This window comes from Lutra lutra, chromosome 1 (assembly GCF_902655055.1).
Source record: "Lutra lutra chromosome 1, mLutLut1.2, whole genome shotgun sequence".
In the NCBI taxonomy this organism is placed as follows: Eukaryota; Metazoa; Chordata; class Mammalia; order Carnivora; family Mustelidae; genus Lutra; species Lutra lutra.
In genome coordinates this window covers 126131983-126204071 of record NC_062278.1, presented here as the reverse complement: position 1 = coordinate 126204071, position 72089 = coordinate 126131983, and positions in this window count along the sequence as shown.

Here is a 72089-nt window from a genome sequence, read left to right as displayed (position 1 = left end):
GAAATAATATGGAACAATCGCTTGTATACTTTTTCCAGTTTTCCCTAGTAGTAACATTTTGGAATACTATAGTATACTATCACGAACAGGATATTAACATTTATACAATCCATCAATATTATTCAGAGTTCCCACTTTTATTTGTATTCATTGTGTGTATGTATTAAGTTCTATACATTTTGTCACCTGAATAGGTTTGTATTTTCACTGGAACAGTTCTCAAAAGCAAAATGAAGTTATGAAAACAGTGTTTTTGTGAAGTCCTGGGCCCAGTATTTTCAGAGTACACAGTTTCAAGGACACATAAGAAATGTGTAAAAATCACATGTACTGAGATTAAAAGCAAGTCTGAAAATTTTTAAAGGATTGAATATTTTTTTTACTACAGAACAGTTAAGCTAGAAATCAATAAAAGAAGATAACTATATTTGGAAATAAGCAATATTATTTTACACAAAGTAAAATACATGATGGAAATTAAACAAAATATAATGAACTGAAGGACAAAAATACTTATTCAAAACTTGTGGAAGGCAGATAAGCATATAATTATAGGGAAATTTATATCCTTAGGAGCATATAAAGACTGAAATTATGCACTTAGCATCTGTCTCAAGAAATTAGGAACATAGCATCATCAACAGCAATGACAAAACAAGCACAACAAAGTAGAAGGTAAAACCTGTATAGTAAGGATAAGAGTAGAAATTTATGAAAGAGAAGCCAAATACAAAATAGAAAGGATCAGCAAAGCCAACTTTGGTTTATTGAAGAGACTGACAAATTGATAATGCCCTAGTTTTTAAGAAGTTGTAAATAAGCAATGTTAGGAATGAAAAAGAAGAAATCAACTTTAGAGCCACAGACACTGGGGGACAAAAAGAAAGAGGATGTTATGAACAACTGTGTGATAAAATATTTTGAAATTTAAATAGAATGAACAAATTTTGATAAAAATACAACTTTTCCAAATGGATATAAGAAATAGAAATTCTAATAGTTCTATAATTATTTTAAAAATTGAATAAAAATATATTTGGATAAAAATAATTCCACAAAGAAAACATCATGGGCAACTTATTCCAAACATTTATGTAGTTACACTAATCTTATGCAAGCTCTTCCAGAAAGTGGATGAAGAAGGGATTCCCTGAATTGTTTCAATGAGCCTATTATAACTTTGATGGTAAAATCGTACACAGCATGAAATGGAAATAATGGAATAATGGAAATAATAACCTGATTCTACTAATAAACATAAATTAAAAAATATAAAGCATACTATTAGCGAAATGAATCCAGTAACATTGAACAGGCATCTTGAGAATTGGGTTTATTTCAATTCCAACCCAAGAGTGGGTTTATTTCAAGTTTAAAATTTGAAAATAATTTTTCAACATGATTATCTGTTTTTTGGGTGTTGAGTTTGAGGAGTTCTTTATAGATCTTGGATATCAGCCCTTTGTCTCTAGTGTCATTTGCGAATGCCTTCTCCCATTCTGTGGGTTGCCTCTTTGTCAAAAAATGGGCAGAAAACATGAACAGACACTTCTCCAAAGACAACATACAATGGCTAACAGACACATAAAAAAAATGTTCATCATCATTAGCCATCAGGGAAATTAAAATCAAAACCACATTGAGATACCACTTTACACCAGTTAGAATGGCCAAAATTAACAAGACAGGAAACAACAAGTATTGGAGAGGATGTGGAGGAAGGGGAACCCTCTAATACTGTTGGTGGGAATGCAAGTTGGTGCAGCCACTTTGGAAAACAGTGTGGCGATTCCTTAAGAAATTAAAAATAGAGCTACCCTATGACCCTGCAATTGCACTACTGGGTATTTACCCCAAAGATACAGATGTAGTGAAAAGAAGGGCCATCTGTACCCCAATGTTCATAGTAGCAATGGCCACATTTGCCAAACTGTGGAAAGAGCCAAGATACCCTTCAACAGACAAATGGATAAAGAAGATATGGTCCATACATACAATAGAATATTATGCCTCCATCAGAAATGATGAATACCAACTTTTTTATCAACATGGAAGGGACTGGAGGAGATTATGCTGAATGAAATAAGTCAAGCAGAGAGAGTCAATTATTATATGGTTTCACTTATTTGTGGAAGACATTGGGAAAAGGAGAGGAGAAGGGTGTTGGGGGAAATTGGAGCGAGAGAAGAAGCATAAGAGACTGTGGACTCTGAGAAACAAATTGAGGGTTTTGGAGGGGATGGGAGTCGGGGGTTGGGTGAGCCTGGAGCCTGGTGGTGGGTATTAAGGAAGGCAGGTATTCCATGGAGCACTGGGTGTGATGCATAAACATTGAATCTTGGAAGACTGAAAAAAAAATTAAAAAAAATAAATAAAATTTGAAAATCAGTCTATGTATTTCACCAGATTAACAGATAGGAGAAAACCCATATGATCATCTCAGTAGACACAGAAAAAGCATTTGGAAAGTTTCATTTGTGATAGAAAAATACTATCAGAAAAGTAGGCGTAGACAGGAACTCAATCTGATAAGAGAAATCTACACAAATTCTACAATCAGTAGTGCACTTAATGAAGAAATATTGGAGAGGTTTACCCTTCTCCTCCAAAGATCAGGCATGAGGCAATGATGTCCACTGTCCTTACTTCTATTCAGCATTGTCCTGGTAGTCCTAGCAGAACAGTAGAGTAAGAAAAGAAATAAAATTAATGAAAGGAATAAACAAAACTCTCAGTATTTAATGAGGATACGATTGTATATGTAGACTATCCAAAAGAATTTGCAGATTAAATATTAGATTTAATAAGAGTTTGGGGGGTACCTGGGTGGCTCAGTCATTAAGCATCTGCGTTCAGCTCAGGTCATGATCCCAGGGTCCTGGGATGGAGCGCCGCTTAGGGCTCCCTACTCAGCAGAAAGCCTGCTTCTCCCTCTCCCACTCCCCTTGCTGGTGTTCTCACTCTAGCTGTCTCTCTCTGTGTCAATTAAACAAATAAATCTTAAAAAAATAAAGGAGTCTTCTTCAATTTCTTTCAGGAGTGTTCTGTAGTTCCTCGAGTACAGTTCCTTTATCTCTTTGGTTAGGTTTATTCCCAGGTATCTTATGGTTCTTGGTGCTATAGTAAATGGAATCGATCCTCTAATTTCCCTTTCTGTATTTTCATTGTTAGTGTATAAGAAAGCCACTGATTTCTGTACATTGATTTTGTATCCTGCCACGTTACTGAATTGCTGTATGAGTTCTAATAGTTTGGGGGTGGAGTCTTTTGGATTTTCCATATAAAGAATCATGTCATCTGTGAAGAGAGAGAGTTTGACTTCTTCATTGCCAATTTGGATACCTTTTATTTCTCTTTCTTGTCTGATTGCTGTTGCTAGGACTTCTAATACTATGTTGAACAAGAGTGGTGAGAGTGGGCATCCTTGTCGTGTTCCTGATCTCAACGGGAAGGCTGCGAGTTTTTTCCCATTGAGGATGATATTTGCTGTGGGTCTTTCTTTCATAGATAGATTTTATGAAGTTCAGGAATGTTCCCTCTATCCCTATACTTTGAAACATTTTAATCAGGAATGGATGCTGGATTTTGTCAAATGCTTTTTCTGCATCAATTGAGAGGACCAGGTGGTTTTTCTCTCTTATTGATTTGTTCTATCACATTGATTGATTTGCGAATGTTGAACCATCCTTGTAGCCCAGGAATGAATCTCACTGGTCATGGTGGATAATCTTTTTAATGTGCTGTTGGATCCTGTTTGCTAGGATCTTGTTTAGAATCTTAGCATCCGTATTCATCAGTGATATTCGTCTGAAATACTCCTTTTTGGTAGGGTCTTTGCCTGGTTTGGGGATCAGGGTAATGCTGGCTTCAGAGAAAGAGTCTGGAAGTTTTCCTTCTGCTTCAATTTTTTGAAACAGCTTCAGGAGAATAGGTGTTATTTCTTCTTTGAAAGTTTGGTAGAATTCCCCAGGGAATCCATCAGGTCCTGGAAAGACACAAAAAGATGGAAGACCATTCCATGCTCTTGGATCAGAAGAATAAACATTGTTAAAATGTCTATACTGCCTAGAGCAATCTATACTTTTAATGCCATTCCGATCAAAATTCCACCGGTATTTTTCAAAGAGCTGGAGCAAATAATCCTAAAATTTGTGTGGAATCAGAAGAGACCCGAAATCGCTAAGGAAATGTTGAAAAACAAAAATAAAACTGGCGGCATCACGTTACCTGATTTCAAGCTTTACTACAAAGCTGTGATCACCAAGACAGGATGGTACTGGCATAAAAACAGACACATAGACCAGTGGAACAGAGTAGAGAGCCCAGATATGGACCCTCAACTCTATGGTCAATTAATCTTCGACAAAACAGGAAAAAATATACAGTGGAGAAAAGAGAGTCTCTTCAATAAATGGTGCTGGGAAAACTGGACAGCTATATGCAGAAGAATGAAACTCGACCATTCTCTTACACTATACACAAAGATAAACTCAAAATGGATAAAAGACCTCAACGTGAGACAGGAATCCATCAGAATCCTAGAGGAGAACATAGGCAGTAATCTCTTCGATATCAGCCTCAGCAACTTCTTTCAAGATATGTCTCCAAAGGCAAAGGAAACAAAAGCAAAAATGAACTTTTGGGACTTCATCAAAATCAAAATCTTCTGCACAGCAAAGGAAACAGGCAAGAAAACAAAGAGGCAACCCATGGAATGCGAGAAGATATTTGCAAATACAGTATAGACAAAAGGTTGATAACCGGGATCTATAAAGAACTTCTCAAACTCAACACACACAAAACAGATAATCATGTCAAAAAAATGGGCAGAAGACATGAACAGACACTTCTCCAAGGAAGACATACAAATGGCTATCAGACACATGAAAAAATGTTCATCATCACTAGCCATCAGGGAGATTCAAATAAAACCACATTGAGATACCACCTTACACCAGTTAGAATGGCCAAAATTAACAAGACAGGAAACAACATGTGTTGGAGAGGATGTGGAGAAAGGGGAACCCTCTTACACTGTTGGTGGGAATGCAAGTTGGTGCAGCCTCTTTGGAGAACAGTGTGGAGATTCCTCAAGAAATTAAAAATAGAACTTCCCTATGACCCTGCAATTGCACTACTGGGTATTTACCCCAAAGATACAGATGTAGTGAAAAGAAGGGCCATCTATACCCCAATGTTTATAGCAGCAATGGCCACGGTCGCCGAACTGTGGAAAGAACCAAAATGCCCTTCAACGGATGAATGGATAAGGAAGATGTGGTCCATATACACTATGGAGTATTATGCCTCCATCAGAAAGGATGAATACCCAACTTTTGTAGCAACATGGACGGGACTGGAAGAGATTATGCTGAGTGAAATAAGTCAAGCAGAGAAAGTCAATTATCATATGGTTTCACTTATTTGTGGAGCATAACAAATAGCACGGAGGACAAGGGGAGATGGAGAGGAGAAGGGAGTTGAGGGAAATTGGAAGGGGAGGTGAACCATGAGAGACTATGGACTCTGAAAAACAATCTGAGGGTTTTGAAGGGGCGGGGGTTTGGAGGTTGGGGGATCCAGGTGGTGGGTATTGGAGAGGGCACAGATTGCATGGAGCACTGGGTGTGGTGCAAAAACAATGAATACTGTTATGCTGAAAAAATAAAAAATTAAAAAAAAAATTAAAGAGTTTACCTTTAGCCTCCAAGACAATGCACAAAAATTAATCCCTTATATATATCAGCAACAAACAGAAAATAAAAATGTAAAAAGATGCCACTTTAAATATACCAACAAATATCAAATACCTAGAGGTAAATCTAACAAAGCTTGTGTAAAACCTCTATGGAGAAAACTATAAAATATTATTGATAGAAAATAGAAAAGTAAAGTTAAAGACTGAATAGAGGCATACAATGTTCATAGATTGGAAGACTCAATGTTGTAAGAATAGCAGCTCTCAAAGTGATACATAGATTCAGTGTAATCCCAATGAAAGTCCCCACTGTTCTGTGGACTTTTATAAGGTGATTCTAAAATTTATATGGAAATGCGAAAGGATAAGAGTAGCAAAGACCATCTTAGAGAAAGAAACAAGTATGTAATCCTTCCTTCAGATGTATTATAGAGCTACAGATATTAAGACAATAAGGTATTGGTACAAGGAAAGACAAATATAGTGATAGAAGAGATTTGAGAATCCAGAAATAGATTGTGCATATGTGGACACTGATTTATGACAAATGTGGTATTACAGAACAGTGCAGAAAAGTCTCTACAACAAATGGTACAGGGAAAATTGGGCATCTATATACATAAGAAAAGAAGAAACTTGGCCTTTACCTCATAGCATAGACAAAAATCAAATTCAGATGTGTTGTGTGTTGAAAAGAAAAATGTAAAACAAGCTTTGGGAAGATAAAATGGGACAATATCTTCATGACTTTGGGGACAGGGAGAGTTCTCTATAGAGCCCACAAAAATCACTAAACATAAAGGAAAAAGGCTTCATTAAAATCAGGGACTTCATTTGATCAGTAGATAACATGAAGAGGGAAAGAAAATCAAAGTGACAGAATGAAAAATATGCTTGACACTTGACATATAATAGACAAGGAATTCATGTCCAGAATTGATAAAGGACTCTTACAAATCAATAAGAAAAAGGCAACCCAGTAGAAAACTGAGCAGAAGTCTTAAACAGGCTCCTCACAGCTGATGACATCCAAATGTCTAATAAACATATTAAAAGCCAATCAATCTCAGTAGTAATAAGGGAAATGGCCATTGAAACTACAATAAGATACCCATCAGAATGGCTAAAGTTAAAATATCTGGCAGCATCAAGTCTTGGGGAGGCTGTGGAACAATGGGATCTCTTCTATATTACTGCAGTGAGTGCAGTATTGGTACAATACTGGAAAAGAGTGAGGAAACATCTCATATAATTGAAGATACTCACCCTATGACCCAGCAGTTCCTTTCCCAGAGACACACCCCGAATAAATGTACACCTGTGTGTGGTTTGTGATATGATAAATATATATATTGTTCTTCACCCCCAGCTTCTGGCCAGTGCTCCTATAAACTTTATAATTCCTAAGCAATAAAGGTCCTAGAAACATCTTTTGTTCTAATACAAATATTAGATCTTTGGCACTAGTTCCTGATACAGAGCTTCAACTCTCTTGGAATTTCCTGGGTGATAGGAGCATCTTTTGTTCTAATGAGGTGACTCTCAGTGGGCTCCTGGATGGGGGCTGTTCACTAGAAAGACCAAGCTGTGATTAGAAGCTTGTAACTTTCATTTCCACACCCTCCCTTTCTCTGGGGAGAGGAGAGAGGCTGGTGATTGAGTTAATAATAATGTCTACATGATGAAGCCTCCATAAAAATCCCTGAACTGTGGTTTGGAGAGCTTCCAGGTTGGTGAACACATCCACATGCAAGGAGGGCAGCATACTCCAGTGCCATGGGGACAGAGGCTCCTGCATATGACCCATCTGGATCTCATCCTATATACCTCTTCATCTAGCTCTTCCTCTGTATTCTTTATCATATCCTTTATTATATGATAAACTAGTAAACATAAATGTTTCCCTGAGTTCTGTTATAGTGAATTAGTGAACCTGAGGAGGGACTCCTGGGACCCTTTGATTTGTAGACAAATTGGACATAAGTGTCTGGAACCTGGAGACCCACTATTTGCAATTGGCATCTGAAGAGGGGTGCAGTCTTATGGGACTAAATCTTTAACCTCTGCAATCTGATGCTAAGCAGGTAAATAGTGTCAGAATTGAATTGGATCATAGGACACTTAGCTGGTGTTAGAAAATTGGTTAGTGTGGGAAGAACATCTGCACATACATAGGGTGGAGGCAGAAATTTTCTTTGAGTGTGTAGAGAAAGAGTTTTTCCTTTTAGTGTGCCTTGGGATAGGGTTAAGAATGCTTATTAACAACTGCATAAACAAATTATGGTATATTCATATATTGGAATGTTATGCAACAAAGAAAATTAATTAAGTTATGCAAAACAACCAGAATCAATTCAAAATACATAAGGTGATTTTTAGAAGCCATATGTACTGCATGATTCTATATATTTATTCTGTTAGGTGAAACAGAGGGCTATGATTGTGAAGTGATTTCTGGTGGCTTCTGGAGTCCAATTTTTCTTTTTTTGATTTTAATTTTTTAAAAAGACTTTATTTATTTAAGAGAGAGAGAGATCACAAGTAGGCAGGCAGAGGGAGAGGGGGAAGCAGGCCTCCCATGGGGCAGAGAGCCCAACGTGGGGCTCTATCCCAAGACCCTGAGACCATGACCTGAGCCAAAGGCAGCGGCCCAACCCACTGAGCTACCCAGACGCCCTTTCCTTTTTTTTTTTAAAGTTGATAATTTTATTTTAGGTTTTCAGTGTTCCAAGATTCATTGTTTATGCACCACACCCAGTGCTCCATGCAATACGTGCCCTCCTTAATACCCACTTGGTGAGGAACACATACATATTCATTTTATAGGATTCTGATGGATTCCTGCCTCATGTTGAGGTCTTTTATCCATCTCGAGCTTATCTTTGTGTATGGTGTCAAAGAATGGTTGAGTTTCATTCTTCTACACATAGCTATCCAATTGTCTCAGCACCATTTATTAAAGAGACTTTTTTTCCACTGCATACTTTTTCCTGCTTTGTCGAAGATTATTTGACCATAAAGTTGAGGGTCCATATCTGGGCTCTCTACTTTGTTCCACTGGTCTATGTGTCTGTTTTTCTGCCAGTACCATGCTGGTGATCTTGGTGATCACAGCTTTGTAGTAAAGCTTGAAATCAAGCAGAGTGATGCCCCCAGTTTTGTTTTTCTTTTTCAACATTTCCTTGGCAATTCGGGGTCTCTTCTGATTCCATACAAATTTTAGGATTGTTTGCTCCAGCTCTTTGAAAAATGCCGGTGGAATTTTGATCAGAACGGCATTGAAAGTATAGATTGCTCTAGGCAGTATAGACATTTTAACAATGTTTGTTCTTCCGATCCATGAGCATGGAATTGTCTTCCATCTTTTTGTGTCTTCTTCAGTTTCTTTCATGAGTGTTCTGTAGTTCCTCGAGTACAGATCCTTTACCTCTTTGGTTCAGTTTATTCCCAGGTATCTTATGGTTCTAGGTGCTATAGTAAATGGAATTCATTCTCTAATTTCCCTTTCTGCATTTTCATTGCTAGTGTATAAGAAAGCAACTGATTCCTGAACATTGATTTTGTATCCTGCCACAGTACTGAATTGCTGTATGAGTTCTAGTAGTTTGGGGGTGGAGTCTTTTGGATTTTCCATATAAAGTATCATGTCATCTGGGAAGAGAGAGAGTTTGACTTCTTCATTGCCAATTTGAATACTTTTTATTTCTCTTTGTTGTCTGATTGCTGTTGCTAGGACTTCTAATACTATGTTGAACAAGAGTGGTGAGAGTGGGCATCCTTGTTGTTCCTGATCTCAAAGGGAAGGCTGTCAGCTTTTCCCCATTGAGGATGATATTCGCTGTGGGTTTTTCATAGATATATTGTAGGAAGTTGAGGAATGTCTTAAGTCATACATAGATACTTTAAGTGTTTTCTGAATGTGAATTATATTTAGCAATAAAAATGTTTTAAAATACAGAGAACAAACTGATGGTTGTCAGAGAGGAGGCTAGTGGGGTGATGGGCAAAATGGGTGAAGAGGAGTGGGAGGTACAGGCTTCCAGTTACAGAATGAAAAAGTAACCGGGATGAAAGGCACAGCATAGGGAATATAGTCAATGGTATTGTTATTGTAATATTGTTGTATGGTAACAAGTTGTAGGTACCCTTGGCGTGTATACAGTTGTTGAATCACTATGTTGCACACCCGAAACTAATGTAACATCGTGTGGCAGCTATACTCAAGGAAAAAAAATGTTTTAAAATTCCCACTATTTTTAGAAACACCGATTTGGTGTTTGGCTGAGCCAGATGGATGGTAGAAAGTGAGAGGCTTGGAGGTGGGACCAGGGGATTTTACACAAAACAAATTTTTTTTTTTGCACAGATTTGATTCTTACAACATCTCTACAAGCTGGGCATTGGCAAGTCTGTTTTATAGGTGAATTAACTGAGATTCAGAGAGGTTAAGTCACTTGTCTGCGTTCAGACAGCTAGTTTGTATCTGAATCAGACTCAGAATCTAGGTGTAGGTCTGTGCCTATTTTGCTATGAAATACAAATTCCCCTTAAGCTTCCATTCACAAATACTCCCCTAATTGTCATTTGTACACTGACACTTGCCAGAAATGTCATGACTGCAGGTGACTCAGTCCTGCTAATGGCAGGTGGTCTGACAATGCTGTCATTGTCTGCAGCTTCTGGGCTCTGTGAGGGCTCTGCCAGCTCTTTCTCCTCTGGCCTGTGCCTGGCCCCAGTTCCTGTTCTGTGGCAGGGATGAATGTTGTCTCCATCCTTTCCTCCTGTTCCACCAGCTCAATCACAAGAAAGTGCTGCTCTCTGATTTGAGGCATCTGCCAGTCACCGTGGAGCCCCCTAACTTCCAGAGCCTCTTGTTTTGGAGATCTGACCTGGCCATGTGTTTATAAACAACCTTGTGTCAGGTGGAGCCCTGCTGACTGGTGGGGCCTGCCTGGCGAGGATTATACCTGTACTTGCAACGACAGCTTCCCTGCCCAGCAAAGCCTCCAAACAAACCCCTGCCCCTTAGCCCTTCTGTTTGTTTGGCTTTGTGCTGACTTGAAATGAATACCTTCACGGGTCCCTGCAGCAGGATGGACAGCACTTGGGACCTGTGGGGACAATGGCTATGCCCACCTGTAGGTCAAGGGTCAGGCTCAGCAGGGCAGCCCTGTCAGTGCTTCAAAGGCTGAGGCCTCAGTCCTGTTGGGCTCCACCCATGGATCAGTGGCTGGCTGGCCCACAGGTGTGCCTGGCTATTCAAGTCCCTGTGACGGGATAGGGGGTGGTCCTAGGTTGTGTGCCTACAGCTTACGTAGGATTACAGCTCAGTCACAGGTGTCCACTCCATGCTGAGGAAGGGAGGCTGGGCTGGGGCCTCATATGCTTGAAGTAGGGGAGAAGGCAGGGGCACCTGGGTCTCCTTGGAAAGGACATCTGATCATAGGCTGTCCCTGGGTGGCATTTCATGGGACTACTTGCCAATTCTTGGTCAGTGTCTTTGTGAACTTCTGGAAACTTTACAAATTTTGAGTATATTCTTTTTAGTTTAATGAGTCAATACTTACCAATTTGTTTTTTAGAAACAGGGGAAGGAGAAGAAATGGAAGAGTTTGTGTGCGTGTGTTGGGAGGGGCTGGTGCTGAAAAAAATCAACGTAGGAGGCCAGTGAAGAGGTACCTTATTCACACAATAAACTTTCATGTGCCCCTGCTACATGCCTGATCACTGGGGTATAGAGACTCTGCCATTCATTCACTCATACATTTTGCCTGTGAAGCAATCAACCAACCACCATTTTCTGAATGACTGTTACGTCCCAGATTCTGGACCCGGCACTGAGAATACAAAAAGAAACAGACAGTTCCAGCCCTCAAGGCTCTTGGTCTTGTGGTAGAGACAGAAATGCAAACAGATAATTGTAAGTGGCTATAAAGCAGATTTCTCAAGTGACAGCAGTGTGTCTGGGGGGGGGGTGCCATCTGGTAGACTAGAATTGAAGCAGGTCTTATGGGAAGAAGCACTTTTCAAGGGCACTGCAATGAAGAGAGCTGGAGGCAGAGGTGTACAGATTGGAGCATTTGGGGGAGCTGCAAGCTGGTGGTCGAGGTGGGACATTGGGAGATGAGGCATTTGGAAGGAGATTAGGAATGTAGGTCTAGGGCTGACCATGTAGGGTTTGCTAACTAGCTGTGCTTGAGTTTGGACTTTATCTTGAGGAAAGTGAAAGCAGGGCTGGGTTTTAAGCACAGAAATTACCTGACTAGATGTGAATGTGGAAGATTGTCTTGGCAGAGGTGGATAGGGTGGTCTGTTAACCTCGGTGACAGAGGGAAGAGAATATAGGTGGTGGCCCAGCCTGAGCCAGAAGAGCTCTGAGCATCTGCCCTGCCTCTCCTTATCCTACCTAACACCAGCTCACCCAAGGAACCCCCCTCCCTCCCACCTCAGGAAGCCCTCCCTGACCTCTTCAGCCACAGTGCTGCTTTCCATCCAGGGAAACCTCTGCTTTTTTGTGATCTGGTGTTAAAACAAGCTGGCAATTCCTAATCCCTTCGCAGTCAAATTGCGAGATTCATCCCACCTCTTCAGGCCTCTGCCCAAGTGAGATTTAAACATTAAAATTATCTTCTCAAACAGAATAGATTCATTTATCCTCTCCACTTCAAGTTTCTTGACCATGTACTATATGGCAGATAATGGTGGGCCACCTCAGAGCAGGAGATACTTCAAAGTAAAGGAGATAAGCTGTGTGATGCCAACCATCTCATCCAATCCTTGTAACTTTTTGCCAGGCACAATTATCCCCATTTTACCAACAAGGGACTTGGAATTCTAGGAGGAATAGCAGCTTCCTCAAGATCACACAGATAGGGAGTGGTGCAATGGGACAGTTTAGTCCTGCTCGTGTCGAAACCTGTGTTTGTTCCCCAGCCACCATGTTTGTTCCATTTTGTGGGAAGCTGGCTTTTCTGTTATTTGTCCTAAGTGCACCTCTTCATAGCTTCTCCCACCCCAGAGTCCTCACTTTAAGGACAGTCCCCCTTTTTATAGTTCAGCTGTTGGCTCCACTCACAGTGGCTTTACCCACATGTTGACCAGCGACTGAGTGGAGTGTCATTTTCACTACTTTATGTTTCTCTGGTTGTTCTGTCCTTTTTCTAACTCATTATTGGTCATGGATTTCTTGTCTTTAGTTATTGGTTCTAGATCAGGAACCCAGCCTACTTTTAACATTGTTCCTGGGGCTGGGGTGGGGAATGCCATTGCCAGTGTGATAGTCTGTTTTGCACCCAATTTCCAGGGATTCTGCATGGACAAATGAAAGGCATAGGCATATATAGAATCTCCTCAAGAGGAGCTTTGTCCTCTGGGAAAATTGGTTGATTCTGGGTCTGGGGCAGGAAATGCATAGCATGATTCTTACTGTATCAGAAAGAAGGAAGACATCAAAGATGAGTGGAGACCTGTATCCCTGAAACAAATAATATATTATATGTTAATAATAAAAACTATATAAATAAAAAAGATGAATAGGGTCATGTCAGAAGCATAAATTAGTATTTTAAATTATTGCCATCAGTAATGAAAAAACAATCTCTATATGCACCATTGGCTAATGGTTAGGATGCTGTTGCAATAAATCTAATAACAGTTTAATCTCTTTCAGTCCCGTCCATGTACAAAAACAATGAATACTGTTATGCTGAAAATAAATAAAAAAATGATTAAAAAAATAAAAAAAATAAAAAAATAAAAAAATAAAAAAACCCCACCATTTATAATAGCATGAAACTGAAAACTATACAAAGGCAGAAAAACTGTATAGTATGGGTAAATAAAATATAGTTAATTTATATAAAAGAATATTATAAAGCAATAAGAATGAATGGTCTACAATCACATGCAATAATATGGGAAGATCTCACTATCTCATACTGACTGAAAAGAGTCAGACATAAAATGTTTCATGTTACATGACTCCACTAATATAAATACAAAAACATGAATAATCTATATTATTACAAATCAGGGCAGTGATTTTCCTGGCAGTGGATATGAAAGAGTGAGTGGTTGGTTGTGTAATAATAATCTAAGTAAGCACTAGGGAAATATTCCAGGTGATGGTACTGTTCTGTTCTGTTGTTTCTAGGTATCTGTATAAGTTCAGTTAATGAAAATTCATTGTAATGTGCAGTTAAAATATGTGCATTTTTATAGGAAGTCTTTTTTTTTTTAAGATTTTATTTATTCATTTGACAGAGATCACAAGTAGGCAGAGAGGCAGATAGAGACAGAGAGGAAGGGAAGCAGGCTCCCTGCTGAGCAGAGAACCCGATGTGGGGCTCGATCCCAGGACCCTGGGATCACGAGCTGAGCCGAAGGCAGAGGCTTTAACCCACTGAGCCACCCAGGCGCCCCAAAATATGTGCATTTTTATGTATGGATGTTCCTTCATAAAATCTTCTAAATTTTTAATGTAAAAAATTAAAACAAAAATTAAAAATAAAAAAAATCTAATAAGTTTTGCAAACATCATCTGAATCACAAGAGAACTGATATATGCAAATAAACCAAGAGGTTCAATTACACTTAGTTCCCCTGATCAGCTCTCTTCATCCAACTCTGTAACTGCATTTTTATGGCAGTGATCATGGCAGTAGAATCATCTTTCAGCTTTGCCTTGCAGTTGTTGATTAAGAATATTGAGCCTTGAAAACATATTCTAAATAAAGCATCTCTGAGAGCCACTTGCTGACATTTCAGTGAACAAAGACTTTATTCACCTTAATGAGTTTTCGCCCTTAGTCATGGCACAGTTGATATTTCCTTCTGTGAGAAACATCTTAAGTTTGAAAACCTAGACCAGCATCTTCTTCCTATTAAGCCAGGACACATATGGTTGGTAAAGCAAGCTTTCAAAACAACTTTCTTTTATTATAAAGTGGCCCTGAGAGATAAGTATTCAAACTGCTAAGTTTTCTATACAGAGTTTTGATTAAAAGTTTTTACCACTTAGAACTCAAGAGCGGACCTTTCTTTTTTTTTTTTAATTTTTTCAGCGTAACAGTATTTATTATTTTTGCACCACACCCAGTGCTCCATGCAATCCGTGCCCTCTCCAATACCCACCACCTGGATCCCCCAACCTCCCACCCCCCACCACTTCAAAACCCTCAGATTGTTTTTCAGAGTCCATAGTCTCTCATGGTTCACCTCCCCTTCCAATTTTCCTCAACTCCCTAAGAGCGGACCTTTCAAAAATAAGTTTCATGTGTGACACAGGTTCCAGGAACCCTCATTGTGTGTAATAGACCTCAGGGCCACCATTTTCTGCTGTTTTGCCCATCAGAGATTTGGCTCATCTCTCCATGGGTCTGAGCTGCTTATCTACATTTGATATTAATCTTTTCGGACTTAGACTTCTTGTCAAAAATTTATTTCCTTGTTATTTTACCATCAACCACTTTAGAAATTGACATGTCTTCACAGACACTTGTTAGGGTTATGATGGATAAAAACTGATAAAAAAAAAAGCTAGATCATTAATATCTGCATTTTCATGACCTCTGTCCTCTCTAAGTCAGTCATTCTAGTCTGTCTTTTTGAACCCACTAAAGCGCATTGGTAGACAGGAGGGCTCTGTAAGGATATATTTTTTCCAAATCAGCTGCCTCTTTTTGATACAGATAGAGGTGTGGTCCTATCTATAGTGAAGCCCTCAACCAACTTTGATCAGTTTCTCAAGCTACAACTTCAAAGGCATTTCTCAGACTAAAAACATCTTTAAGACACCCTTTAATTTGCTTTTTTGATTCTGTTTTTCATCATATTGTTCTTAGTCTTCTTCATTTTACGTTTTTGAACACTTGTGTGATTTATTTCTTTGAAACTGTGTACTTGACCTTTTCAATGTCGTTGCAGTAGAGATGGCTTTCATACCGTTATTTCATGCGGTCTTCTATGACTCTCCTAAAATAAAACTCCACTAAGGAAAACCCACCTCAGCTCACTGTTTGGTATTTTAGGGAGTTGCTCATTTGATGTGGCGCTCCAGTCCTGGTGTCTGTCATGGTCACATGGTCGGTCTTAAGGTCAACAACACATCTGTCATGACTATGTGACTCATTGCTATTCTGATTTTGCCTCAATAGCTTCATGTTTTCACTGATTATAAGCTTATACTTCAGATTTCCTATTTTTTTAACCACTGATCCATGTTCTAAGTTGAAAACATAATTTTAAAATTACTATATTTTAAAAAGATAAATGAAAAATAACCAAAACTCCAGAACTTCTGGTTTCTTTGTGTTTGTAGAAAATTCGCTGTGGTGGGAAGTGGAAGGATGCCCAGTGATATTTGTAAACAGAATATGTGATCAAGAGGAACAATAGCAGGCAGCTGAATAGATTTGGGAAGTCAGCTTATGTAGTCAAAGTGAAAATAGAACTGGTTTCCAAGTTGGCAAACTCCTTTACAGAATGTTTCAGGGAATTGCTAAGAAAACACATGCCCTGCCCACCCCTACTTGTGGCTGAGACATTGGCCAACTCTGTTTTTGCTGCTGTAGTGAGTTTGGTTCTCTCTAACTAGAAGGCATTAGTTTTCTTCATAGCCAGGAGAACTGAATTGTTCCGCCTCTCACTGTCACCTAGCACCTAGCCTTTGGAAAAAATGACATGGGTCAACAGAGATCAGTGGGATTTTGCTGATTTTACTTGCGTATATATGACATTTTTGGGGAGGCAATTTGCTTAAAACACATTTAAAAAAATTTTAAGAATAATACATGCTCAAAAATAAAAGGGGGCATGGGGCATGACAAAGAAGAATAGCACATGCTCACTGTTCACAGGAACTCTATAAAGCACAAGATTGAAACTCTTTTCTCCCTGTACTTACTTTTCTCCTCCTTCATCCCCCTTCTTATGATTAAACATGATCAATAATTTACTGTTTATTTTTCACATCTTTCTCTCTCTTTCTTTTTAATAGCACACACAATCACATGCAAATATGTCATTTTAACCTAAAATCAATATAGGATTGTGTTATTTTGCAACTTGCTTTTTTTTTTTACTCAACTGTATGTCTTGGCAACTCTTTGCTGTCTGATTTATATCAGTATACCATAGTTTAAGCATTTCTTTACTCATTTACACTTGTTTCCAAATTTTCCCTATTTTAAAAAAGTCCTCAGTGAACATCCTTTGTATGCCTGTCCTTTGCACTTTTGTGCACAGTTCTGTGGGGGTAGAGTCCAAAAGTTGGAATTGCCAGGTCAGTGGGCTTACAGATCTAAAAAGTGGACAGATACTGCCAGATTGTCTTCTAAAATTGTTGTATCTACTTATGTTCCCACCAACAAAGAATGAGGCCATTATTCTTCCCAAATCCTTGCCATATGTAGTTACTATCAATTTTTAAAATCTTCCCAATCTGATAAGAGAAAATGACATTTCATTGTTATTTTAATTTACAGTTATCTGTTTACTCAGAAGGCAGAGGCTGTTTTCCTATGTTTATTAGCAATGGTTCTCAACTGGGGATGATTTTGTCCCCCACAAGACATTTGGCAGTGTCTGGAGAGACATTTCTGATTGCTTCAAGGGAGTGGGGCTTAGGGTTGGGGGTACTATTGACATCTAGTGTATAGAAAGAATTGCTGGCTCCAAATGTTGATAGTGCTGAGATTCAGAAATTCTGGTTTATTTGCCATTTGTGAATTGCCTATGTAGACATATCTACTTGTTTTTTAATTTAGGGCATCTTAATTTTGTGCCATGCTTAGAAAATTTTCTTATTCCAAGTAGATATAAATATACTCCTATATTTTATTCTAGCATTTCAGTTTTATTTATTATAATGTTTAATTCTTTAATCTACCTGAAATTTATTTCTGTGTAGGTATGACAACACTTCTAAGAACTCTTTAATTAAAAACTTTTCCATTTCAAATCTATAAGTGAGATTGATACTGTAGGAAATAAGCCAGGTTTATCCAGTAGTTACCCTCTGAGTATGCCTTCCTAGAGTGCAAAGCCAAGGGACAAATGTAAACTGCCAAGCGGTGCCTTGAAAGCCCTTCGAGATCTATCTCCAGACCTTTCCAATTCCTTCCTAACTTCCTAATTCCTTCAGAAAGCCTTCCCAGATTCCACAGCTTGTTTTCTACCTTTAATGTCTCAGAGCAATTTATTAAGGCATGTCTCCTATTCTGCCTAGTCGTTCTGCTTTGTTATTATTATTTTTTAAGGAAGCTTTTCCATCTAACCAGCCACCCAGCTTCTAGGGGGGGGCAGTTTCTGTGTGCCCCAGTTCAGTGTTCCTGTATATGAGAGGTGTTCAAAAACATTTCTCCAAGTGTTTGAGAATGTGTTGCCATTCTGAGTCTGGGTGGGCTTGGGGCATTGGGGGTGCATGAGAAATTGGCAGAACATCTATGTTTGTGTTTTGGGGGAATGGGGAGCTGGATCCTTTTGGTGTTCCTTTGAAGGAAAGAGGGGCTGAGAATGGGGCAGGCAAAGAGCTCTCTAGCTGGTTTTGCCACTGGACCTCAGCATGGCTTTGGACAGCCCCTTCCCTGTTTCTGTTTTCCTCTTCTGAAAAGGAGCAGGACTTTAGAGACGGCAAATATAAACTCTATGAAAGCTGGAACTATGACTCTTTTTGCTCCACACAGCCTCCCCAGACCTTAGCATAGCCCTTGACGTTCATTAATCATTTGCAGAATAAATGAACAAATGAAGGAAGGAATGGTGAGATATTCCCTCTGTGCATGTATGCCCTGTCCCATGACCCAGGCAGGCATTGCTAATCAATTAGGACTTTCTTTTTCCTCTCAATTTGGATGTGTGTGTTTTTGTTTGTTTGTTTTTTTTTTTTTTTTTTTTTTTTTTTTTTTTTTTTTGGTATGGCTACAACAGACACTGGTAATCAGTTGGTGTTTGTGTCAGAGGGGAAACCAGTGTGCCCGCTCTGGGTTAGGAGTCTTGGAGTTTCCTTGGGGCTCTGCTTGGGAGCGGGTGGTTTTGTGTGCTGGTCCCTGCTCTCCCAAAGGGCAGAGGTGTGGGTTGGGCACATATGGTCCCATTGCCACTGCAAGTGGATGCTGCTCATCCCACCAGGGACCTGCTTTTCTTCATGGGCTTGGATTTCTTATAAAATCAACTCACTGCAAGGGGCCCCTGGCCTGTTTTTTTTTTTTTTTTTTGTAAGGAAATGGGAACAATTAGTGGGCTTATCTGATGAAAAGTAATGCTGCTAATGATTTATTAATTATCATGAAGCTTATCTTTCTGCTTCTTATTAATCAAAGATGTCCTGGAGCTCTGGGGCTTCCCATGAGGGGAGCAGACCCGGACACAGCCTTGGGGAGGGGTGTGGGCTGGAATGTCTCTTGATCCTGCACTGGACCACTCCATCCTGGGTGTTAAGCCCTGTCAGACTTTAGGCAAGAAGAGCTGAGAGAGGGGCAGTGGAGAAGGGCATCATGTTGGGTTGAGCACCTAGTCTGTGCCAGCCATTGTGCAGAGTACTGTATATCTACATCCCCATTCCAGGCATACAAGGAAGGAATTATTCTCATTTCTTTAGAGGAGAAACTGAGGTCAAGAGATGTTAGGGAGGCTGTCCAAGTTGCACTGTTAGAAATAGTGGGGCTGGGATTTGAACCCAGGTATGTCTGACCCCAGAGTTGATGCCTTTCAACTGGGAACATCTAAATGAGAATAGAATGAGTCTGGGGCAACACCCTGGGTGTGCTGAGCTAAGCGTCGAGCTCTACACTGTGTGTTTGGGGGCCCACACGGGGTGGGGCATGGCTATTTCCTTGGGCCTCAAGGCTTTTCCCACCCCATGAGTGAGACAAGATTCATACCCACGAACCAGATAGGGACCCCTGGGCTCAGGGCACACCTGCATGAGTGACCACTCTTCCCGAGGTGCAGTCTTGTTCCTAGGTCAGTGTTGATGAGAGCGCTTCATGGGGACAAGGATGTGTTGGGATCTTGCAGGTTGGGTAAGATTGGATAGATAGGACATTAATGGGGGAGAACATTGAGGCAAGGGAAACAGCTTGGCAGAGGTGACAAGGGTAAGAAATGACCATGCTTACTGAGTGAAATAGCAAAGAGGAACCAGACTAAGTGCACGGGAGGAGAGGGAGAGTCTGGGGGAGGTAGCTATGGAAGGATGGGAGGAAGGGCCACATTGAGGCTCTGGAGCTGGTGGCTCTTGCTTTCTGATCCTAGAGAAGCCAGCTTCAAATCTCTTGAGTAGTCAGATGCTAATATGTGAGGATGTGAGTGTGTGTGGTATATGTGTGTGAGTGTGTATATGTGTGAAAGCATGTGTTCACATGCAGCTCTCTATGCAAGCATTTGAGTAACCATTGGTGGGAATGTTTTATGTGTTCATGTGAGATCATGCAAACCTTGTGTATTCTTACATGAATATGCAATGGTGTGAGTGTGTTTGGGTGTGAAAATTCATGTTAGAGCAAGAGAGGACTCTATAAATGTATATGAGAGTATAAATGGATATAGCATGTCTGTCAGTCTTTGCTCTTGTACCAGTGTTCTGTAGACTTTCCACAATGTGAGTTCTTGCCTGATGTGGCAGAAGGGGCAGATGGAGCTGTGGGTGGGCAGAGAGGAAGGGGAGAGGGTTCTGTAGGACCCTGAGGAGAGGACCTGAGAGCCCTGCCTTTCTGCCACATAGCTTAGGTGCTGCCCTGGACCTGGGGCTGGGATAGGGCCACTCGGGAAGGGAAAGCCTTCAGGTGAGCCCCCTTTTCTGCCTGTGAACTGGGAGACTCTGCAGCATCAGCCTTTTAGGTGACTGGTGGACATCCTAGGGGATGCCAGGGAAGGGAGAGAAGCCAGCCTAGGAGCTCAGTCAGGGCCACCATCTTTGGGCTGTGACCCAAACCAGTCCTGCCTCCCTATCTCTGGTGTGGTGTGGGCAAGCAGATGGTCCTTGTGGCAGAGGGGAGCTGGCTGGTGGTGATGTGACATGAGACCGTGGGGTCTTGGTGCCAGGGCCCCTGCACAGTGAGGGCAGCCATGCAACTTCAGGTGAGTGATGACCTCAACAGCTCACCTCAGTCCACCTGTGCTAGGTGAGGGTCCTTGGCCCCTGATCTACTCTGACAGCAAATTGCTGCCCACACAGATGTCAGCTGGACCAAAGACCCACACAGCCAAATCTCGCTTTCTCAAGAACACTACTTCCCATAATGCCCAGCCTTCCAAACATTTCCTAGGACAGTAATCACCTTTTATTCAGCGGGGTGCTAAAAACTTCATGAAAGTTCATCCTGCAGAGAAATAGAAGATGGGGTTGGAGAGGTATTAGGAGCAGGAACATGGGGCTCCTACTTGTGGTCCTGGGCAGGCCTGTTCTATCAGGGAACCTCTGGCTGTCTTGTATTTTCTTATCCTGTATTCCCTGCTGCCTGTGGGATTGGCCACTACACCTCCTGCATCCTACTCTCAGCTGGCCTTATTGACTCAGGATCTGGGTCAACTTTTGTTGGAATGGGGTGTCCTGCATTGAGTGGTCCTGTGTCCACCAGAGCCCCCATCCCAGGTCAGGTCCCCTTCCTTGAGATGCTACATCTGGCGGGGCTCCACACACTGCCCTGCTCCTGGCCCGGAGGTGGGAGTGAGAAGGGCTGCTGCCCTGCCTGTGTCCGGGTGGGCCTGGCTCTCTTCAAGCGGTTGGGCTCCAGCTGCAAACTCCCAAACACATACTTTGGGAGGTCAGCCTGGCCTGCGGCTGGGGCATTCCATTATTTTGGTGACATATCTTTGAACATGCTGCAATTCCTGCACTCTCAGCTCAGGCCCCAGTCCCAGCCGCAGAGCTGTCTAGATACCAGAAGAGCGTTGGTGGTATGCTTAGCCCCAGACCAGGTCCAAGGCAGAAACAGGAGGTGCTGATGCGGGGGACTGTGCCCAGAAGCCCCTAGGATGTGCATTTGGACTAAGCACTCCCTTCAACTCTCCGATTCAGATTTCCTGGGAAGCAACATATGAGATTCTTAATACCTGAACATAGGAGACATTTTCTATCATCTCTTCCAAGAGTAGGAAGATGAGGGAGCACTGGAAAGGGAGAAACTAGTATTGGTCCTATCTCTGATTTTTATTTTTATTTTTCCTGATCCATCCCTATTTCTACTTCTGATTCCAATATCCCTATCTGTAAAGTCTTTTCCAGACAGTCTATTGCGATGTATCTAAAATGGCACCCCAGACAGGGTGGCCAGGGAAAAAGATCCTGGGTAAGCAGAGGTAAGTGTTTTTAGCCCGGCCTGGCGAGTACTGCTGGGTGACAATTGACAAGGTCCTTAATCTTTCTGAGTCCCAGTTCCTGAAGCTACCAGGTCACATTACCAAGACCCTCCCCTATCTGTGCCTTAGAGCCTTTATATACCATCTGTAGGCACTCATGGGCATAGGGCACTTTTGTGTGTAATTGGGAACCCTGCTGCCTGCTGGGCTGGAGGACAGGTGTGCTACCTGATGAGTGTGCAAATTGCTAATGTGAGAATGGTAGTGAGCACCAGCCCCAGTCATGAGCTCCTGGCCAGACTGGCTGCTCCTGTATTTATGGGATGTGCAGAGCTGGTCCTGTCCCAACTCCTTCCCCAACAACCCATCATTGATTGTACACTAAAAGGCTAGTATTCTGGAGGTGACTCACTACAGTGGAGATCGTTCTTTCTTCTTTTGAGCAAAGGGAACTCATTTATTAAAAATTTGCTATCCTGGGGTGCCTGGGGGGCTCAGTGGGTTAAAGCCTCTGCCTTCGGCTCGGGTCATGATCCCAGGGTCCTGGGATCAAGCCCCACCCACATCGGGCTCTCTGATCAGCGGGGAGCCTGCATCCCCCTCTCTCTCTGCCTGCCTCTCTGCCTACTTGTAATCTCTGCCTGTCAAATAAATAAATAAAATCTTAAAAAAAATTTGCTATCCTGGGTACTGTACATGCTCATTTCATCCTCATCACTGAATAGGTATTTATATTTTTATTTTATAGGTGAGGAAATTGAGGCTGAGAGGTTAAATAATATTTCTGGCGTTAGCCAGGTATTGGCTAGAATAGGATTTGAACCCACATCTGTCTCACTTTCCCTCACCGCTTCTTTGGGCTATCTGATACCCTATAAAGCTGTCAGTTGAGAAGGGAGAGAAATTCTGTCTTCTCATGTGGTGACTTTGCCTTCTCTGTTAGGGCTTCATGAACACACACTGCAGCACCTCTTCTTCCTCAACACAGTGGATCTCTGGCTTCCCCCGTGGGGCCCCTGATCTGGGAGAAGGGTGTTGGTCAGTTTCTTCCCATGATGGAATTGGGGGTATAGGATGTCCTCTTGCCGAGAGAGGTAACATTTTTGGAAAGTTTCTATTTAAATTCCAGTTAATTAACATACAGTGTTATATTGGATACAGGTGTACAATATAGTGGTTAAACACTTCCACACATCTCCCAGTATTCATAAGGACAAGTGCACCTCTTAATCCCCCATCACCTATTTCACCCATCCTCCCACTAACCTCCTTTCTGGTAACCACCACTTTGTTCTCTATAGTTAAGAGTCTGTTTCTTGGTTTCTCTCTCTCTCTCTCTTTCTCCCCTTTTATTGTTTCTTAATTTCCACATGTAAGTGAAATTGTACAGTGTTTGTTTTTCTCTGACTGACTTATTTTGCTTAGCGTATTACTCTCTGGATCTGTTCATGCCATCGCAAATGGCAAGATGTCATTCTTTTCTATGGCTGAGTACTAGTCTATCGTATACATACACCATTTTCTCTATCCATTCATTAGTTGATGGACAGTTGGGCTGTTTCCATAATTTGGCTATTGTAGATAATACTGCTATAAACATTGAGGTGCATGTATCCCTCTGAATTAGTATTTTTACATTCTTTGGGTAAATACCTAGTAGTCCAAGTGCTGGACCAGAGGTAGTTCTATTTTTAAGTTTTTGAGGAACTCTATATTCTCTTCCACAGTGGCTATACCAATTTGCATTCCCACCAATAGGGCATGAGGGTTTCTTTTTCTCCATATTCTCACCCACACTTGTTATTTCTTCCTTCCCAGGTCTTTTTTTTTTTAATTTTTAAAATTTTATTTAATTTTTTCGGTGTTCCAAGATTCATTATTTATGCATCACACCCAGTGCTCCATGCAATACATGCCCCCCTTAACCCACCACCCGGCTCACCCATCCCCCCACCGCTTTCCCTTCCAAGACACTCAGTTTGATTCTCAGAATCCACAGTCTCTCATGGTTCATCTCCCCCTCTGATTTCCTTTTGGGTGTTGAGTTATATAAGTTCTTTATATATTTTGGATACTAATCATTTATCAGGTATGTCATTTGCAAATATCTTCTCCCATTTTTTAGGTTTCATTTTAGTTTTGTTGATTGTTTCCTTGTCTGTGTAGAACCTTTTTAATTTTGATGTAGTCTCAATAGTTTTTTTCTGCTTTTGTTTCCCTTGCCTCAGGAGACAAATCTAGAAAGAAGTTGCTATGACTGATTTCAAAGAAGTTACTACTTGTGCTCTTTTCTAGGATTTTGTATGGTTTCAGGTCTCATATTTAGGTCTTCAATTCATGTTGAATTTATTTTTGTGTGTGGTGTAAAAAAGTGGCCCAGTTTCATTCTTTGGCATATTTCTGTCCAGTTTTCCCAACACCATTTGTTGAAGAGACAGTTTTTTCCCCATTGTATATTCTTGCTTCCTTTGCCAAAGATTAATTGACTATATAATTGTGGGTTTATTTCTGGGTTTTCTGTCCTGTTCCATTGATCTATGTGTCTGTTTTAGTGCCAGAACCATACTGTTTTGGTGCTTTGTAATATAACTTGAAGTCTGGAATTGTGATGCCTCCAGTATTGCTTTTTTTTTTTTCAAGATTACTTTGATTGTTTGGAGTCTTTTGTGATGCTTACAAATTTTAGGATTATTTGCTCTAGTTCTGTGAAAAATGCTGGTGGTATTTGGATAGGGATTGCATTAAGTGTATAGATTGCTTTGGGTAGTATAAACATTTTTTTAAAGATTTTATTTATTTATTTGACAGAGAGAGAGAGAGATCACAAGTAGGCAGAGAGGCAGGCGGTGGGGTGGGGGGGAAGCAGGCTCCCTACTGAGCAGAGAGCCCAATGTGGGGCTCAATCCCAGGAACCTGAGATCATGACCTGAGCTAAGGCAGAGGCTTAACCCACTGAGCCACCCAGGCGCCCCAGGGTAGTGTAGACATTTTAATAATATTTTTTCTTCTAACCCCTGAGTAGGGAATGTCTTTCCATCTCTTTCTGTCATCTTCAATTTCTTTCATCACTGTTCTATAGTTTTCGGAGTACAGGTCTTTCATCTCTTTCATTAGGTTTATTCCTAGATACTTATTATTTTGGGGCAATTATAATTGGGATTGTTTTCTTAATTTTTCTTTCTGCTGCTTCATTATTGGTATAGAGAAATGCAACAGATTTCTGTATGTTGATTTTGTATCCTGTGACCTTAGTGAATTCATTTATCAGTTCTAGTAGTTTTTTTTGTGGAGTCTTTAGGGTTTTCTATATATGGTATCATGTCATCTGAACATAGTGAAAATTTTATTTCTTCTTTGCCAACTTGGATGCCTTTTATTTTTTATTTTTTTGTTTTCTGATTGCTGTGTCTAGGACTCCCAGTACTATGTTGAATAAAAGTGGTGAGAGTGTACATCCCTGTGTTGTTCAGAGGGGGAGCAATTTAATTATTTATTTGTTTGTTTGTTTATAGAGGGGTAGCATTTTAAAAGAAAAGTCTGAAGAAGAATGCTTAATTTAAGAGAAAGATATTTTATAGGTGCAATTTCAGGAAGCAGAAAAAGTATAAGAGATTGATTTGGACAGTGTGATCCCCCCATGCTCTCAGATGACACCAAAGCATGCCACCATCATGGAAAGTTAGTCTGTTCCTGAGTGTGGGGTGGTTTCCTTTGAGTTTCTGGAAACTTGTTTCTACTGTTTCTTCTCTGCCTAGAATTCTCATTCACACACGAAATTATGGTCAGTCTTAGCAAACAAAAAAGGACATGGAGAAGTTAAAATATGCCCAAGTAATCATTTATGTGGGAAGCTGGGATCGTGAGTGGATCCTGGTGGCCTTGGACAGTGCTTATCTTCTTCTGGGCATTAGTATCTTCATGTGCAAAAGATGTGGGTTGGATCATCAAGGACTGTCTTCTTGGCACATGACAAAAGTCCAACCAAATTGGCCTGGATAGAGAAGGGAATAGTATTGGCTCATGTAAATCAGAAGTGCAGGGTAGCTTTGGATTCATCCATGGATTGATCCACAGGCTTGCACATGGGATTGGGTTTCAGTCTCATTCTGTCTCCACTTCCCTCTGACTGCCTATCCTCTCAGAAGACCTACCAGGAGAGACCACACTTTACCTGCAGAAGTCTTAGGAGTAGCTCTAATTGACCTTACCATGGTCACCTTCTGTCTCTGAATCAATCACTGTGTCTGCAGATGGAATGTGCTGATTGGCCAGGCCTGGGTCAGGGGCCCTCTCCTGGCTGAGGAGTGGGAGATCTGGAGGCCTGCTCCGCCCAAACCACATAGTCTGAGGGGAGGGAGGGCTGTTAGCAGAAAAGGGGAGAATGGATATTGGGCAGGCCTTAACCACTGCCACCCACTACTGCTAAGTTAGTGGTTTTCCATTTTTGCTCTGGGGACCCCAGACATCTGAGGAGGAACTTCAGTGATAACTATAAATAGTAAAGTATTTTCCGAAAGTCAATAAGGATTTAAATGAACAGGAAATTATTTATCACTTTGGTTGCTTTAATATTGGGATTTCACTTAAGTTTTCATTTTGATGAGACTTTTTGATTTTGCTAATTTAAAAAAAGGCTGGAAACCATTGAACTAGATTATGCTTAAGTTTCTGTTCAGAACGTTCTAGTGGATTATATGCCAAAGTGAATACTTTTCTTCAGTAAGGGGCACATTAAAATAGTGAATCATCGGCCCTGCCTTGCCCACTTTTTTGACTCTGCCTTGTTCCTTCTTCTCCTTGATCCTCCTGGCTTTGATATCTCTGTCAAGGTAGAGCCAAGCCTGCCCTCCCTCACTCCCAAGGATCCACCTGCTTCATGCTTTGCAAATATTCTTACAAATGTAAATGGAAAACACTTTTAGTGCAAGCACAGACCAGGTGCTGGTTCTTGCCTTTATCAGCCTGAACGACAAGGAGCCAAAAGTAGGGAGCTCTCGGTGGGCTATTCCTAACATTTGGAGGCCTCTGGCAAGAGTACAAGTGGAGGTCCTTTTACCACTTGTACTCTTTGTATTTTAAGTTATAAATCAAACTAACAAAGTTAAATAAAATATGTTTCTTTCCTCTACCTTGACAAATTTTCTTTGTAATGATCTAGAAGGCTGGATTTAAATTTAGAATTTTAGGACTCCTTAGGAATTGCATGGGAACACAACAGGGAAGGGCAAGCTAGCTCCCAACCCATGGACCAGTCCTCTTCTCTCTTCCCACCCTGGGTTGCCCTGTTCTATGAGGGGTCCTGCATAAAACATATGGACACCCCCCTCACTGTTCAGGCAAAATTGTCCCCTAAATCAGTCATCAGTTTTACCATTCAGTGCTAACAGTTACAACCAGGGCTTGCTTTGAGTATTTCCAATTGTCCACAGTAGTGGGGTATCAGTGAGCTGCTAACAATACAGAGGAGCAGGGTGGTAGATTGGCAGCTTCAGTTGGGGTGCCAAGATCAAAGCAGATCAAATACCCAAGTGAGTGATGAGGCAGTTTAGGACATATACTTGAGTTTCCAAGGGAGTCTGGGGACATGGTCTTTTTTGTTTTTAATTAATATATAATGTATTATTTGTTTCAGGGGTGCATGTCTGTGACTCATCAGTCTTACACAATTCACAGTGCTCACCATAGCACATACCTTCCCCAGTGTCCATCACCCAGCCACCCATCCCTCCCACCCCCTTCCTTTCCAGCAATCCTCACTTTGTTTCCTGAGGTTAGGAGTCTCTTATGGTTTATCTCCCTCTCAGTTTCATTTTACCCTCCCCTCCCCTATGATCCTCTGTCTTGTTTCTCACATTCCTCATATCAGAGAGATCATATGATAATTGTCTTTCTCTGATTGACTTATTTTGCTTAGCATAATACCGTCTAGTTCCATCCACATTATTGCAAATGGCAAGATTTTATTTTTTGATGGCTATATAATATTCCATTGTGTATATGTACCACATGTTCTTTATCCATTCATCCATTGGTGGACATCTAGTCTGTTTCCATAGTTTGGCTATTGTGGACATTGCTGCTATAAACATTGGGGTGCACATGCCCCTTTGGATCACTACATATGTATCTTTGGGGTAAATACCCAGTAGTGCAATTGCTGGGTCATAGGGTAGCTCTATTTTCAACTTCTTGAGGAAACTCCATACTGTTTTCCAGAGTGACTGCACCAGCTTGCATTCCCACTAACAGTGTAGGGGGGGGGGTTCCCCTTTCTCCACATCCTCGCCAATACCTGTCATTTTCTGACTTGTTAATTTTAGCCGTTCTGACTGGTGTGAGGTGGTATCTCATTGTGGTTTTGATTTGTATTTACCTGATGCCAAGTGATGTGGAGCACTTTTTCATGGGTCTGTTGGACATTTGGATGTCTTCTTTGCAGAAATGTCTGTGTCTTCTGTCCATTTCTTGATTGGATTATTTATTCTTTGGGTGTTGAGTTTGGTAGTTCTTTATAGATTTTGGATACTAGCCCTTTATCTGATATGTCATTTGCAAATATCTTCTCCCATTCTGTCAGTTGTCTTTTGGTTCTGTTGACTATTTCCTTTGTTGTGCAAAAGTTTTTGATCTTGATGAAGTCCCAACAGTTCATTTTTGCCCTTTGCTTCCCTTGCCTTTGGTGATGTTTCTAGGAAGAAGTTGCTGTGACTGATGTAGAAGAGGTTGCCTGAGTTTTCCTCAAGGATTTTGATGGATTCCTGTCTCATATTGAGGTCTTTCATCCGTTTTGAATCTGTTTTTGTGTGTGGTGTAAGGAAATGGTCCACTTTCTTTCTTCTGCATGTGGCTGTCCAATTTTTCCAACACCATTTGTTGAAGAGACTGTCTTTTTTCCACTGGACATTTTTTGCTGCTTTGTTGAAGATAAGTAGTATAGAATTGAGAGTCCATTTCTGGGCTCTCTATTCTGTTCCATTAACCTATGTGTCTGTTTTTGTGCCAGTACCATACTGTCTTGATGATGACAGCTTTGTAATAGAGCTTGAAGTCTGAAATTGTGATGACACCAGCTTTGGTTTTCTTTTTCAACATTCCTCTGGCTATTCGGGGCCTTTTCTGGTTCCATACAAATTTTAGGATTATTTGTTCTGTTTCTTTGAAAAAAGTTGATGGTATTTTGATAGGGATTGCAATAAATGTGTAGATTGCTCTAGGTAGCATAGACAGTTTCACAACATTTGTTCTTCCAATCCATGAGCATGGAATTTTTTTCCATTTCTTTGTGTCTTCCTCAATTTCTTTCATGAGCAGTTTATAGTTTTCTGAGTACAGATTCTTTGCCTCTTTGTTTAGGTTTATTCCTAGGTATCTTATGGTTTTGGGTGCAATTGTAAATAGGATTGACTCCTTAATTTCTCTTTCTTCTTTCTTGCTGTTGGATATAGAAATGCAACTGATTTCTGTGTATTGATTTTATATCCTGCCACTTTACTGAATTCCATTATAAGTTCTAGCAGTTTTGGAGTGGACTCTTTTGGGTTTCCCACATAAAGTATCATGTCATCTGCAAAGAGTGAGAGTTTGACTTCTTTGCCAATTTGGATGCCTTTTATTTCTTTTTGTTGTCTGATTGCTGAGGCTAGGAATTCTGGTACTATGTTGAATAGCAGTGGTGATGGTGCTCATCCCTGCCATGTTCCTGACCTTAGGGGAGAAGCTCTCAGTTTTCCCCCATTGAGAATGATAATTGCTGTGGGTTTTTCATAGATGGCTTTGATTGAGGTATGTACCCTCTATCCCTACACTTGGAAGAGTTTTGATCAAGAAAGGATGCTGTACTTTGTCAAATGCTTTTTAAGCATCTATTGAGAGTGTCATATGGTTCTTGTTCTTTCTTTTATTAATGTATTGTATCACATCGATTGATTTGCAGGTGTTGAACCAACCTTGCAGCCCGGGAATAAATCCCACTTGGTCATGGTGAATAATCCTTTTAATGTACTATTGGATTCTATTGGCTAATATTTTGGTGAGATCCAAGTTCATCACGGATATTGGTTTGTAATTCTCCTTTTTGCTATGGTCTTTGTCTGGTTTTGGGATCAAGATAATGCTGGCCTCGTAAAATGAGTTTGGAAGTTTTCCTTCCATTTCTATTTTTTGGAACAGATTTAGGAGAATAGGTATTAATTCTTCTTTAAATGTTTGTTAGAATTCCCCTGAGAAGCCATCTGGCTCTGGGTTCTTGTTTGTTGGGAGATGTTTGATGACTGCTTCAATCTTCTTACTGGTTATGGGTCTGTTCGGGTTTTCTATTTCTTTCTGGTTCAGTTTTGGTAGTTTATATGTCTATAAGAATGCATCCATTTCTTTCAGATTGTCTAATTTGCTGGCATATAGTTACTCATAATATGTTCTTATAATTGTATTTCTTTGGTGTTGGTTGTGATCTCTCCTCTTTCATTCATGATTTTATTAATGTGGGTCCTTTCTCTTTTCTTTTTGATAAGTCTGACCAGGGATTTATCAATCTTATTAATTCTTTCAAAGAACCAGCTCCTAGTTTCATTGATTTGTTCCACTGTTCTTTTGGTATCTATTTCATTGATTTATGCTCTGATCTTTATGATTTCTCTTCTCCTGCTGGGTTTAGCCTTTCTTTGCTGTTCTTTTTCCAGGTCCTTTAGGTAGAGAGTTAGGTTGTGTACTTGAGACCTTTCTTGTGTCTTAGAAAGGCTTGTATTGCTATATAATTTTCTCTCAGGACCACCTTTGCTGTGTCCCAAAGATTTTGAACAGTTGTGTTTTCATTATCATTTGTTTCCAGGAGTTTTAAAAATTCTTCTTTAATTTCCTGGTTCACCCATTCATTCTTTAGTAGGATGATCTTTAGCCTCCATGTATATGAGTTCTTTCCAACTTTCCTCTTGTGATTGAGTTCTAGTTTCAAAGCACTGTGGTCTGAAAATATGCAGGGAATAGTCCCAATCTTTTGGTATCAGTTGAGACCTGACTTCTGACTCAGGATATGATCTATTCTGGAGAATGTTCCATGTCCACTAGAGAAGAATGTGTATTCTGTTGCTTTGGGATGGAATGTTCTGAATATATCTGTGATGTCCATCTGGTCCAGTGTGTCATTTTAGGCCTTTGTTTCCTTGTTGATCTTTTGCTTGGATGATCTGTCCATTTCAGTGAGGGGATGTTAAAGTCCCCTACTATTAATGTATTATTGTCAATGTGTTCCTTTGATTTTGTTATTAATTGGTTTATATAGTTGGCTCCTCCCATGCTAGGGCATAGATATTTAAAATTGTTAGATCTTCCTTGAGGATGGACCCTTTAAATATGATACAGTGTTCTTCCTCATCTCTTATTGTAGTCTTTGGTTTAAAATCTAATTTGTCTGGTATAAAGATTGCCACCCCAACTTTCTTTTGATGTCCATTAGGATGGTAATGGACACACTCTCCCTTTCAATTTGGAGGTGTCTTTGGCTCTAAAATGAGTTCTCTTGCAGACAGCATATTGTTGGGTCTTGTTTTTTTTTGTTTTTTTTTTTTTTTAAATCCATTCTGATATCCTGTGTCTTTTCATTGGGGACATTTAGCCCATTTACAATCAGGGTAACTATTGAAAGATATGAATTTAGTGCCATTGTATTGCCTGTAAGGTGACTGTTACTGTATATTGTCTCTGTTCTTTTCTGGTCTGTGTTTCATTTAGGCTCTCTCTTTGATTTGAGGACCCCTTTCATTATTTCCTGTAGGGCTGGTTTGGTGTTTGCAAATTCTTTAATTTTTGTTTGTCCTGGAATCTTTTTATCTCTTCTTCTGTTTTCAATGATAGCCTAGCTGGATATAGTATTCTTGGCTGCATTTTTTTCTTCTTTAGTGCTCTGAATATATCGTGCCAGTTCTTTCTGGCCTTCCAGGTCTCTGTGGATAGGTCTGCTGCCAATCTGATATTTCTGTTGTTGTATGTCATAGACCTCTTTTCCAGAGCTGCTTTCAGGATTTTTCTTTTTATCTCTGAGACTTGTAAGGTTTGCTATTAGATGATGGGGTGTTGACCTATTTTTTTAAAAATTATTTTTATTAACATATGATGTATTATTTGCCCCAGGGGTACAGGTCTCTGAATTGTCAGGCTTATACACTTCACAGCACTCACCATATCACGTACCATCCCCAATGTACATAACCCACCCACCCTCTCCACATCCCCTCTCCCCCCAGCAACCCTCAGTCTGTTTTGTAAGATTAAGAGTCTCTTATGGTTTGTCTCCCTCCCGATCCCATCTTGTTTCATTTTTTACTTTCCTACCCCCCAAACACCCCACTCTGCCTCTCAAATTATACTGAGCGAAATAAGTCAATCAGAGAAAGACAATTATCATATGATCTCCTTGATATGAGAAATTTGAGATGAGTTGACCTATTTTTATTGATTTTGAGGGAGGTTCTCTGTGCCTCCTGGATTTTAATGCCCATTTCCTTCCCTAAATTAGGGAATTTCTCCACTATAGTTTGCTTCAATATACTTTCTGCTCCTCTCTCTCTTTCTTCTTTTTCTGGGACCCCAATTACTCTAATATTATTTCATCTTATGGTATCGCTTATCTGTCAAATTCTCCCCTTGTGATCCAGTATTCGTTTATCTCTCTTTTATCAACTTCTTTATTCTCCATCATTTGGTCTTCTATATCACTAATTCTCTCTTCTGCCTCATTTATCCTAGCAGTGAGAGCCTCCATTATTGAGAGTACCTCATTAATAGCCTTTTTGATTTTGACATGGTTAGATTTTAGTTCCTTCATTTCTCCAGCAGGGGATTCTCTAGTATCTTCTATGCTTTTTTCAAGCGCAGCTAGTATCTGTATAATCATCATTCTGAACTCAAGTTCTGGCATCTTACTAATGTCCATATTGATTAGGCCCCTGGCAGTCGGTACTGCCACTTGTTCTTTTTTGTTGAGGTGAGTTTTTCCATTTTGTCATTTTGTTTAGAGAAGAATAGATGAATAGAGAACAAAATCCTAAAAGGGAAACAACAATCACAGAAAAATATACACTAACCAAATCAGAAGAGACCCTAAACTGGGGGAAAGAAAGGGAGAAAAAGAAAAAAGAAAAAAGAAAAAAAGAATATGATCAGGCTGGTGAATAGGACAGAGCCACCTACTAGATTTTGAGTATATTTTGGTCTGTTAGAATAAACTGCCTCCCAAAATTTTTAAAGAAAGAAAAATTTATATATACACAAAATAAGGGTAAATATGATGAAGAGATGGATTGTGACTGTAAAGATGAAAATTAAAAAAAAATTTAAAGAGGATGATAAGAAGCTAGTTGAAAAAAGAAAGAAAAAAATTTAAAAAAAATAAAGGAGAGAGGGACGCCTGGGTGGCTCAGTTGGTTAAGCAGCTGCCTTTGGCTCAGGTCATGATCCCAGCATCCTGGGATCGAGTCCCACATCGGGCTCCTTGCTCATCAGGGAGCCTGCTTCTCCCTCTGCCTCTGCCTGCCATTCTGTCTGCCTGTGCTTGCTCTCTCTCCCTCTCTCTCTGACAAATAAATAAATAAAATCTTAAAAAAAAAATAAAGGAGAGAATGTTATCATGTAGGAGACTAAAACAAAGCCATACACTAGATTTGGGGTATATTTTGGTCTGTTAGAACAAACTGTCTCCCAAAATTTTAAGGAAAGAAAAAAATTATGTGTAATAAAGTAAAATACAATGAAGGGATAGAATATGACTGTAAAAATGAAAATTAATATCCAAGATCTATATAGAACCTATCAAATTCAATACCCAAAACAACACCCAAAAGGCATAATGAAATAAAACAATGGACAGAATACATACAAATAGCTAGCAGAAATACGAAAAAAATGTTCATCATCACTAGCCATCAGGGAAATTTAAATCAAAACTGCATTGAGATACCACCTAACACCAGTTAGAATGGCAAAAATTAACAAGGCAAGAAACAACAAATGTTGGCGAGGCTGTGGAGAAAGGGGAACCCTCTTACACTGTTGGTGGGACTGCAAGTTGGTGCAGTCACTTTGGAAAACATCATGGAGGTTCCTCAAAAAATTAAAAAGAGAGCTGCCTAATGACCTGCCAATTACACTACTGGTAACTTACCCCCAAAATACAGATGTAGTGAAAAGAAGGGCCATATATATCCCAATGTTCATAGCAGGAATGTCCACTGTAGCTGAACTGTGGTAAGAACTGAGATGGCCTTCAATAGATGAATGGATAAAGAAGATGTGGTCCATATATACAATGGAATATTACTCAGCCATCAGAAATGTTGAATACCCAACTTTTGCATCAACGTGGATGGGACTTGAGGAGATTATGCTGAGTGAAATAAGTCAAGCAGAGAGAGTCAATTATCATATGGTTTCACTTACTTGTGGAACATAAGGAATAACATGGAGGACATTTGGAGAAGGAAAGGAAGAGTAAAGTGGGGGAAATCAGAGGTGGAGATGAACCATAAGAGACTGTGGACTCTGAGAAACAAGCTGAGGGTTTTAGGGGGGAGGGGAGTGGGGGAATGGGTATGCCTGGTGGTGGGTATTATGGAGGGCAGGTATTGCATGGAGCACTGGGTGTTATATGTAAACAATGAATCTTGGAACATTACATCAAAAACTAAATGTATTGTATGGTGACTAACATAACACAATAAAAAAAAAAGAAAAAATATTTAAGACAATAAAAAAAAAACCAAAAAATAGTTTTAAAAAGGAATTGATCAGCTAAGATCTTGGCAAAAATAGGAAAGAAGCAAAATTTAAAAAATAGAAAAAGAAAAAATAAAGAAAATTAAAAAAAATAACTTTGAAAGACTAAAGAATCATGGGGAAAAGCCATGAATTCTATGTGCTGTATTCCCCAAGAGCTAGAGTTTTGCAGTTCTCATTGATCGGTGAACTTGGTCTTGGCTGGATGTTCTTGCTGATCTTCTGGGGGAGTGATATGTTGTACTGATTCTCAAATGTCTTTGCCGGAGGTGGAACTGCACCACCCCTGCAAGGGGCCAGGCTAAGTAATCTCCTCAGGTTTGCTCTTGGAGCTTTTATTCCTTGAACGCTTTCTGTAGCTTTGGAGGATGGGAATGAAAATGGCAGCCTCCCAATCTCCAGACCCAGAGGACCCAAAAGCCTGGGGCCCCACTCCTTAGTGTGCCCACAGAGAAAAGCAGTCACTCCAGTCTCCTTGGTCTCCGGCCGCACTCCGTGCTCACTCAGCCCATGACTGAGTATTTATATCTCAGGTGCATGGCCCCATTTGGAGTCTCCAAACCCAGCAGATTCCTGCCACGTGCTCCTGTTCTGCTTCTCCCGGAGGAGAAAGGTGAGTCTCCTGTTTCTGCTGCTTGTGGGGTCCCTGCTCAAAGAGTAGTGGCCTGAATGTGCCTCAGATCATGGTTTAAGGTAACCCTGAGCTGAGAGCTCACTCCTCAGCTCTGTCTCTGTAGCCGGGTTTCCTGCTCCAATACCTGGGAGCTCTACCACACTCAGACACTCCTGGTCTTTCTGTGACCCTACAGGTCCTGAGACCACACTGTCCCTGTGAGGGGTCCACCCCCCACTTAGCCACTGGAGTGACATCCCTCAGTGGAGCAGACTTCTAAAAGTTCCAATTTTGTGCTCTGTTTCTACTGCTTGCTGGGAGCTGGCCCAACCCCTGTGGTCTCTCTTCCCATATATCACTTCTGATTCACTTCTCTGCACATCCTACCTTCCAGAAAGTGGTCGATTTTCTATTCCTAGAATTGCTGCTCTTCTTCTCTTTGATCTTCCATTGAGTTTTAGGTGTTGAGAATGGTTTATAACTATCTAGCTGAATTCCTGGTACCAGATGAAATTTGGGTCTCCTACTCCTCTGCCATCTTGCTACTTCCCTGGGTTTGATGACTCTAAAAACCCTTCATCCTAGAGGGAGTTGGGGAAATCTTGGATATGGTGAAGTGGAGAGAGTCGCTGGGGTGGGTGAGCCCTGAACAAGGTGATAGGGGATGTCTGCCCTCACCTTGGCTGGTGGGAAGACCTTCAAGGCTTTCCTCACTCAGGAAAGCCTAGGAAGGTCACTCAGAAAGCCTAGGAAGGTCAGGTGGTTTGTGGCAGTGAGTGGCCTGAGGCACTGGTCCATATACAGGGGAATATGCCTGGAGCCATGTGGAGTGCTGCCTACCATATCTGCCCAGAAAGAGTCTCTGAAATTAGCTCCACCCCATGTGAAACCCACCCCACACAGAGTCTCCTGAGCATAATCTCTCAACAAGCCTGGGGGCAGAGGCTGCTAGTTATCTTCAGTATCCACTCTCCACTTTTTCCATAGCAGTGTGACCTATGGTTGGACACATGCCTGTACCAATGGGAGCCTACATTTCTCAGCTTCCCTTGCAAGGGACTACCTTGTCACTAAGTTCTCACCAATGGGTTGTGAGCAGAAAGTGAGACCTGTGCTGGTAAATGTTTAACAGTCACCTCTTCAGGAAAATAAAGTCCCAATTGCAGCTTTTGCCAGTTTCCATGGTGTAAATACTCACACCACAGCTGATTTCAAGCTGGGAATATGAATGGGGAGAGATATGCACAATTATCTCTTGGAACCATTGGGATCAGACTTGGTACATTATTGGAGCAACTTCTGGCTCAAGCCCTCAAAGGGCACAGGCATGCCCTGCTTTCCCCCTACCCTTCCATGCTGGCTGGAATGCAGACATGACATCCATCTGTGCCAAGCAGGCGAGGACAACACTCCAGGGATGACAGACCAACAAGACAGAAAGAACTTGGGCCCCAGCAACTTGGGGGAGCAGACGCCATTCTGGTTCAGACACTTACATAAGAGCAAGATGAACATCTGTCTTGTTTAAGTCATTACAGCGTTGGGGTCTCTGCCACGCACAATGAAAATTATGAAATTTATTTTACCAGGAGCCCATAAAGACAGAAAGGGAGGTTGTCTTTAGGCAGTGTCTGCTTCCTTCCCGTCTCCCGAAAGTTAGAAGGGAACAGCAGGTTTAGCATCCAGCATGGCAGAAGGAGAGATCTAGTGAGAGGAGAACACACGACTTCTGTCTTAATAAATCAATCTTCCCTCATTGCTTGCAGTTTCTCTCTCCAGTAGGCTGCAGGTTTCCAGAAAGACCTTTGTACTCAGTGTGCATCTGGCCATGCCCTTGACATCAGAGATCAGTGACAAATTTGGGTCTGGCCTCATTTTGCTTCATGGAGAGAACATATGCTAGCAGTCTCCCTTTCCCCACTTTCTGCCAAGACAAGGATCTCAGTCTGTCCTTTCCTCAGGGCATGGCATCCCTGACTGAGGTCCCAGGGCACCTCCACCAACTTCTCATGAACACCCAGCAACTCTGTGAAGTTGGATAACCATGGACTGTTCTTGCCACTTGAAAGATGAACAAACCAAAGCCCAGATAGTCTGTCTTGCTCCTGTGATAGACTAACTTCCTCAACCTATCATGGGCTCTGGGAAAGAAAGGGTCACATTGGGTGTTTGCCATTATTGCTCCAGTGCCCAGCTTGGTACCTGCTTTTGGGGTTCCCCTCAATGAATGTTTGTTGATTCCCTGAATAAAATCACCCCTCATTATAGCAATGGGGGTGTAGTTTACAGAACTCAAGCTGGAATTGTGGTTTTCAACCTGGTACCCTTTCAAACACAAGAATTTTTGGCAGCATATTGGAGGTGTTAAAAGATTCAAACCAAGGCTAAACAACCCAGTAATAACCACATCAGTCCCTAAGATGATACCCTCGTATGTCTGTGAAGCCCCACAGTAGACCACTCTTGACTCCTTTCATGCCATGTTATTTTATGGGTGTGAAGGGGGGTTCTTAGTCACAGGCACACTTATTGTGGCTGTCAGTGGATGCTCTATCATTCTTTGATGCCAACCTGACTGGTGGCCTCCTCACCACGTATAGCTCTTTCTGTCTCTGGTCACACAACCTACCCAATTCTGAACTGGACCAGGATCTTCTCTCTTCTTAGAATTGAGCTGTTCCTTAGCAGGTTATAGGTTAGATCAGTGGCTATCAATTGAGGCTGATTTCATACCCCTATTGACACCATTGACACCTATGACACTATTAAGATATTTTTGGTTGTCATACCTGGGGAGCAGGTGATACTGGCATCTAGTGGGTAGAGGCCAGAAATGCTGCTAAAACATCTACAATGGATAGGACAGCTCTTACAACAAAGAATTATCTATCCCAAGACATCAGCATGCAAAGATCAAGAGACCCTGGGCTAGAATTTGCAACCATTGAGGATGGGGTTTCAGCAGGAGCTGCAGGAGCAGGGGGACAAGTAGGCCCTTCTGAAGCTAACATCAGCCCTTCCAAGGCTCCAATTGCAAGCAGGCCTCCTTGCTGGAACTATCCTGGGCACAATGACCCTTAATGGGCAGTGGCTAACTTAGTTCTTGCTTCAGGAAGTGGCCTGTAAGTTACCCTGACTTCCCTGTAGCTGGTAGAAATCTTGTTGGCACAACATGCCTGCATGGCCATTTGAAAGTTGCATCAAAATAAAAACAAAACCAAATAAACAAACCAAAGACTCCCCCAAACTGCCTGCCCTTTGGACCAATGACTCCTTTTTCTAGAAATAATGCCAAAGTAAATTGAGACACACATAAAGATGTGTTATGAGATACCCATTGCAATGTTATCTATAGGAGCATTAAATCAGTAGGGAATTTTAATATTAAATTGTGATATATTCATATGATAGAATGGTATGTATTTGGGGTTGCAATGAGGTGCAAGGAACTGAAAATGTGACTACCATGGTTTTAACAGGTTGGGGTTTATTTATCAGCCAATAACAGTAAGTCCAACTGTAGGCAATTCTAGGCTGACACAGCACCCCATACCATTAAGAACTCAGACTCCGGGACGCCTGGGTGGCTCTGTTGGTTAAGCAGCTGCCTTCGGCTCAGGTCATGATCCCAGTGTCCTGGGATCGAGTCCCATATCGGGCTCCTTGCTTGTCAGGGAGCCTGCTTCTCCCTCTGTCTCTGCCTGCCTCTCTGCCTACTTGTGATCTCTCTCTCTCTGACAAATAAATAAAAATAAAATCTTAAAAAAAAAAGAACTCAGACTCCATCTAGTTTTCTGCTTTAACTCCTGTTTTTTTTAAAATATATCAATCTTCCTTTATTTATTATCAATAAGGTACAGATCTATGAATATACAAATGTTATAGATACTCACATATTTGTTTACTTATAGAGAATAGATCTTGGATATAGGAAATTATAGAGATATGTTTAAACTTAGTGGAATATAGACAGATAATAGATACTTGGAGACTTTTTCAAAGAATTATGCCTATTATTCATAGAACATATCTTTAATATCTTTTTGATATACTGTCGTACCGTATAAAATAAATCAATATTTTTTCTCAATAAAATAGCAAATACCTAGATAAAATACCTCAGTATGTTACATAATTAAATATATACTCCTGTTTTTTTAAAAAAGATTTTATTTATTTCTTTGAGAGAGCAGAGCAAGAGAGAGAACACATGAGCATGGGGGAGGGGTAGAAGAAGAGGAGAAGCAGACTCCCTGAGGAGCAGGGAGCCTGATATGGGGCTTGACCACAGGATCCTGAGATCATGACCTGAGCCAAAGGCATATGCTTAACCAACTGAGCCACCCAGGCGCCCCTCCTTCTTTCATCCTTATTGTCATAGGATGGTTGGTCACCTCCAGGTATGACTTTACCATTCCAGAAAAAAAAAAAAAAGAAGTAAAGGTAGAAAGGCATGAATATGTCTATCCTTTTTTATAAACTTTACCAGAAGGCTCACTCAGTGAGTTCTGCTTTCATCCATTGGCCAGAACTGTGTCCATATGGCCATCTCAGATGCTGAGGAGTCTGGGAAGGTAAACATTTTTGGCTTCCCAGGTTTTTTTTTTATTTTTTAAACTTTCCCCCTCTCTCTTTTTAATTAAAAAAAAAAATCATCTCCTATGTTATCCATCCCCCCCCACCCCCACTCGCCTGCCCTCTGGTAACTATCAATTTGTTCTCCATAATTAAGAGTCTGTTTTTTGGTTTCTTTCTCTCCCCCACCACCCCCTTTTACCTTTGCTCATTTGTTTTGTTTCTTAAATTCCATATATGAATGAAATCATATGATACTTGTCTTTTTCTGACTGACTTATTTCTCTTAGCATTATACTCTCTGGCTCTATCCATGTTGTTGCAAATGGCAAGATTTCATTCTTTTTGATAACTAAGTAATATTCCATTCTATGTATATACCACATCTTCTTTATCCATTCTTCAGTCATTGGCCACTTGGGCTATTTCCATAATTTTGCTATTATAAATGATGCTGCAGTAAACACAGGGGTGCATGTATCTCTTTGAATTGGTGTTTTGTATTCCCAGGCTTTTTTTTAACAAGGAAGTTAAGGGAGTAGGGGATCATCAAACCAAATGGCTTTTGAGTAGCTAATCCACTGCGTCTGTCACAACAAAGCAGAATTTAGAAATAATTTCAGGCAATGTAAAGTTTGGTAAAACAACAATAACAACAACAACAACAACAACAACAACAACAAAACACTGGATACAAAACTGTAGCCACAATATTATTCCAATTTTTGATTTGTATTTCCATGATGCCAAATGATGTTGAGCATTGTTTCATGTGTCTGTTGGCCATTTGGATGTCTTCTTTGAAGAAATGTCTATTTATGTCTTCTGCCCATTTCTTGACTGGATTTTTTTGTTTTTTTGGATGTTGAATTTAATAAGTTCTTTATAGATTTTGGATACTAGCCCATTACCTGGTAAGACATTTGTAAATATGTTTTCCCATTCCCTAGGTTGCCTTTTAGTTTTGTTGACTGTTTCCTTTGCCATGCAAAAGCTTTTTATCTTGATGAAGTCCCAATAGTTCAGTTTTGGTTTTGTTTCTCTTGCCTTTGGAGACATGTCTAGCAAGAAGTTGCTGTCGCCCAACTGTGCCGCAGATCACAGTTTAAGGTAACCCTGAGGTGAGAGCTCACTCCTTGGCTCCATCTCTGTCGTCGGCTTCCCTGCTCTGATATCTGGTTAGTTCTGTCACACTCAGACACCCCTGATCTTTCTGTGATCCCACGGGACCTGAGACCACACTGTCCCCATGAAGGCTACACCCCTGCTTAGCCTCTGGAGCGACGTCCCTCAGTGGAGCTGACTTCTAAAAGTTCAGATTTTATGCTCCATTGCTCTACCACTTGCCACGAGCCAACCTCTCCCCACCCCGTGGTCTGTCCTTCTGTTGCTTTGGATTCACTTCTCCACACGTCCTACATTTCAGAAAGTGGTTGATTTTTTGTTTCTAGAATTGCTGCTCTTCTCTTTGATCTCCTGTTGGGTTTGTAGGTGTTTGGAATGTTTTGATAACTATCTAGCTGAACTCCTGTGACCTGATGTCATCTCAGTCTGCTACTCCTCTGCCATCTTGACTCCTTAATCACCTTTACTTCTTTTGCCACTCCTAATCTTCACCTATGGCAATGGCCAATCTATTCTCTATTTCTATGAGTTCAGTTTTTTTAGATTCCTCATTCAAGTGACAGCATACAGTATTTACCTTTCTCGGTCTGACTTATTTTGCTTGGCATAATGCTAAGCTTCATCCATGTTCTTACAAATGGGAGAATGTCCTTTTTTATGGCAGAATAGTATTCCATTGCCATACGGATCTCCCTAACTTACAATAGAGTTAGGCCCCAATAATCCCACTGTAAGTTGAAAATACTGTAGTTGAGAATGCACATAATGCACTTTACCTACAGAACATCATAGTTAGCCTAGGCTGCCTTAAACTTAAATAGCCTAAAGTTGGGCAAATCATCTAATACAAAGCCTGTTTTATAATAAAGTTTTGAATGTCTTATGTAATTTATTGAGTTTTATACTGAAAGTCAGAAACAGGATGGTTGTAAGGGTGCAGAATGGATGTAAGTGTATCAGTTGTTCACCCTTGTGATGGTGTGACTGCCTGGCAGCTGTGGTTCAGCATCGCGAGAGAGGACTGTACCACACATGGCTAGTCTGGGAGAATATACAAATTCAAAATTCGAAATACTGTTTCTACTGAATGCATATTGCTTTTGCACCATCATGAAGTTGAAAAATTGTAAGTTGAACCATCATAAGTTGGGGACTATCTGTATATACCACATTTGCTTTATCCATATATCTGTTAATGAACACGTGGATTGTTTCCATCTTTCTATTGTACATAATGATGCAATGAACATCATTGTAGCTGTCTTTGAGATAATAATTTTGTTTCCTTCAGGTAAATACTCAGAAGTGGAATTACTGGATCATATGGTAGTTATATATTTAATTTTTTGAGGTTTACTTTTTTAAATCATAGAACAAATCTGGGAGAATATATATGAAAACATTAAAGGACCATTATGGTGATTTTAAAGTGCCCCCCTTTCTTTATCTCTCTCTGTGTCTCCCTCTCTCTCTCTCTATCTTCTACCTTTAGATCAAAAGGAATTTTTTCTTTAAATCTCAAACTGGCAAATCATCATCTAACAAAAACCGTGAGGCCACTGACTTTCTCAGACTCATGGACTGCTGGGCTGTGAGGCAGTGACCCTGAGCATCAACATTTTCAGGAGCTGGGGCTGGTCTGGGGGATTCCTAGAAGACTTCTGTCACTTCTACCCCAGGCTGTTCCAGGAGCCATCTCTTAGAACTTCACCCCTCTGTACTGGCCACAGTACTTATGTGCTCCTACAGAAAGATCTCACACAAAGCTGTAAGCTCTCACTAAATCAGAGGGAATGGGACTCCTGTGTCTCCCTGGGAGGTAGGGGCATTGGACCCTGGGGAGAGAGAGTGAGCCCAGGGATGTTCTCCAAGGCAAGTGGAGAAATTTGAAGACTAGGAATGAGGAAAGCAGGCAGGCAATGGGTTGCCCTTCTGGCTTTGGCTGGGGCTACCTCTAGCTGAATGAGTGAAGGGAACAGTAGGAGGGGCAGTGGGTGGGTATTGCATCAGGGTTGGAGATCAGGGTTTCTTGGAGTCTCAAGAGAAAGGGGAAAACAGTAAGAGTGAGACAAAGAAGTCACACTCATTGAGCATGTCTCTATGTTGCATGATGTTCTCTGCTTCTCATCCAATTCTTAAAGCAGCAGCTTATATCAATGCCACATGTAGATCATACAAGGCAGCAGAAACCTGGACTGCATGCTTTAGAGTGGCACCGCCTGGGCCCAAGTTCCCTACCCATCAGTAGTATGACTTGGAAAGTTGCTGAAGTGCCTTGTGCCTCAGTTTCCCCTCTATAAAATGGCATAACAATGGGATTTACAGCATAGGATTGCTAATAGGATCAAGTGAATTAATACATGTAAAAAGCCCACACCAAGTGTGGCTTGTAGTAAAACCTCAATAAAATGTCAAGTTCTAGCAATACGAAGTTTTTGTACAGATCCCAAGAAGTAATGTATATAAATAACAAGTCCATGGAATGCATCCAATAAATGCACTTATTTTGATAGTTATAATATTGCTTCATTTGCTCCTGTATTAGATACATGAGGACAAGGAGGCCTGGACTAGTGCGAAGGGAATCTCCAAAGGTCACACAGTGAGAGTGGGACAAATCTGGGACCTGAGTGCAGGTTTCCTGGATTCTAGCAAAGACCAAGATATATATAGCAAACTTTCCTGGAAAACTTAAAGAAGGTACAAGGGAACTTAACAAAGCATCTGGGGACATTAGGCCCACACCATCCCCAGGGTAGAAAATGGGCCTTAGGAAAGGCTGAGAAGGCACTTGCCAGCATGTGAACCCTTTCTTTCATGAGGTCTCCCCCCAGTATCCCCTTAGCTTTAGGTGGCCTTTCCCTGGGGACAGACCAGGTATCTTTGAGCATCCCAGAGCTGATCTCTCTGGAATGAAAGTAATGCTTCTTGCTGCACTTGGGTCCCCTGAGCAGGCACTGACTTTTGTTCTCCATATCCTGTTGTCTTGGACTCAGCCGTGGCTTCCAGGCATTGGCTCAGATGACAGTTCCAGAGCCCCACCACCTGGCCTTTCTCAGTGGCCTGCCCAGGAAGCCAGGTGGAAACTAAAATTCAGCAGCCATAGGCATTAAAGGCACCAAACTAATGTTGAGCAAGATAGCACTGGAGAAGCTGGGGTCTGCCCTCAGCCCTGGCTCCAGTGCCTGTGCCTGCTCAGGGCCGATGGCATGACCAACTTTCTCTTATGGGGTGCACAGCCACATAATGTGTGGTCTCAGGGCTGTCATACAGAGTTTCCATCAGCTCAAGGGGTGCTGGGCAGTCTCTGAGGTTGGTTAGGCCAGGCCCAAGATGATTTTGGGTTGAGGAATAAAAATAAATGTGGCATGAAACTGTTTTCTTAGCACTTTGAGAAGCTGATCAGAGACCCAATGTTTGACCCAAATGAGGAGTACCAGATTATCCAAGACAGTCTGGCATTCAGCTGAAGTTATACCGACTTCATGTGGCCCCAGGGGTTAGCCCATCCTAGCCAGTGCTGACTGGTATTGGGGTCATCACCAGAATTCCCAGAATGTTGGGGCAAATACTAAGAGAGGCCCTTTATGATGACAAGGTTATGACCCCAAGGTTGAGTGACTCCTGATCTGTTTCTGAGATTCTAGTATTAAGATCAGCCCTGAGCTCTGGCTGTTCAACCTGAGGAACACACACAAGCATGGCGGGGTTCTAGAAGCAAAAGGTTAACATGACTTATCTTCCTAAAGTATCATATATGGCTAGAGATAACAGGTAGATAATCAAAAACATGGTTTTTCTATTAAAACTTAACCCACTGGGTGCCTGGGTGGCTCAGTGGGTTGAGCCTCTGCTTTTGGCTTGGGTCGTGATCTCAGGGTCCTGGGATCGAGTCCCGCATTGGGCCCTCTGCTGGGCGGGGAGCCTGCTTCCTCCTCTCTCTCTCTCTGCCTGCCTCTCTACCTACTTGTGATCTCTCTCTCTCTCTGTCAAATAAATAAATAAATAAATAAATAAATAAATAAATATTAAAAAAAGAAACTTAACCCATGCATTCTCTCAATCTCTCTCTCTCAAATAATAAATAAATCTTTATTTGAGAGAGAAAGAGAGATAATGAGAGAGAGAACATGAGCAGGGGATGGGGGAGAGAGGGAGAAGTGGGCTCCCCGCTGAGCAAGGAGCCCAATGTGGGACTCGATCCCAGGACCCTGGGATCATGACCTGAGCCAAAGACAGACACTTAACTGACTGAGCCACCCAACAGGTGCCCTGTAAGTGAAATCTTAAAAACAAACAAACAAACAAACAAAAAGATCTAGCTAATTTACATAGGATTTAACCCAAAGGAAATAATTTCACATAGTGGAATTTCATGCTCCCCTCCCCTCCTCTTTGCAGACCAAGAAGCTGTGGTTATCTCTACCTGGGGAGGAGGTTGAATGACCCTCTCTTCCCCTGGTTGTCCCTGCATCCAGTTCAGACCCTGGGGATAGTTCTGGATATTTGCTGAACCACTTTGTGTTCTGAAGCTCAGCCTCCCCCTACCCTCCTCTTGCACAGTGGGAGGGAGATCCGTTTCCCTGAAGGGGCTTTGGGGCCTGGTTGGTGCACCATATAAGAAGCCCCTCAGCTCAGGCTCTGCTCAGTTATCTGCAAAAGACCAAGAGAGTTAGCTGGATTCATGCCCAGAGTTGCATCAGCCCTGTGGGCACCTCCCTAGGTACCAACTGTTGCTGTGTCCATCACAAATGGCAGTCAGGGCCCGTCTTGAAAAGAAAGGGGGAGACAGAGAAAGGGCTCTGGACCTGCTGCATATCATTCAGACATGACTGGTGGGGGGGTCCCTCATCCCTATCTAAGCCTCAAGCTCTTCTCTGAGAGACAGAGTGGCTGGGTGGGCAGGAGAGGAGGACTGGGGGTCTGCCAAAGCCTTCCCCAGCTCTCCTGCACTGTACCTCCACAATCTGGGGTCTCTTCTGAGGGTCTGGGTTATGAAGGTACTTCTTGCACATGGAAAGTGTGGGGCCTTCTCAGGGCAGAAGGGTACAGCGGTTTATAATACAAGTTCTGAGGCCAACTGACAGGGTTCAGATCCCACAATGCCCCTTGTTACAATGGTGACATTGAGTAGGTTATTTAATGCTCTGTGCCTCAGTTTCCCCATCTGGGAATAAAATAGTGCCCTGCTTCACTGTAAGCACTGATTAAAATAATTCAACTAAAATGTAACATGTTGAGGGTACCATGAATGTTGGCTCCACTAGCTTGAGTACTGGGAGCTGCACAAAGAGGTCCAGGACTGGAGCCCTCACAGCTTCTGTTGTCCGCCATGTGGAGACAGCCTCCTGGAGCCATGCCTTGTGGTGGCTCCAAGTAGGTGCTAATAGAAACCCAACCTGGTTGGGCATCATGGTATTCTGTTTTCCAGATAAGGTCCTTAGAGTCTATTATGAGCCAGACAGCATGCTAGATTGTATGGGACACAGCCTCTGATACAGCCTGTGCCCTCTGCAGTGTACCTGGAGAGTCCAGAACACAGTGTGGATGGTAAAGGTGTTAGATGAGGCATGGCAGCAGTGGGACAGATTCTCACTGTTGGCACAGGAGCACCCTGTGCCAGGGGCTCAGGGGCTAGGCTGAGACAGGCTTTCTCCCTGCCAGTGCCTCCTCCTTCAAACTGGCTTCTGTTCCCAGTGCTGGCAAGGAGCTCTAGGCTCTTCTGAGACAGCTCCTGGACACACAGGAAGAGACAATCTCTTCTGCTTCTGGTCAAGGTTGGGTTTGACTATGATGCCTGGGATGATGGCAGCCATTTTTAAGTCAACTTGGGCACAAGGTGATATGGAGAATGAGTGAGCAGAGACTGGGAAAGCCCCTGGCCCTTGATGTTGTTTCCACTTCCCCATGTTCAGGTCTTTCCTGCCACCTGCAATGCTGTCTCCCAGTCTCAGATTGTTTAAAGCCCTGTTGTGGGGCAGGGCTCAGTTCTAGCACTTGCTCTTCCATGTTGCCTTCCCTCCTCCCTTCCCAGAGTGGATATCTTTGCTCCCAGAGCATCCTCCATATGAACAGTCTCAGTCTGAAACCAGATCTGATACCTTCCTGTGTGCGCTGAGACATCCTGGAGGTCAAGGCCTCTTTAGCCCATATTCCACCCCTCCCATGGGACTGTATTTTATCTGGTAACCCTTACATGGAGGGGAGACTGAGAGTGGCTGTCGCAGAGCAGAAAAAGTTTGGACTTTCCCTGATGCTATTTGCCAACCTGAGAGAACACTCTAGAGGTGCTGGCCGCCATATTACCATGGGCCAATGGCTACAGGCTGGATGCTTAAGAAAATGTCTCACTAAGGAATGTCTTTTCCCACTCCAAGCCACTCTTCTGCCCCAGACTTTGCCCATGGGCCCCAGGCACAGGCATTGAGGTGTGTCTCAGCCTCCTCTGCAGCCCTAGCCGTAGCTGATGGGAGCTGACAGGCTGCCTAAAAACACGCAGCAGCCTGACGCCCCACTAATCTCCGCATCATCTGCGGGTGAACATTTCCAACAGAGGTGGAGGAGACAATAAAAGGAGCAGTGTTCCTGCATGCAGCACTTCTAGTGAAGCGTGTTTGCATGGTGATTCACATCAGCACATTTTTAATATCCATAAACCCATGCCGGCAAGGATGGGAGCAGCTTTGTGCCAAAGCTCCTGGCTTTGCAAATGTTCTGGACTAAGGAGAGAGCAGCAAGTGAACAGGCAGGCAGGCTGGCTTGCTGGCTGAATTCCTCCAGCATGCTGGATGCCAAATGCAGTGTCCATACTGCATGCTCCTGTGGGGTTTCCTAAAGCCTCTGACCCAGCTCCTTGGAGTTGCCACACTTAGCAAAGTCTTATCCAAATAACCACTCTTGGAGGTTGCTCCTAGGGCAGACTTGTTCCTCACTCAGAGTTGTACTATTAGCTTCCCACTGCTTGATTGATGAGTCTGGTAGTCAAAGGATCCTGCTGTCTAATAATGGTAGGTATCCAAGGTGTTGGCCACAGGACATCTCAGGTATAGTCGGGGGGCCAGGGATGATCTGGGAGGCAGCATTTATTCCATCAATTTTCCCATGATGTTCCCAGAAATGTTCAAGGAGCAGAAGTTGCTAGAGCAAACCTGTTCCCAATAGAAGTGAAACCTACTCCCTGGTGTCCAGGAGCACTAACAACAGTTGAGAAAATAAAGGACAAAACAGAGAGGACAGTTATAGGACAATGTCTGGTATGGGAAGAGAATGGCATGGTCCCTGAATTGAAGAAGTGGGTTGCCATTCTCACTAATGTTATCAGAGAAGCTTTGTTGTGTTTATCATAATGTGAACTGTGGTACCACTCATGCTCAGTAGATGTAGGAAAAGAATTTGATAAAATTCACCATCCATTCATGATGATAATAACCCTCAACAAACTAGGAATAGAAATGAATTTAAATCAGAGAGGGAGACAAACCATGAGAGACTTTCAAATCTGGGAACCAAAATGAGGGTTACAGAAGGGAGGAGGGTGGAGGAATGGAATAACCAGGTGATGGGTATTAAGGAGAGCACATGTTGTGATGAGCACTGGGTTTTAGACCAACTAATGAATCATTGAACACTACATTAAAAACTAATGATATACTTTATGTTGGCTAATTGACCATATTTAAAAAAAATAAATGAATTTCTTTGATTTGATAAAAGGTATGTACAAAAATATCCCCTATAGCTACCATGAAAAACCCTGTGACATCATATTTATTGGTGAAATACTGGACACTTTCTTCCTGAGGTTGGAAACAAGATAGCATTGTCCACTACCACCACCTCTTTTACCACTGTATTGAGTGGCCTATCCAGTGCAAGAAGACATAAGGATTAGAAAGCAAGAAGTAGATGGGTCTTTATTTGTAGATGAAATGATTGTATGTCAGAAAATCCAGAAGAATCTATAAACTATGAATACTCATTAATATAATAATAACTACATTTAGTAAGACCATTGGATATAAAAACAATATGTAAAAGTCATTTGTATTTCTATAACAAGTAACCAAAAATTGGAAAATGAAATGTAAAAAGTGGTACTATTTATAATTGCATCAAAAATTAAGTATCAAGAACAAGTCTAATTAAAGCTGTGTAATACCTCTATGTTGAGAACTATAGAAGAGTGTTGTGAAAAGTTAAAGATCAAATGAAGAGTTGTTTCTTGTTCACAGGTTAGAAAATTCAATATTGTTAAGATTCAATTCTTCCCAAACTGATTTATAGATTCAATTCAATCCTAATCAACTTTCCAACAGATCTTTTTCAGTGCATATCATCAAATTGCTTTAGAATTTATATAGCAAAGCAAAAGACCTAGAGTAGCCAAGAAATCTTGAAGAATAAGAACAAAATTGGAGAATTTTCACTACCAGATTTCAAGACTTAATAAAAACATGTAGTTATTAAGACAGTACAGTATTGGCATAATAGTAGAAAAGTAAACTAATGGATCAGAATAAAAAGACCTAGTATGTTCCTGATCTCAATGGGAAAGCTGCAAGCTTTTTCCCATTGAGGATGATATTTGCTGTGGGTCTTTCATAGATAGATTTTATGAAGTTCAGGAATGTTCCCTCTATCCCTATACTTTGAAGCGTTTAAATCAGGAATGGATGCTGGATTTTGTCAGATGCTTCTTCTGCATCAATTGAGAGGACCATGTGATTCTTCTCTCTTCTCTTATTGATTTGTTCTTTCACATTGGTTGATTTGCAAATGTTGAACCATCCTTGTAACCCAGTGATGAATCCCACTTGGTCATTGTGGATAATCTTTTTAATGTGCTGTTGGATCCTGTTTGCTAGGATCTTGTTGAGAATCTTTGCATCCATATTCATCAGTGATATTGGTCTGAAATTCTCCTTTTTGGTAGGGCCTTTGCCTGGTTTGGGGATCAGGGTAATGCTGGCTTCATAGAAGTCTGGAAGTTTTCCTTCTGCTTCAATTTTTTGAAACAGCTTCAGGAGAATAGGTGTTATTTCTTATTTGAAAGTTTGGTAGAATTCCCCAGGGAATCCGTCAGGTCCTGGGCTCTTGTTTTTTGGGAAGTTTTTGATCACTGCTTCAATCTCATTACTAGATATCGGTCTATTCAGGTTGTCAATTTCTTCCTGGTTCAATTTTGGGAGTTTATAGTTTTCCAGGAATGCATCCATTTCATCTAGGTTGCTTAGCTTATTGGTATACAACTGTTGATAATAACTTCTGATGATTGTTTCTACTTCCTTGGTGTTAGTTGTGATCTCTCCCTTTGCATTCATAATTTTATTAATTTGAGCTTTCTCTCTTTTCTTTTGGATTAGTGTGGCCAATGGTTTATCGATCTTATTGATTCTTTCAAAAAACCAGCTTCTAGTTTCATTGATACTTTCTACTGTGTCTCTGGTTTCTACCTCATTGATCTCAGCTCTAATCTTGATTTTTTCCCTTCTTATGTGTGGAGTTGGTTTGATTTGTTGTTGATTCTCCAGTTCTTTAAGATGTAGAGACAGCTGGTGTATTCTGGATTTTTCAATTTTTTTGAGGGAGGCTTGGATGGCTATGTATTTCTGTTGAGATCAGGAACACGACAAGGATGCCCACTCTCACCACTCTTGTTCAACATAGTATTAGAAGTCCTAGCAACAGCAATCAGAAGACAAAGAGAAATAAAAGGTATCCAAGTTGGCAATGAAGAAGTCAAACTCTCTCTCTTCACAGATGACATGATTCTTTATATGGAAAACCCAAAAGACTCCACCCCCAAACTACTAGAACTCATACAGCAATTCAGTAACGTGGCAGGATACAAAGTCAATGTACAGAAATCAGTGGCTTTCTTATACACTAACAATGATAATACAGCAAGGGAGATTAGAGAATTGATTCCATTTTCTATAGCACCAAGAACCATAAGATACCTGGGAATAAACCTAACCAAAGAGGTAAAGGGTCTGTACTCAAGGAACTACAGAAATAATGAAAGAAATTGAGGAAGACACAAAAAGATGGAAGACCATTCCATTCTCTTGGATTGGAAGAATAAACATTATTAAAATGTCTATACTGCCTAAGGGATGTCCGTTATCACCACTGCTATTCAACATAGTACTAGAAGTCCTAGCCTCAGCAATCAGACAACAAAAGGAAATTAAAGGCATCCAAATCAGCAAAGAAGAAGTCAAACTATCACTCTTCACAGATGATATGATACTATATGTGGAAAACCCAAAAGACTCCACTCCAAAACTGCTAGAACTTGTACAGGAATTCAGTAAAGTGTCAGGATATAAAATCAATGCACAGAAATCAGTTGCATTTCTCTACACCAACAACAAGACAGAAGAAAGAGAAATTAAGGAGTCCATCCCATTTACAATTGCATCCAAAACTATAAGATACCTAGGAATAAACCTAACCAAAGAAACTAAGAATCTATGGGGCGCCTGGGTGGCTCAGTGGGTTAAGCCGCTGCCTTCTGCTCAGGTCATGATCCCAGGTCCTGGGTTCGAGCCCCACATTGGGCTTTCTGCTCAGCAGGGAGCCTGCTTCCTCCTCTCTCTCTGCCTGCCTCTCTGCTTACTTGTGATTTCTCTCTGTCAAATAAATAAATAAAATCTTAAAAAAAAAAGAAACTAAGAATCTATACACAGAAAACTATAAAGTACTCATGAAAGAAATTGAGGAAGACACAAAGAAATGGAAAAATGTTCCATGCTCCTGGATTGGAAGAATAAATATTGTGAAAATGTCTATGCTACCTAAAGCAATCTACACATTTAATGCAATTCCTATCAAAGTACCATCCATTTTTTTCAAAGAAATGGAAAAAATAATCCTAAAATTTATATGGAACCAGAAAAGACCTTGAATAGCCAAAGGAATATTGAAAAAGAAAGCCAAAGTTGGTGGCATCACAATTCCGGACTTCAAGCTCTATTATAAAGCTGTCATCATCAAGACAGCATGGTACTGGCACAAAAACAGACACATAGATCAATGGAACAGAATAGAGAGCCCAGAAATAAACCCTCAACTCTATGGTCAACTAATCTTTGACAAAGCAGGGAAGAATGTCCAATGGAAAAAAGACAGCCTCTCCAATAAATGATGTTGGAAAAATTGGACAGCCACATGCAGAAAAATGAAATTGGATCATTTCCTAGTGTCCAAAACCTATAAAGAACTTAGCAAACTCAACACCCAAAGAACAAATAATCCAATCAAGAAATGGGCAGAGGACATGAACAGACATTTTTGCAAAGAAGACATCCAGATGGCCAACAGACACATGAAAAAGTGCTCCACATCACTCGGCATCAGGGAAATACAAATCAAAACCACAATGAGATACCACCTCACACCAGTCAGAATGGCTAAAATGAACAAGTCAGAAAATGACAGATGCTGGTGAGGATGCGGAGAAAGGGGAACCCTCCTACACTGTTGGTGGGAATGCAAGCTGGTGCAACCACTCTGGAAAACAGCATGGAGGTTCCTCAAAATGTTGAAAATAGCACTACCCTATGACCCAGCAATTGCACTGCTGGGTATTTACCCTAAAGATACAAACATAGTGATCCGAAGGGGCACGTGCTCCCGAATGTTTATAGCAGCAATGTCTACAATAGCCAAACTATGGAAAGAACCTAGATGTCCATCAAAAGACGAATGGATAAAGAAGATGTGGTATATATATACAATGGAATACAATGCAGCCATCAAAAGAAATGAAATCTTGCCATTTGCGACGACGTGGATGGAACTAGAGGGTATCATGCTTAGCGAAATAAGTCAATCGGAGAAAGACAACTATCATATGATCTCCCTGATATGAGGGAGAGGAGATGCAACATGGGGGGTTAAGGGGGTAGGAGAAGAGTAAATGAAACAAGATGGGATTGAGAGGGAGACAAACCAGGAGTGACTCTTAATCTCACAAAACAAACTGAGGGTTGATGGGGGGAGGGGGGTTGGGGGGGTGGGTTATGGACATTGGGGAGGGTACGTGCTATGGTGAGTGCTGTGAAGTGTGTAAACCTGGCGATTCACAGATCTGTACCCCTGGGGATAAAAATATATTATATGTTTATAAAAAATAAAATTAAAAAAAATTAAAAAAATGTCTATACTGCCTAGAGCAATTTATACTTTTAATGCCATTCCGAACAAAATTCCACCAGTATTTTTCAAAGAGCTGGAGCAAATAATCCTAAAATTTGTATGGAATCAGAAGAGACCCCGAATCACTAAGGAAATGTTGAAAAACAAAAATAAAACTGGCGGCATCATGTTACCTGATTCAAGCTTTACTACAAAGCTGTGATCACCAAGACAGCATGGTACTGGCATAAAAACAGACACATAGACCAGTGGAACAGAGTAGAGAGCCCAGATATGGACCCTCAACTCTGTGGTCAAATAATCTTCGACAAAACAGGAAAAAATATACAGTGGAAAAAAGACAGTCTCTTCAATAAATGGTGCTGGGAAAACTGGACAGCTGTATGCAGAAGAATGAAACTCGACCATTCTCTTACACTGTACACAAAGATAAGCTCAAAATGGATAAAAGACCTCAACGTGAGACAGGAATCCATCAGAATCCTAGAGGAGAATATAGGCAGTAACCTCTTCGATATCAGCCACAGCAACTTCTTTCAAGATATGTCTCCAAAGGCAAAGGAAACAAAAGCGAAAATGAACTTTTGGGACTTCATCAAAATCAAAATCCTCTGCACAGCAAAGGAAACAGTCAAGAAAACAAAGAGGCAACCCACGGAATGGGAGAAGATATTTGCAAATGACAGTACAGACAAAAGGTTGATATCCAGGATCTATAAAGAACTCCTCAAACTCAACACACAAAACAGACAATCATATCAAAAATGGGCAGAAGATATGAACAGACACTTCTCCAATGAAGACATACAAATGGCTATCAGACACATGCAAAAATGTTCATCATCACTAGCCATCAGGGAGATTCAAATTAAAACCACATTGAGATACCACCTTACACCAGTTAGAATGGCCAAAATTAACAAGACAGGAATCAACATGTGTTGGAGAGGATGTGGAGAAAGGGGAACCCTCTTACACTGTTGGTGGGAATGTAAGTTGGTGCAGCCACTTTGGAGAACAGTGTGGAGATTCCTCAGGAAATTAAAAATAGAGCTTCCCTATGACCCTGCAGTTGCACTACTGGGTATTTACCCCAAAGATACAGATGTAGTGAAAAGAAGGGCCATCTGTACCCCAATGTTTATAGCAGCAATGGCCACGGTCGCCAAACTGTGGAAAGAACCATGATGCCCTTCAATGGATGAATGGATAAGGAAGATGTGGTCCATATACACTATGGAAGTATTATGCCTCCATCAGAAATGATGAATACCGAACTTTTGTGTCAGCATGGACAGGACTGGAAGAGAGTATGCTGATAAGCCAAGCAGAGAGAGTCAATTATCATATGGTTTCACTTATTTGTGGAGCATAACAAATAACATGGAGGGCATGGGGAGATGGAAAGGAGAAGGGAGCTGAGGGATATTAGAAGGGGAAGTGAACCATGAGAGACTATGGACTCTGAAAAACAATCTGAGGGTTTTGAAGGGGTGGGGGGTGGGAGGTTGGGGGAACCAGGTGGTGGGTATTGGGGAGGGCATGTATTTCATGGAGCACTGGGTGTGGTGCAAAAACAATGAATACTGTTATGCTGAAAAGAAATAAAAAAATAATTAAAAAAAAAAAGACCTAGTATGTAGTTCCTTGATTTATAACAAAGGTGCTACTGCAGGTTGGTTGGGGAAAGGATCATTTTTGCCAAAATGATGCTAAAGCAATTGGATAGTTGTACAGAAAAAAAAATCTTGATTCCTACCTCACACCATATAACATTAATTTAAGATAGAACATAGATCTAAATGTGAAAATTTAGTCAATAAACTTTTAGAAGAAAATGCAGAAGATTATCATGATCCTGGGATAAGAAAAAACTTCTTAAACAGGATACAACAAGCACAAAAAAGCATATTTACCAAAAATCCCCACAACATTTAAAAAGCAAATAAAGGAGTCTAATCTAAGTAATAATAGAGAAGGTATTCACAATACATATATCATATAATGAAGGACTTGTATCTAGAACATATAAATAACTTTTTAAAGTCTTGCTTGAAAAACAAGCAAGACTTGGACAGGTATTTCTCAAAAGATCTCCAAATGTCCATAAACATCTGAAAAATTCTCAACATCATTACTCATGAGGGAAATGTAAATTAAAACCAAAGTAAGAAAGCTGTATACACCCCCTACCCTAGCTAACAAACAGATGGACAGAAAAACAATAAAAGCTTGATAATTCCAAGTGTTGCCAAGGTAGTGGACCAACTGGAAACCGTCTGTATTGCTTGATAGGGGTATTAATTGGTTCAAATAGTTTGGAAAACGATCTGGCATTCCCTGCAACAGCTAAACATATGCGTATGTATGGCCAACTCCACTTTATCTTTACCCAAAGATAAAGACAAGTATAACATGTTCATAACAACTTTGTTTATAGTAGTGCATAACAAAACAAACCCCCAAATAACAAAAACCAAAACCCCTGAATATTAATCTACAAAGATGACAAAGAAGTCAGAATATATTCATAAATGGAATAACACACATGAATACAAAGAGAACTATTGATATACACAGACATTATCCTGAACCAAAGAAGCAGACATGAAACAGTACATGCAGTATGATTTATGTGAAAGTTGAAGAACAAGAAAAACTGCTGTATGGTAAGAAATAGAGTAGGTAGCTCTGGTGGGATGGGGAGTACTATCTGAGGGCATGAGAGAACTTTCTGGGATGTTGGACATGTTGGACATGTTTATATCCTGGTCTGGATGGTTCCAATATGTAGAGAAAAGTAAAAATTCAAGAATTATGGACAAATCCCAAGACTTGAGTTTCCAATGAAGAAATTAGAGGATGATATTTTGGGGTGTATGTGTGGGGGTGCTCCTCATGCCTGATCATTGTTCCAGGTAGATGATCCCATACTTCACTGAGAAGTTAGATTGTTTCTAATTATTACAGAAGTTAGTTTTCTTGATTCATAGATGTGTAATTCTTTAAAATTTTTTTAATTTAAATTCAATTTTTTCAAAATATTTTATTTATTTATTGGAGAGAGAGAGAGAGAGAGAGAGAGAGAACAAGAAGGCAGAGAGGTAGGCATAGAGAGAGGGGGAAGCAGACTCCCTGCAGAGCAGAGAGCCCAGTGTAGGGCTTGATCCCAGAACCCTGAGACCATGACCTGAGCCGAAGGCAGAGGCTTAACCCACTGAGCCGCCCAGGCACCCCTAAATTCAATTTAATCAACATATAGTATATTATTAGTTTCAGAGGTAATTAAGTGATTCAACAGTTGCATATAACACCCAGTGCTTCTTGCATTGAGTGTTGCTGTTAATGCCCATCACCGAATTTTCCCACCCCCCACCTCTCCCTCCAGCAACCCTGTTTTCCTAGAGTTAAGAGTCCCTTATGGTTTGTCTCCTTAACTGTTTTCATCTTATTTTTCCTTCCCCTCCCCTATGTTCATTTGTTTTGTTCATAGAAGTGTACTTCTAAGATATTAATAGATAATGTCCAATTACCCCCTCAAAAGACATACAAATTTGTGCTTCCACCTCTTTTTTGAGAGTGGGTGGCTCCAGATAGAACTGAAAATTCTGGCTCTGGGGTAAGTTGCCCACAGGATACTTTATAATATTCCTGGTGGTGTCATTTCCACCTATGACCAGCCTCTAAGTGGGAATGAGGAGAGAGGGCAGGAATCAGACTCAATAGTCTGAAAATGCGTCTCTTACATTAGATTCAGATACCTGAAAGCTATCCAAACCCTAACAAGAAAGTGAGGGCTAGGCATCTGAGCAAAATGCCTCCTTGGGAAGGAAAATCTCTTTCTTTCTTTTTTTTTTTTTTTAAAGATTTTATTTATTTATTTTATCTCTAGCATTGGAGAGAGAGCACAAGCAGAGGGAGTGGCAGGTAGAGTGAGAAGTAGACTCCATGCTGAGTAAGGATCCTGATGTGGCACTCCATCCCAGGATCCTGGGATCATGACTTAAGCGGAAGGCAGACATTTAACCCACTGAGCCACTCAGATATCTTGAAAAGCGTTTTCTAAAAGGGGAGGAATGAAGAATGAGGAGTGACTTTTGGGAGTGACACAGACTTAAGCAAATGATGAGTTTTGTTTATGTGTTAATTAAAAGTGAAATTTTTAAAACTTTGAAACTTGATATATTTTCAAAGAGACCCTCAGCAATTGAACAAGATTTACTACATTGAAAACTGCCTTATCCTTCCATTCACAACTTCTGTTTCTAAAAATACTGAAGGGTGGTAAAATGTATGCACAAGCATATACATTGTTGGAAACATGAAAAGCTGCAAAAACCCTAAGTGCCCATCGATTAGGGGAATGAATAAATAAATTTCAACACATGTATTTATGGGAATACTATGCAACTATAACAAATAGTGATGCTAATATATGTTTGTGGACATAGAAAAATGTCTGCAACTTATTGTGAATCAGAAAGCAAGCTACCGAGCAGTATTGGAGAGTTGGAGAATATATTTCTATCTATGATATCTACATATCTATAGGGCTTACATAAAACATGGGCACTGAAAGTATCTAGTGTTAATGGTGATTATCTTTGAGGGCTGGGATCATAGGGACTCACTTTATGCACAGTTTGTTTCTACATGCTATGGATGTTTTAGATAGAGTGTGCATTATCAGACTTTTGTAATGAGAAGTTAAAAAAATTGAATTCAGTAGGTGTGGTGTCTCTAGCTTTGTTCTTTCTCAAGATTGGTTTGGTTGTTCACGGTCTTTTGTGGTTCTGTATGAATTGCAGAATTGTTTTTTTCTACTTTGGTAAGATATGGTGCTGGTATTTTGATAAGGATCCCATTGAATCTGTAGATTGCTTTGGGTAGTATGGACATTTTAGCAATATTAAGTCTTCAAATCCATGAACATGAGATGTTTTTCCATTGGTCTGTGTCTTATTTAATTACTTTTATCAATGTTTCATTGAAACAAAACAAGTTTTCAGTATACAGGTCTTCCATTTCCTAGCTAAGTTTATTCCTAAGTGTTTTATGCTTTTGACACCATTGTAAATAAGATTGTTTTCCTAATTCCCTTTTGAGATAGTTTGTTGTTAGTGTATGGAAACATTAGTGTATATTGATTTTGTATACTGCAAATTTACTGAATTCATGTCCTAGTTCCAACAGGTTTTTGGTGAATTCTTTAGAGTTTTTTAATATATAAAATCATGTCATCTTCAACCAGGGACAATTTTACTTTCTTCTTTCCTATTTCCATGCCTTTTATTTCCTTTTCTTGACAAATTGCTTTGGTTAGGACTTCCAGTACTATGATGAATAGAAGTGGTAAAACAAAAATGGTGAGTGTGGGCATACTCCTGGTCTTAAAGGAAAATCTTTTAATTTTGCACCAATCATTATGGTGTTAGCTATGGGCTTTGCATATATAGGCTTTGTTTTGTTGGGGTATTTTAAAAATATAATACAAAGCTACAGTAATCAAGATAGTATGGTACTAGTGTAAAGACAGATATATAGACCAATGAAGCAGAATACAGAGCCTGGAAATAAATGCACACATTTACAGTCAACTGATGTTCAACAAGAGTGCCAAGAATATACAATAGGGAAGGGATAATCTCTTCAAAAAAAAGGGTGTTGGGAAAACTGGATAACCACATGAAAAAAGAATGAAATCAGACCCTTATCTTACACAGACACAAAAATCAACTCAAAATGGATTAGAGATTTAAATGTAAGTCTTTAATTAAGTGTATTGTAAGTCTGAAACTAAAACTCATAGAGTAAAACATAAGGGAAAGTCTTCATGACTTTGATCTCAAAATGCTTTCATGGATACAACACCAAAAGCAAAGGCAATAGAAAGAAAATAAACAAGTGGGACTAAGTCAAACTAAAAAGCTTCTGCACAGCAAAGGAAATAACCACAGAGTGTAAAGACAACCTACAGAATGGGAGAAAATATTTTTTTTCTTTTTAAAGCTTTTATTTAAATTCCAGTTACATATAGTGTAATATTAGTTTCAGTAGTAAAATTTTGTTATTCATCACTTACATACAACACCCAGGAAAATATTTTCAAACTGTATATTTGACAAAGGGTTACTCTCCAAAATATAAAACTCTTACAACTCAGTAGCAACAAAACTAATAACCTGATTAAAAAATGAGTTAATGACTTGAATAGACATTTCTTCAAAGGAGACCTATAAATGGCCAAAACACACATGAAAAGATGCTTAACATCACTCATCATCAGGGAAACACAAATCAAAACCACAATGAGGTATCATTTCACACCCGTCAAGTAGCTACTATTAAAAAACAAAACCCAAAGACAGCAAGTGTTGGTGAGAATATGGAGAAATTGGAGCTAGTGTTAGTGGAAATGAAAAATGGTGCAGCCACTAAGGAAAGCAGTATTCCTCAACATTCAAAAAATAGAACCAGTAATCCCACTTCTGGGTATTTATTCAAAATAATTGAAATCAGAATCCATATAAGATATTAGCACTTTCATGTTTGCTGCAGCACTATTCACAATAGCCAAGATGTGGAAACAATCTAAATGTCCATCGATGGGTAAATAGATGAAGAAAAGGTATGTACATACAATGGAATATTATTCAGCCTTAAAAAAGAAATCCTACAATATGCTACAACATGGACAATCCTTGAGGGCGTTATGCTAAGCAAAATAAGCCAGTCAGACAAATACTGCATTTGTCTTTCACATGAGGTATCTAAATTAGTCAAATTCATAGACTCAAAGAGTAGAATGGCGGTTGGCAGGGGTAGGGGGGAGAGGGGAAATGAGTTACTAATCAACAAGCATAAAGTTTCAATTAAGCAAAACGAGTAAGTTCTAGAGATCTGCTGTACAACATTGTACCATTAGTCAACAATACTGTATTGTACACTTAAAATTTTGTGGAGAGTGTAGATCTCAGGTTTTGTATTCTTACCACAATTAAAAAAAGAATACAACTTTTGTTTTTAAGAAAATCCCAGGGGAAAACAGTATCAGGTGGCCTCTGATCCTCCTCCTTTGAGGTCTCTGGGAGTTGGGATGTGGAGCCTCTTGGGCTGACGAGATCTGATTGGGAGTGTCCGGTTGGGTGGGAGAGATGATGGCTTCCACCTACAAAGGGAAAAATAAGAACCAGAGGCCCCAGGCCCTCCTGGGAGGTCTGATCCTGACAGCTTCCTCCCGGAACAATGAGCTGACACTGGATAGTCTGCAATCACCCACCAGCTACTCTTCCTGTCCTGGCTCAATCAGCTTGTCAGGGCCTGGGAAATGAGGTGGGGTCTCTGGATGTTCAGGTTCCGGTTGGACAGCCTCAGAGCCCCTAAATGCATTCCAGCTCCTCAGGTTCTGAGCCAATTGCTTTGCCTGCCCGTTTTTAGAGGGATCTTAAAAAAAAAAAAAAAAAAAGGTGGCCAACTGAGTTAGTTGGTTTCAATTTCCTTTGCCTAAAGATGTCATGAATTGTGTTTATGCTGGTGGTCTCCAGCGTTCTGTGGCTGCCGTCACATGCTTGTTGGGAAAGAAGGGGTGACACCTAGAGAATGTTTGCCTTGCACTGCAGTTTGACTTTTGCTTCCCAAGGCTGGTTTAAGCTTTTATGTCATACTTACCCAGTCTCTGTCTGCTCCATGCTGGTTGCTAGAGACAGCAGTGAAAGGACACAGGCCTTACCCTCCAAGGGCTCATAATGGAGTGCAGAAGAGCATGCTTATATCACAGGCAATAGTACGGGCATGGGATAATGGGATGGAATAGGGGAGGCACTGCTGCCTCTTTGCTAGTAGAACAGAGCGCTTGCTGGGGCATAGGACTCCTGGGTTGTAGACCTACAACTGGGACGTTTTGTATATAACTGCAAACTGAAACCAATCTCTTATTTCTAAAGGCCTCAGTTTTTACCTTTGTAAAGTGGGAGAGTAAACTATTTGTCCTGACAATCCTATCGAACCATTATGAGAGTCAGAAATCAGCTTGTGAAAGTGCCTGGGGCAAGGCAGTAGATTGAGTGCTGATACTTAGCTTTATTCTGTTTGCTGTTGCCAGTGAACAAAGGGCTATGACTGAGATTGCCCTTGCAGAAACCATACCTTGGATTTCTTTGTTTCTCTGAGAGTATCCAGAGTCCTCCCAAAACCCCAGTACCATTCTCAACACTTGCACAGCCCCCTTACACTTTAAGATGAAGATGTGATTGGCTAGTGCTGGCTGGTGGCCCAGATGTACAGATGGAACCCTCCTGGGAGCAACTAGATGCAAGTCCATTTAGGTTCAGGCTTGATGGTGCCCACCACATGGTTGGAAGCTGAGAGTGGGGATAAGAAGGGGCTTTGCAGTTGTATAGAATGAGTCCATCTTGTAACTGTTCTAATTCATAGAGCCTGGATTTGTTCTGTTTCCCTTCTGCACCTTGGATGAGGGTTAGAATGTCCCTGCCTACATGTAGCAGTGTTCAAGGAAGCTGGATTTGAAGGGTCCCAGGGTGACAGGTTTGATTTGAGGGAGGTGTAGGGTGACAGGATGAGGAAAGAGGCACCCTGATGAGGGGTGGCTCTCAGGTTATGGGGTCAGGAAGCAGAGGCTTCTTGTCCCTTTCCAAGGTACTCTTCTCAGCCATTGGAACCATGTACTTGCTGTTTCACACTTTTCTTTCCACTTTTCTCCTCCACACTCCTCTTCCCTTTGCCTTCCTTTTCTTTTCTACCTTTCCTCTCTCTTTCTTCTCTCCTTCTCTCCCCTTAATCCCAACTCTGCACAGGTATCCCATGTTCTCCAGGTATACCCGGCCCAGAGGCAGTGGCACAAACATCTGTTTCCATCTTCATTCATTACTAGCACTGTCTGCATTTAACTATAAGATTATGAAATGTAGGAATGAATGAAATGTAATTATTAATTTGGGCACATTGTTATTCTCAAAAGAATTAGAGTTAAGTTAGTAAGGCAAGAGAATGACTCTCAGGAAGGCAGCTAGAAGCTATCTCAATTCATAGGGATATGATGAACATTAAAAATGTTAATACTTGTTAACTGCTTAATATCACTCCTGTAACATGGGAGGCACTCCATAAATGTTGGTTTGAGTATTGCTGTAAGTTTCACAATAGACACAAACCCAGTGCGTGATGGAAATCCCAAAGAGAGGCACCTAGCCCAACTAAGGATAGCGGGGTGACAGGGAAGACTTCCAGGAGGCAGTGATACCTGAGCCAAATCTGAAACAGTAAAAGATAACCATTAAGCCAGATAAGAGAGGAAAGGAGACTCAGGCAGGAGGAACAGCAGCAAGAGAATGTTTGGCAGTGAGAAATAGCCTGTCATGTGTAGAGACATAGCAGTTCATCTCCAGTGTCCAAAAAAGTGGGAACATATAGTGGGAGACAATTTTATGTGTGCTCAGGTAGCAGTCAAACAGTCACATTGGAGCAGGCATGTGTGCATGTGCACACACACATGTGCCACATGCACACACACACACACACACACACACACACAATTTACACAGTCCTGGAGGTCTCCTGTGAGAGAGAAGACTGGTAGGAGGCAAGCTCCTGGACCCAAGCACTGCAGATCTTCCCCACTCTGGGAGTTCAGGGCAGAGGTGCAGAGCTGTGGGCTGGGTGGCCACTGTGGTCCCCGGAGAGGTCTGGCCCTCCCCATCCCCCATAACTCTTCTCAAAGATAGGGGCTTTCAAAAACACACTTGATAAGTTTGGTCAAACAGGAAGTCAAGAGCTGATAGTGTGGGAGGGAAGCAAGAGTGTGGGCTTGCTGCCTGGGCCTTTTACAGCCTTCTTTCCCCATCCTCATCCCAGCCTGGGTCTGGTCCCCAGTACCTAGATTCCCTCAGGTGTGGGCCTGGGAGGAGTGTAAGCACCCAGATACCAGATGTGCTGTGTCTCTGGGTTTCCTCTTAGTTTCTGCCCCTTTCCTTGTGGAGGGAATATCCACAGAGTGTAAGCCAGGGATTTTTTCCTTATTGCATTCTCTTTCTGCTAGAGGCTCTTCCTAGCTCATACTCTCCTGACCCCTCTCTGCAATACTTTGCTTAAATCAGGACAGTTCATATTTACTGCATACCTGTGAGGTGTCAGGGCCTGGAAGAGCTCTGCCTGGGATGCATGATGTACGTGTGTGTGTGTACATGTGCACGTGTGTGCATGTGTATGCATGTTTGTGTGTGGGATGAGTATTTGATATAAGAACATGGTAGTTCTCCCTTATCTTCCTTTTTACTGTGGAGAAGTATTCTATTATTGTAAACTGTGGTTTTTGCCATTCTTTTATTAATAGGTATTTTGGTTGTTTCTGAAGCTGTGGGGTTTCTGGGCAATTCCCATTGTGCTGCCATAGTGTGCCCATATGTGCCCCTCTGCACATGCCTGCACATGGGTGAATGGCCCTAAGGGCCTGCAGCGAGAAGGGAATACCAGGGAAACCAATGGCAAGCCGCCCTCTGAGCATCTATATCAACTTATGCTCATGTGAGCTGTGACTATAACCCATTTCCTCATATTCTCGTCAACACTTGACCTTATTGCACATTTAAAATGTCAGGAGAATTTGTCTGGAGAATTATGTTCTTGTTTGCTTGACACTGCACTCGGAGTCCCCTTGAGGAGACTCTGAGCTCCTCAGGGTCAGGGACTATCATGTCTTGCTTAAATTTAAGATTCTTTAAAAACTCCATTTTCCTTCTGAATTGACTTAGAAAGCTTAACTCTCATTTTAGTGGTTACTCTTAACATTTTAAGAGGTACCTTTAATGTTTAAAGCTGATCACCCTCTTCCCATCTTCCATGCTTTACTTGTTAACATTGTCTGCTAATTTGGTTCCAAATTATTTTATATCCCAATATGAGCCATCATCATTTTTATAAATGGATGCTTGCTTGGCTTTGCATACATGTTTACTGTTTTCTTTGTCCTCAGTTTCTTCTTGTATACAAGGTCTTTTCTCTGGAACCATGTTCCTCTTTTTTTTGTCCTATAGTGAAGACATGTGGTAGTAAGCTCAGTTCTTTTCTTGTGTGTGTGAGAATTTTCTTTTATATGTTATGTTAGTCACCATAAAGTACATCATTAGTTTTTGATGTTGTGTCCCATGATTCATTGTTTGTGTATAACATCCAGTGATCCATGCAATATGTGCCCTCCTTAATACCCATCACTGGGCTAACACAACTCTCCACCCCTCTCCCCTCTGAAACCTTCAGTTTGTTTCCTGGAGTCCATAGTCTCTCATGGTTCATCTCCTCCGATTTGCCCCCCTTCATTTTCCGTACCTTCTCCTAATGTCCCCCATGCTATTCCTTATGTTCCACAAATAAGTGAAAACATATGATAATTGACTTTATCTGCTTGACTTATTTCACTTAGCATAATCTCCTCCAGTTCCATCCATGTTGATGCAAAAGTTGGGTATTCATCCTTTCCAATGGGTGAGTAATATTCCATTGTGTATATGGACCACATCTTCTTTATCCATTCTTCTGTTGAATGGCATCTCAGCTCTATCCACAGTTTGGCTATTGTGGACATTACTGCTATGAACATTGGGGTACATGGGGCCCTTCTTTTCACTACATCTGTATCTTTGGGGTAAATACTGGTAGTGAAATTGCTGGGTCATAGGGTAGTTCTATTTTTAAATTTTGAGGAACCTCCACACTGTTTTCCAAAATGGCTGTACCAACTTGCATTCCCACCAACTATGTAAGAGGGTTCCCCTTTCTCCACAATCTCTCCAACATTTGTTGTTTCTTGTCTTGTCAATTTTTGCCATTCTAACTGGTCTAAGGTGGTATCTCAGTGTGGTTTTGGTTTGAATTTACCTGATGGCTAATGATGATGAACATTTTTTCATGTGTCTGTTAGCCATTTGTATGTCTTCTTTGGAGAAGAGTCTGTTCATGTCTTCTGCCCATTTTTTGACTCGATTATCTGTTTTTTTGGGTGTTGAGTTTGAGAAGTTCTTTATAGATCTTGAATATCAGCCCTTTATCTGTACTGTCATTTGCAAATATCTTCTCCCATTCCGTGAGTTGCCTCTCTGTTTTGTTGACTGTTTCTTTTGCTATGCAGAAGCTTTTTAACTTGATGAAGTTGCAAAAGTTCATTTTCGCTTTTGTTTCCCTTGCCTTTGGAGACATGTCTTGAAAGAAGTTGCTGTGGCCGATATCAAAGAGGTTACTGCCTATGTTCTCCTCTAGGATTTTGATGGATTCCTGTCTCACACTGAGGTCTTCCATCCATTTGGAGTTTATCTTTGTGTATGGTATAAGAGAATGGTCAAGTTTTATTCTTCTGTATGTAGCTGTACAGTTTTCCCAACACCATTTATTGAAGAGACTGTCTTTTTTCCATTGGATATTTTTTCCTGCTTTGTCGAAGATTAGCTAATCATAGATGACAATAATACCAAGGAAATAGAAACAATTATCAGATATTATTATCCACAACTATATGCCAATAAATTAATCAACCTGGAAGAAATGGATGCATTCCTGGAAACCTATAAACTATCAAGAATGAAACAGGAAGAAATTGACAACCTGAATAGACCAAAAACCAGTAACGAGATTGAAGCAGTATCAAAAACCTCCCAAAAAACAAGAGCCCAAGACCTGATGGATTCCCTGGGGAATTCTACCAAATATTCAAAGAAGAAATAATATCTATTCTCCTGAAGCTGTTTCAAAAAAATAGAAACAGAAGGAAAACCTCCAGACTCATTCTGTGAGGACAGCATTACCTTGATCCCCAAACCAGGCAAAGACCCCATCAAAAAGGAGAATTTCAGACCAATGGATGCCAAAATTCTCAACAAGATCCTAGCTAATAGGATCCAACAGTACATGAAAAGGATTATCCATCACAACTAGGTGGGATTTATCCCTGGGATGCAAGGGAGGTTCAACATTCCCAAATCAACCAGTGTGATAGAACACATTAATAAGAGGAGAGAGAAAAGCCATATGGCCCTCTCAGTTGATGCAAAAAGGCATTTGACAAAATACAGCATCCTTTCCTGATTAAAACTCTTCAGAATGTAGGAACAGAGGGAACATTCCTCAATTTCGTAAAAACCATCTATGAAAAGCCCACAGTGAATATCATTCTCAATGTGGAAAAGCTGAGATCATTTCCCTTAAGATCAGTAACACAACAAGGATGCCCCCTCTCACCACTATTGTACAGCATAGAACTAGAAGTCCTAGCAACAGCAATCAGACAACAAAAAGAAATAAAAGGTATTCAAATTGACAAAGAAATCAAACTCCCTCTTCACAGATGACATGCTATTTCATGTGGAAAATCCAAAGACTCTACCCCCAAATTACTAGAACTCATACAGCAATTCAGTAATGTGGCAGGATTCAAAATCCATGTACAAAATCAGTTGCTTTCCTATACACTAACAGTGTAGCTGTAGAAAGAAATTAGAGAACATGGTCGCCAAACTGTGGAAAGAACCAAGATGCCCTTCAGCGGACGAATGGATAAGGAAATGTGGTCCATATACACTATAGAGAATCAATTACATTTACAATAGCACCAAAACCCATAAGATACCTTGGAATAAACCTAACCAAAGATGTGAAGGATATATACTGTAGAAACTACAAAACACTCGTGAAAGAAATTGTAGAAGACACAAAAAGATGGAAAAACATTCCATGCTCGTGGATTGGAAGAATAAACATTGTTAAAATGTCTATGCTGCCCAAAGCAATCTATACTTTCCACGCCATCCAGATCAAAATACCAATGGCATTTTTCAAAGTGCTGGAACAGACAATCCTAAAATTTGTATAGAACTGGAAAAGATCCCACATTGGCAAGGAAATGTTGAAAAAGAAAAACAAACCTGGGGGATCATGTTGCCTGATTTCAAGCTATATTACAAAGCTGTGATCACCAAGACAGCATGGTATTGGCACAAAAACAAATACATAGATCAGTGGAACAGAATAGAGAACCCAGAGACGGACCCACAACTCTACAGTCAACTAAACTCAGTTCTTTTAAAAGCTCTGGTACTTTTATTTGTACTTCCCCCCAACTTTATTGAGTTATAATTGACAATTACAAATTGTATATATTTAAAATGTACAACTTGATGATTTGATATACATGTTCATTGCAAAATATTCACCACAACCAAGCTAATTAACATCTCTTATCTCACATAGTTACTATTTGTGTGTGTGCATGTGTGCACATGATGGTAACACTTAAGATCTACCCTTCTAGCGAATTTCAAGTATGCAATACCCTATTGTTAACTATGGCCACATAATTTTACACTAAATCTCAAGAACTTACTTTGCATAACCAAAACTTTTGTACCTTTCCTTTTTTTTAAAGGATTTTATTTTTAAAATATAAAAACATCTAACATGGAGCTTGAACTCATGACCCTGAGATCAAGAGTCATGCAGTCTATTGATAGAGCCAGTCAGGTGTCCTGAAACTGTACCCCTTGATCAACATCTCCTCATTTATCTCTCTCTCCTAGCTCCTGGTAAGCACAGCTATACTTTACATTTCTATGAATTTGATTATTTTTAGATATCCTATATAAGTGAGATTGTATAGTATTTGTCTTCATTCATATGGCTTATTTCACTGGGCACAATGTCTTCTAGGTTCATCCATGTTTTTGCAAATGGCAAGATTTCTTACTTTTTAATGGCTGGATAATACACACACAGAGTTAAGCTGAATTTAGAATTCTAGGTAAATAGTTATTTTCCCTCAGCATGCTGAAGATGTTATTCTGTTGCCTTCTGGCCTCCATTGTTGTGGTTGTTGGTCTGCTTGTTTTTCTTTAATAAGTAATCTGTCTTTTCCCTGTGCATTTTTAAAAGATTTTTTAAAGTGTTCTGCAATTTCATTATGATCAGTGTACATGTAAACTAATTTTTAGTTATCCTGCTTGGGTTTCTTGAATCCATGAGTGATTCTGGAATCCAATGAGTCATGTCTTTTATCAACTTTGAAAAATTCTTAGGCATTATTTCTTCAAAGATTCCTATCTCTAAGTTGTGTCTTCAGAAGCTCCAGTCAGATATGATTTAGACCTCCTCATTTTATCTTTCATGTCTCTTAGTGTCTCCTATATTTTTCCTCTCTTATCTGTGTGCTGTACTATGAGTAATTTCTTTAGATTTGTCTTCCAGCTCACGAATTCTCTATTCAAATGTTTTAGCAATTCTATTAGGTTTTAAATTTCAATGATCTGAGTTTCCATTTCAAGAACATATATGAAATTAATTAATTAAATACCTGGTCGTTTTTATTAGTTTTTGTTTCGTATTTGAGTTTTCAGTCCTCTGTTTTGCTTTTAAAAACATTTAAATGTACTTATTTCATATGTTGTACCTAATCAGTCCAGTGTCTCAAACCCTTGTAGGTATAACTCAACTATTGATTCTCATGTGTTTTATATTTTTTTGATTGTGAGCTCTATCTGACTACTCTAAATTTTTAAGGTGCCTAAGGATCCCTGGGTTGATGGTATGCTGGTATGATTCTGCAGAGAGAATTTGCTTTTGCCTCTGTCAGGTGTTGCAAAGCACTGCATGCCTGGGACTACTTTAAGTTCCTGGCTTGGGCTTTCCTAGACCAAGCAAATAGTGTAAATTTGAACCCAGACCTGCAGATTGCTGGGCTATCTTTGTGGATTATCAACAGAGTCTTTATTATTTTACTTTCCTTTTCTTCACTTGGACCTGAGCCTAAGAGCAAATCTTAGATCTGTGATGGTTGAATTATCTTGTCTCCCTTTGATGATGAGCAGAGTTTTTCTTCCTAATGTATTCTTTCACTGAGGGTGTAATCCTTCAAAGGCCCTAGCTTCTGTGTATGGGAGAGGAGCAGGTAGAGGATCCAGTCACATATATGCTTAAGGCCTTGTGTCCTCTCTTGCCAGTAAACTCTGAGAATCTAGTTTCTTGGTCTCAGCAAATGCCTGGAAACTGCCTTGGTGCAGTGCTGGCTCTCCAGGCTGGAGGCCTGTCTGCTCTTTGCCTATAATGTTGGCAGAGTCCTTGTCTTACTCCAAGTTAAGCTCTACTTTTAAATAGATTGTTTGATATATTTTATCCAGTACTTTTCTTTAAAACCAGGACTGTGCATGTGTGTATGTGTGAGTAATTCAGAATACTGAATCCACATTATTGTCAGGAATAGAAATTCTTATTAGAATTCTGAAGTTTGAGGTGGAATTCAGTACCAACTATGCCAGAGTCTAGCACTCAACTATTGCTCTGTAATTGTTTCATTTTGCAGACACGTTGCTCAGCTGGTTTTAGCTCTTTACAAATTCCTCACACTTGGTGCCTGGTTCTAGATTAAGGATAGCTTCCTGCTACAAAGTGTTTACAGGACTCAGGCCATGCTGACCCCATCCTAGATTTCTCTTCCTTCATTTCTGCTATTGGCCATTACCATCAGTTTTACAAGGGGACCTTTAGCACAGGGATGTGTCCTTATAGCCTGCTGATGGGTAACATTATGCCCTCAGTCTGCCTCCCTGTCTTTCTGAGACAAGGACCTTGGTCTCAGGACCCTGTGTCCCTGCTGGAACACCTGTCCTACCTCCTTCCCACAGCTGGGAGCCAAGCTAGAGCCTGCTGCAGCAATTGAGATGTCAGGCTTGGAGATTTGTTCTCTGGGGTTTTTCCTCCTAGAAAAAAACTTTATTGACTATTAAGACTTTAGTGTAAATGAACTTATCTAATGCTATCATAGTATTAGAAGACAGCATTTACCGATTTACTACAGTGCACTCAAAAATTTTTATTGAGGCCCCACACTGAAAGCAGGGATTGGGAAAGATGTGGCCTGAAGTCTGTGGTTGGCCAAAGGGGTACTGAGATGGGTTCCAAGGGATGGTAGGGTTCATGAGGACCCTGAGGGCTTGGAAAGGGAAGTCATCACTGGCAGGGGAGGGGGACAGATTGACATTCATCATTCATTTGGTCAACAAACACCCCTTAAGCCCTTACTAAGTGCCAGGCATTGTGCTGGGTGCTGGAGATGCGATAAGGATGGGGACTGGCCTCAAGGAGCTTAGGGAGCCTACATGAGGCAAACTTCTGCATGTCACCCAAGATCATCTACCCTAGTCTTTCACTGTACAGATGAAGTAACTGAGGTTCAGAGAGGGGCGGAAACTGGCTCAGGATTGCACAGCAAGTACTTTCATCACAGAGAAAGTGAGGATGGCCAGGAGGAAAGAGAGTCTGAAGTGAGGGAGGTCATGTATCTCTCTATTGGCTGGAAGTCACCTACTCTGCTTGTGATCAGGCTACAGTGTGGAGGCCTGGGGCCAGCCCAAGACTGCTCCTGCAGGGTCCTGTGGTGGGCATCTCTGTAGCTTCCAGAGGCTACTGGGCTTCAGTGGAATGGGGGTCCCTCCACTTGCCTTTAGTCCCAGGCAGCAGGGAGTCACTAGCTGAGAAGTCTCTGCTGCTGTGTGGGACAAGGGGGTCCTTTCTCTCCCACCCCATTGAGGGTGAATCCATGGGACAGAGCTGGCTTTATCAGACTCCAGCTGTGGCTGCCTTGGGCTTTCTGGGAGGTGCTGGAGCTGGGAGTGAGGCTCAGGACAGGCTGACACAGCCAAGGGGAGATAATTTCAATCTGCAGCCTCCAGATTGAGGGAGAAATGTAAACACAGGCTGCTGAGCCAGCAGCCTTGGGGGCAGGGTGGGTGGGCAGTGGGCACCCTGCTCACTAGCTCTCCTCACAGAGCCTACTTTGAGGGGAGTTCTGGTTGATTTCCCATGACTTGGCTCTTTGCAAGCATGTGAGGGAGTAGCTGCTTTGGCTGCTGAGGTCCCTATAGGCCAGTCTCACCATTAGTGAGTCTCAGTGAGTAGAGTCCTGGCTTGACCTCAGCAGGGTCTGCCAGCCCCAGCTCTGTTTCACAGTAGCTGTGGGGCATCCTTCAGTGAAGATCCTTTAGTTTCCTCATCCAGAAAATGGGAATCATATTAGAACCAGCCTCATTCTACCAATGTTTATTGAGCACAGCCTGAGTTCCAGGCAGCATTCTGCCATTGAGGATAGAGCAGTGAATAAAACCCAAAGCAAAGATTGTCCTCCTCAGCTGAGAGGGAGGCTTCAATGAGATAATGTGGCTGAAACGTTCGACGGTGGACCCAACACAAAGAAATGCTGTGGTCAGGTCACCATGAATTACCATATCACCATGAATTAATTAATTAGAGTCAGTGTGTCCTGGGTCCTTCTCTTATCCTCCTCACCCATTCACAAGGCTAACTCACGTTCGGCCTTCAGTACTTAGCTGCTCCCTCCTATAAGAAGCCTTCCCCGACTTTTCAAGGCTGAGTTATCACCCTCCCTCCACTCTCCCCGCTCCCCTTCCATGCTTCATTATGAGTCTTATCAAAGATGATTGTCATCATCAGTTCCCCTCTCTGTGCCCGAGCACAGCCATGTGCTCCTCAAGGGAGGGCTGAGTCTTGACCCATCTCTACTCAGGACCTAGCACACTGCAGATGCTCATTAGATGTTCGCAGAAGGAATGACTGATTGTCAGTCCAAACCATACCCCTGACTCTCAGGCAGTTTGGGTCCATCTTTGGAAAGGAGTCTGGAAAAGGAACTGAGGAAGTCACAGGTCAGCAGCACAGATTTCTGTCTGTGTGGGTGTGTGATAATGATTGCTGAGTCCTTACCATAGCTGGACACTGCTAGGAGCTCTTTTAGGTAGATTTAATCTTCAGTCCATGCCTATGAGATAAGAAATGCTATTCTGCAGA